We start from the raw sequence: 72089 nt of genomic DNA on the forward strand, positions 1-72089 counted from the left end.
CCCCTTAATTAACCCCTTGTGAGTAAATCTACACCTCAGGATTTTAGTGCAATGTAGTTAACCCTTAAATACACAGGTAGTAAACTAAGAAACTAAAACTGTAGTGAGAAAATAGATTTTTAATAGCCCAATAAATCTAAACAGGTAGAAAAGCACTCAGCAGATCACAATGCAGCACTCACCGCAATTCACACAGGTATTTTCTGCAGGATTCCCAATACCTCTTCACGCAATTCACACAGGTATTTTCTGCAGGATTCCCAATACCTCTTCACGCAATTCACACAGGTATTTTCTGCAGGATTCCCAATACCTCTTCACCTTCACCTCAATGCACTTCCAGTTTTAGGCTTTATCAGGTAAGTTTTGGCAAACTCCAGCCTGGCTTTTTTATGTCTCGGGGTAAGAAGTGGGGTCTTCCTGGGTATCCTACTATACAGTCCCTTTTCATTCAGACGCCGACGGATAGTACGGGTTGACACTGTTGTAGCCTCGGACTGCAGGGCAGCTTGAACTTGTTTGGATGTTAGTCGAGGTTCTTTATCCACCATCCGCACAATCTTGCGTTGAAATCTCTCGTCAATTTTTCTTTTCCGTCCACATGTAGGGAGGTTAGCCACAGTGCCATGGGCTTTAAACTTCTTGATGACACTGCGCACGGAAGACACAGGAACATTCAGGTCTTTGGAGACGGACTTGTAGCCTTCAGATTGCTCATGCTTCCTCACAATTTGGTTTCACAAGTCCGCAAACAGTTCTTTGGTCTTCTTTCTTTTCTCCATGCTCAATGTGGTACACACAAGGACACAGGACAGAAGTTGAGTCAACTTTAATCCATGTTAACTGGCTGCAAGTGTGATTTAGTTATTGCCAACACCTGTTAGGTGCCACAGGTGCTCTTTCAGCTGCTCATAAAACCCGGCCCTGTAATCCGGACCCATTAAATTCCTCTCAGCACTATGTGTGCTGGAGCCTGCTTCTCCGGATCCTACATCACCGAAGCATGGCACTTCGAGGACACATACCTCCCGTCCACGATCTGTCTGGCAGCAACCTTACATACACCCCCCCTCTGTCCAAAGCCGTAGGGCTTGGCACCTTCTGTCACCATACAATAAACCCTTGACAAGGCAGCGGCATTCCCATGCTGTTTCCCAGGCCTATGCTCTACCCGGAAACTAAAATCTTGTAGAGCCAGGAACCACCTAGTCACTCTGGCATTGTTTCCCTTCTTTTCTCGCATCCACCTCAATGGGGCATGGTCTGACACTAACCTGAACCTTCTACCTAATAGGTAATACCTCAGAGTGTTTAACGCCCACTTAATGGCCAAACATTCTTTTTCTACAATGGAGTAGTCCTTCTCACAAGCGGAGAGCTTCAGACTGAGGTATTTTACAGGGTGTTCTTCTCCGTTAATCTCCTGGGACAAGACTGCTCCCAGCCCAACATCCGATGCATCCATCTGGACCACAAACTCCTTGGAGAAGCTGGGTGCCACCAAGACTGGTTGTTTACAGAGGACCAGTTTCAATTCCTGGCAGGTCGCTTCTGCTTCCGGGGACCACTTGGCCATAGCTGACTTCATCCCTTTCAGAAGATCCATCAGTGGGGCTGCTATCAGGGCAAAGTTAGGGACAAATCTTCGATAGTAGCCCACAATGCCTAGAAACGCCATGACCTGCTTCTTCGAGAGGGGCTGTGGCCAGTTCAAGATCGCCTCGACCTTATTTATTTGTGGTTTTATTTCCCCTCTACCAACCACGTACCCTAGGTACTTGGCTTCCTCCATCCCCATGGCACATTTCTTCGGGTTGATAGTAAAGCCCGCCTTCCTTAGGGCATCAAGTATGGCTTGAACTTTGTCCAGATGACTTTCCCAGTCCTGGCTAAATATGACGATGGCATCTAGGTAGGCCGCTGCATACTGTTTGTGGGGTGCTAAGATCCGGTCCATGGCTCTCTGGAAGGTGGCCGGAGCTCCCTTCAACCCAAATGGCATCCTGACGTATTGGCGTCGAGAAGGCTGTCTTCTCCTTAGCCTCTTTGGACAGGGGAATTTGCCAATATCCTTTGGTGAGGTCCAGAGTGGTGATGTACCGAGCGGGTCCTAGCCTTTCGATAAGCTCATCTACCCTAGGCATTGGGTAGGCGTCGAACTTTGAGACCTCGTTCAGCTTCCTATAGTCGTTGCAAAACCGCCATTCCCCATCTGGTTTCGGCACTAAGACTATAGGACTGGACCATCCACTTTTGGACTCTTCAATGACTCCCAGGTTTAGCATCCGCCTTACTTCTTTAGAGATCACCTCTCTGCGGGCTTCGGGGATCCGGTATGGTTTTAGATTGACGCGAACATGAGGCTCTGTGAGAACCTCATGCTCTATGACCTGAGTGAGTCCTGGCAACTCCGAAAACATGTCTTTATTTCGCTGTAACAACTCTTTGCACTGTTGCTTTTGGGCATGTGACAGTGACTCTGCCACCTTGACCTCTTTCACATCGGCCTCAGCCTCAGCCATTAAACAGGGAGCTTCCGCAGGCTCTCTATCTTGCCATGGCTTAATCAAGTTAACATGGTAAATTTGGTAGGGCTTCCTCTTCCCTGGTTGGTGGATCTTAAAGTTGACTTCCCCCACTTTCTCTACCACCTCATAGGGGCCCTGCCACTTGGCCATGAACTTGTCTCCACTGTGGGACTAGCACAAGCACTCGATCTCCTGGGTTGAACGATCTCACCCTGGCCGACCTATTATACACCCTGGACTGTGCCTCTTGTGCCTTAAGGAGGTGCTCCCTCACAATGGGCATCACATGGGCAATCCTCTCTTGCATCTGGGCAACGTGCTCCACCACTCTCCTATAGGGAGTGGTCTCAGCTTCCCAGGACTCTTTCTCCACCTCCAGGAGTCCTGAGGGTGTCGTCCATAGAGTGGTTCAAACGGGGAGAAACCTGTGGAAGCTTTGGGAACTTCCCTCATGGCGAACAACATATAGTCCCAGTCTCGGCCATCCTTTTCCACTGCTTTCCTCAACATTGCTTTCAAGGTTTTGTTAAACCTCTCTACCAGTCCGTCCATCTGGGGAGAGTACACGGAGGTTCTCAGTTGTGCAATCTGCAGTGTCTTGCACAATTCCCTCATGACCTTCGACATAAATGGAGTTCCTTGGTCTGTTAGGATCTCGTTAGGCAACCCAGTTCTTGAAAACATGTGGTCTAACTCCCGGGCTATACACCTGGTGGAGGAGTTTCGTAGTGGTACGGCCTCCAGATACCATGTAGCATAATCTAATACCACCAGGATATACTGATGCAGGACTTGACCAGAGGCCCCACTAGATCAATTGCTATGCATTCGAATGGAACCTCGATGACTGGTAGTGGCACTAGGGGACTGCGGAAGTGGGCCACTGGGGAGGTTATCTGGCATGTGGGGCAGGAACGACAATAACTCTATATTTCTCTATAGCAACCTGGCCAGTAGAATCTTTGGAGGATCCGTTCTTGAATCTTGTCTGCACCCAGGTGACCACCCAACACATGAGAATGAGCCATGTCTAACACCCTGCGTCTATAGGGCCCTGGCACCAGCAACTGTTCTATTACCTCACCCCTTGGCTTGGTTATTCTGTACAGCAAATCCCAATTCACAGCAAAATGAGGGAACCGAGTGTCAGCCCCCGGTTCCTGAGGCACCCCATTTAACACAGTAACATTTTCAAAGGCCCCTTTCAGAGTTAAATCCCTGAGTTGGGCAGTTCCAAAGTTTCCCTCGAACACCTAAAGCTCAGGGATATTGGACTCAGGGGATGCTACTTCAGCCTCATTGCCCACCAGCACACACATGGGAAACTCATCTACTATGTTCTGCGGGTAAGTTTCCTTAGGGGCGATCTGGCTGTCGTCCAAGCAACCAGGTGTCCCCGCTTTCCCCCACATTTCCCAGAATAATGCAAAGTAACGTCCAATTATTATGGGATGCAATAGGTCCTTAACGACCGCCACTTCATGAGATGTGGTGCCACAGTCTGTGTTTACATCCACCTGGGCCACAGGATAGTTCTTAGCGTCCCCATTGATACACCGGACACCCACCACCTTCCCAGAAACCAGCCGATGAGGGAGTGTGGCCCTTATCAGGGTCACCAAACTTCCTGAGACCAATAGTCCAGAGACTTGTGCCCCGTTAACTGACACTGAGCATGCCTGAGGGCCCTCGCCATGTTGACGAACCGCGCTGCAGGTGGGGTAGGCAAAATAAGAGCAACGCCGGCCCATGTTACAGTCCATTGGTTCAGAGGTTATGGGACACCGGGAGGCAATATGGCCAGGGGTATGACATCTCCAACACACTATATTATGGGGTGGGACCTTGGGCAGCAACTCAGACCCCTCCTGAACTCTAGGATGCCCCCCAGGTGTGGCGCTAGCTCCCTTCTTTTGGGTGTCCGCCACCTTTTGGGAACCCCAGTATTGAGAGGCTACGACCCCTTGTTTTCCCAACGGACTCTCAACCGCCTGGTATCTTTCCACCAACCCCACCAAGTCATCAGCATTATAGGGATCTCCCTGGGCAACCCAGGATTTTACCGACTTCGGGAGAGAGTGTATAAACCTGTCTATAACGACCTCTATCTCATATCATAGGACTATCTATCATCTATCTATTATCTATATGACGCGCCCCCTGGGCCATGGGGCACCCGGGACCGGACTTCAGGGCAATGCTGGGAGTAGTTGTGGCGACCTGGTCCCGTGGCTCAGGGTGGCCAGACCAATATTGTGGCAGTCTCTGTATCAGTATAATGCAATGTCCGACTACGCCACCCGTGGATTGCGGTCAATAAGAACCGCCGCTGCTGAGCAGACCTCTGAGGCTGATGTTGTGAGGGCAGCAGAGTGTAGTATAACTCCCCACGGGAGGAGTATAGCCTCAGGCTAGTGAGTGTGGATGATAGGAGTGATGGTACACGAGCGCAGCAGGAACGACTCAGAGGCTTTGCAGTGCAGTTCAGGGTCTTTACTGATGGTGATAAGGCAGACCCTCCCGGGAGTACTGGCTAGCATAAGAGGCCTGGTCAGTCTGTGAGCAAACTGGAGTTCCCCTGGCCAGGTGGAGTTGTAGGCCTCCCCGACTATCTGCACTCTTCCTGGCTACCTTGCTGTAAGCGAGTGGAAGTAGCCCACGTCCCTGAGTGTTCCGTGTGGTGCTCACCTGTATGGCTGGTGACTTGGGGCCTTCTGATAGCCCCCGCTCCACGATTGCAGTGCTGGTCCCTTGCTCGTGACTGAGCCTCCGGGCTTCTATGGCCAGAGGACTTGAAATCCCCTGCCGGCGGGTTTCTGCTGCTGGGTATATATAAGTCCCCGCAACCTCGGACTCCTGTGTCCGGTTCTCAGAGTCTTCTGCCAGGACGAACTCCGCTTAGCTCAAGTCCCTGGTCTTCAGCTCCTGCTCCTACAGAGCTCCTCGCTGTTACTTTCCCTGTGTCTGGAACTAACTCCAGGCTCTGACTTCACTAACCCCGCCCCAGATCCACTTTATATAGGGCAGGTTCCTCCCCTATCTGGTCTGGGACAGGAGGTGTTGCATGTTTAAGGGCTCCGAACCAGGAAACCTCCCACTTGCTCTCAGACATAATATTTCTATTACAGTGGTAACCAGACCCCTGGGGTGCCACATATCCATCTATCTATCTCATATCTATCTATCTATCAATCTCATATCTATCTATCTTCTCCACTTTTTATCTGGTCTCAGGTATGACTTTCATATTACCCACGACTGTTACTTGCCACAGGTGAGTTTTAACGAGCATCACATGCTTGAAGCAAAGTTGTTTTTCCACAATTTTGGAAAAGTGCCAACAATTTTGTCCGGCCCATTTTTGGAGTTTTGTGTGAAATTATGTCCAATTTGCCTTTTTTTCCCATTTTTTTGTGCTGTTTCAATACACACAAAGGAAATAAATATTATAACAAATGTATAACAAAACATGTGTAATTGTAATAATTTTCTGGGAGAAATACTTCACTTTCTGGAACAATCTCAAGGTTGCTAAACACTTCCGGCCATGACTGTGTGTATATATGGGCCCTCAATAAACCATCCCTCTCAACGAAAAGGCCACAGCAAGGCCTTCCCTCTCCGAATCTTAGGGAGAGACGGTTGTGCTTCCAGCATCCACCTAGGCTGCCACCCCAGTGGAACTAATAGCAGGGTAGCCAACTGTCCAGAAATTCTTGGACAGTCCATAAAAATAGGGCACTTTTTTCCCTGTCCGTAAAAAAAAATGTGATGCGTCCATAATCTTTCTGAAGCTGGAGAGACTTGTTCAGATGGAGGGAGATGTAGGGGCATCATATTGTGTATAGGGAGATGTAGGGGCATCATATTGTGTATAGGTATCATATTGTGTATCTGCATGTGTGGGGACATCATACGGTGTATATGGAGCTGTGAGCACATCATACTGTATTTAGGGAACAATGAGGGAATCATACTGTATACAAGGAGCTGTGGAAACATAATGCTGTGTAAAGGGTCTGTGGGGTCATCATCTAATATACAGTACAGACCAAAAGTTTGGACACACCTTCTCATTTAAAGATTTTTCTGTATTTTCATGACTATGAAAATTGTACATTCACACTGAAGGCATCAAAACTATGAATTAACACATGTGAAATTATATACTTAACAAAAAAAGTGTGAAACAACTGAAAATATGTCTTATATTCTAGGTTCTTCAAAGTAGCCACCTTTTGCTTTGATGACTGCTTTGCACACTCTTGGCATTCTCTTGATGAGCTTCAAGAGGTAGTCACCGGAAATGTTTTTCACTTCACAGGTGTGCCCTGTCAGGTTTAATAAGTGGGAGTTCTTGCCTTATAAATGGGGTTCGGATCATCAGCTGTGTTGTGCAGAAGTCTGGTGGATACACAGCTGATAGTCCTACTAAATAGACTGTTAGAATTTGTATTATGGCAAGAAAAAAGCAGCTAAGTAAAGAAAAACGAGTGGCCATCATTACTTTAAGAAATGAAGGTCAGTCAATGCAAAAAATTGGTAAAACTTTGAAAGTGTCTCCAAGTGCAGATGCAAAAACCATCAAGCGCTGCAAGAAACTGGCTCACATGAGGACTGCCCCAGGAAAGGAAGACCAAGAGTCACCTCTGCTTCTGAGGATAAGTTTATCCGAGTCACCAGCCTCAGAAATCGCAGGTTAACAGCAGCTCAGATTAGAGACCAGGTCAATGCCACACAGAGTTCTAGCAGCAGACACATCTCTTCAACAACTGTTAAGAGGAGACTTTGTGCAGCAGGCCTTCATGGTAAAATAGCTGCTAGGAAACCACTGCTAAGGACAGGCAACAAGCAGAAGAGACTTATTTGGGCTAAAGAACACAAGGAATGGACATTAGACCAGTGGAAATCTGTGCTTTGGTCTGATGAGTCTAAATTTGAGATCTTTGGTTCCAACCACCGTGTCTTTGTGCGATGCAGAAAAGGTGAACGGATGGACTCTACATGTCTGGTTCCCACCGAGAAGCATGGAGGAGGAGGTGTGATGGTGTGGGGGTGCTTTGCTGGTGACACTGTTGGGGATTTATTCAAAATTGAAGGCATACTGAACCAGCATGGCTACAACAGCATCTTGCAGCGGCATGCTATTCCATCCGGTTTGCGTTTAGTTGGACCATCATTTATTTTTCAACAGGACAATGACCCCAAACACACCTCCAGGCTGTGTAAGGGCTATTTGACCAAGAAGGAGAATGATGGGGTGCTACGCCAGATGACCTGGCCTCCACAGTCACCAGACCTGAACCCAATCGAGATGATTTGGGGTGAGCTGGACCGCAGAGTGAAGGCAAAAGGGCCAACAAGTGCTAAGCATCTCTGGGAACTCCTTCAAGATTGTTGGAAGACCATTTCCATTGACTACCTCTTGAAGCTCATCAAGAGAATGCCAAGAGTGTGCAAAGCAGTCATCAAAGCAAAAGGTGGCTACTTTGAAGAACCTAGAATATAAGACATATTTTCAGTTGTTTCACACTTTTTTGTTAAGTATATAATTCCACATGTGTTAATTCATAGTTTTGATGCCTTCAGTGTGAATGTACAATTTTCATAGTCATGAAAATACAGAAAAATCTTGAAATGAGGTGTGTCCAAACTTTTGGTCTGTACTGTATATAATCGTCTAATCCCGTCTGTCTGTCTGTCCTTCTGTCCAGGAAATCCTACGTCGCTGATTGGTCCAGCCGCGGCCAATCAGCGACGCGGGATTTCAGAAAAAGATGGCGGCCGTTAGCAGCTCATCTGCCGCACGGAGGTCAGCGGCGATGCAGCCGGGAGATGACCGGCGCTAGCCGCTCATCTCCCGGCTGCTCGCAGCAGAAGTACCGCGACCGGCGGCGCTGCTGACCTCCATGCGGCTACCGTCGGGAGATCAATGGCTAGGGCCGCTGATCTCCCGACGGCAAGTGTGAAGCGAGGACCGGGGAGCGGCGCCGCCAGTCGGGATACTTCGGCTGTGAGCAGCCGGCCATCTCCCGGTTCCTCGCAGCGGAAGTACCCGCACAGGTAGCGTCGCTGCCCGGTCCTCAGTAATACGATTCGCTGATTGGTCGGAATCAGCGATATTGGCGCCGCGACCAATCAGCGATACTGGCGCCAAATTTAAACACCGCTCTGCTGATTGGTCGTGGCCGGCGGCCGCGACCAATCAGCGATTTTGGCGCCACATTTAAACACCACTCTGTTGATTGCGCCTGGTCGGCCGCATACAGATTCTAGAATACCCGATGCGTTAGAATCGGGACACCATCTAGTACTGTATATAAAGAGCTGTGGGAGCCATCACACTATATATAGAGACCTGTGAAAAGCTAATGTGTTGATCCAGAGGAAGTCAAAAAACCCCATGAGGCAGATGCTGCTTGCCCAAAATTAGGGGAAAAATTCCTTCCCGACTCCACATATGGCAATCAGACTAGTTGCTTGGATCAACGTCCCATAACAAAATCTAGTATGAATAACCTGTAATATTATTCAAGAAAGTCACACAGGACCTCCTTGAACTTTTTTTTAGAGAATTAAGTATTACAAGGTCATGTGGTAGAGAGTTCCATACCTCACACAATAAAACATTGCCATCTAACTTCCTTTAGACAAAGCGAATTAGGAGCTTGATGCTAGAGTAGTTGAATTAAAACTGAAAAAAATTATTAACACAGCAAAAAAGAGGAACAGTATTTATTCTCCAGCCCAGGTCTCAAAACGAATGCACTAATCAGGATGAAGCAAACCATATAATAAAGGCAGGGGCAGCACAGGTGCAAAATACTGATGAGACAACCAACTCATAACCTACCAATTCTTGGAGGGGGTCATTGCTTAGTATTAAAACTGCACACAAAAAATGGCTTGTATAGGTCACTGGTCACACACAGATTGTTAGGGGAATGGTTGCAAACAACTTTATTAAATAATGGAAAGCAAACGAACCCGGGGTCCGCGATGCAGCCTGGAGGACTGCGGACGAACACCTTCCGGGTAAGAAGGTAAAACAACCAACTGAAATAACAATCCCCCCCGTGTTACTGCACACCGGAACGGGAATAGGGATTCGCACTATCTCCGTTAACTGCACGAGAGATGTGCGACACATAATGTAGCTGTAGCCCTGTTAACTGCACAGAGGCTACGCAGCAGGCGCTCGGATGCGTGTGTGATTCACGCAGGCGTATACATGCTCCCAGCCGGCGTGCTACCGGAATGAGGAGTATCTCTCCACGTGGCTAACAGGCGGTGCCGGGAATACGGAGTCCGCAGTCTGCTCGGGGTGTATAGCGACCCCCTTGTTGGAGCCAGACTGTCAGACGAAGCTACCTGCCTCCCTCCATCTAAGGCTGTCTATCCCCTGCTAAACCTGCCTGTCAGAAGCTATAACAGCAAAAGCACACGTGGAGCCGAAACGACCAAGCGTCCACACAATAACACCAACTCAGCTCAATGATCAGAGCGCGCCGCCATGTTTGTGGGCGTGCTATTTAAATATTAAGCCCTGCCCACCGTCACATTATTGGTGACGTCACCCGCGACCAATCAGGCGGTGCCAGGTCACCGGATCAGCTGACTCCCAAACCACTAATCACGGTCCGCCATGTCACGGGCATGCTCAGTGCAGTGTATCCTGGACTTAGGCTGTAACAGCCCTGTTTCCCTCCGCAACCTATCCTTCATGTTGCTAGGAACAAAGACCCAAGAGACAGCTTGTACATCTCGTGCACCAGCTAGGCGTTGGGACCAATGACGATGCTGAGCAGCATCTGGACCGGAATGGGAGACCACAGAATCCACTGATGATTCTGAACCCATTTCAGATCCAGAAAACACCTGACGCCTAACACAGATAGTGCTCAATATAGGGCTTACAGCCTATTAGTGACCCTCATACTGTTAGATTAGGCAGGCTGCAAAGCACTATCTAAGTGCACCCCATGAGGACAGACCCCCTAGTTTACAAATCCAGCATTGATGGGCTTGTCTGAACCCTGAATAAAAATAACATGCAAAATCTATATATGAGGTTCTGGTAAATATTTTGGCGCTGGTCACGCACAGTGTCTGGTTTACAGCCTATTAGTGACGCCCATACTATTAGATTAGGCGGGCTATGCTCCCCTCATACACCTTACCACGGTGTGTAGTGTGACATGGAGCTAAACCCCCTGTCTTCTTAAGAATAAGGCTGCGAAAACCCTTCTCTTTATTGATAGTAGAGAAACCTCCATACAGTAGATGCGGAAAACATACGATGAACCCCAGTATTGTACCACATAGATAGGGCTCTTACCGGCTAAGCTTGGAGCAGGCTGTGTGCACAGAGCCCAAGATACAAAACTGTAGGGATGTGGACTGTCTTACCCTGTTCCTGCCCCTGAAGACAACAAACACCTCATGTGAACACTCTCTTGCGGTTTTATATGTAAAAGTGATATGTGTCTTATGTAATGTATAATGGTGATGTAACAGCATGTGAAGTGTTAATGCATAATGTGAGTATAGCATAAGATAAGCTTAGGATACCATAAGACATAAGTATAACATAAACCCTAAAATACAAATTTTATTAAATCTCTTTAAAATCGGGACATGCGGCATAAAGATGATCCGCATCAGTATTGCACTTTATCAAGATAAGTTCCTTTTATTGTTTAGTCTTGTGATCATTTATGTCATTGATACCTCTATGGGTGATTAATTCCAGGGCTGGCTAGGGTTATCCAGGGATAGCCGCCGTGGAGCGGGGCGCCACAGTGTCAACATTAACTAGGGTGTCACCCTCCACTATAAGGCAGGTAATCAGCATCTAGGGTGTTGAACAGGGCTGATTGTAGCCTTTGTTTGGATGCCCGAATGTATCCTTTGGCTTGGAAGTCCAAAGATATTAGGAACGTTCTTGGGTGTTTTTATAAATTTGCACATTGTCACTTTATTCACTGTTGTCACTTTAATCATTTAGTACACACTGAGGATTGATTGTTTGATGTGATATCTGTACCAGTTTCTGGTAGACTGTCAGATCTTTGGTCTATGTAAGTACGAATAAGGGACTTTTAGGGTCTAGGGGCAGCTGCCGTTCAGCAAGGGTGCCATTGTCATCTATATGTAGGATGCCCATCTCCATTGACATGCAGGTTCAGGCTAGGGTATCTATAGGGTGAGTTTTATTGAAGTACAGTGGGTACGGAAAGCATTCAGACCCCTTTAAATTTTTCACTCTTTGTTTCATTGCAGCCATTTGGTAAATTCTAAAAAGTTCATTTTTTTCTCATTAAAGTCCACTCTGCACCCCATGTTGACTGAAAAAAACAGAAATGTAGAAATTTTTGCAAATTTATTAAAAAAGGAAAACTGAAATATCACATGGTCATAAGTATTCAGACCCTTTGCTCATATTTAAGTCACATGCTGTCCATTTCTTGTGATCCTCCTTGAGATGGTTCTACTCTTTCATTGGAGTCCAGCTGTGTTTAATTAAACTGATAGGACTTGATTTGGAAAGGCACACACCTGTCTATATAAGACCTCACAGCTCACAGTGCATGTCAGACCAAATGACCAGTATTGAGTAGAAGCCCCCTTTTGAGCTAGTGCATCCATGAGTCTTCTTGGGAATGATGCAACAAGTTTTTCACACCTGGATTTGGGGTTCCTCTGCCATTCTTCCTTGCAGATCCTCTCCAGTTCTGTCAGGTTGGATGGTGAACGTTGGTGGACAGCCATTTTCAGGTCTCTCCAGAGATGTTCAATTGGGTTTAGGACAGGGCTCTGGCTGGGCCAGTCTAGAATGGTCACAGAGTTGTTCTGAAGCCACTCCTTTGTTATTTTAACTGTGTGCATAGGGTCATTGTCTTGTTGGAAGGTGAACCTTCGGCCAAGTCTGAGGTCCAGAGCACTCTGGAAGAGGTTTTCATCCAGGATATCTGTGTACTTGGCCACATTCATGTTTCTTTCAATTCCAACCAGTCGTCCTGTCCCTGCAGCTGAAAAACACCCCCATGATGCTGCCACCACCATGTTTCACTGTTGCGATTGTATTGGGCAGGTGATGAGCAGTCCCTGGTTTTCTCCACACATACCCCTTAGAATTATCACCAAAAAGTTCTATCTTAGTCTCATCAGACCAAAGAATCTTATTTCTCATAGACTGGGAGTCCTTCATGTGTTTTTAAGCAAACTCTGTGCAGGCTTTCATATGTCTTGCACTGAGGAGAGGCTTCCGTTGGGCCACTCTGCCATAAAGGCTCGACTTGTGGAGGGCTGCAGTGATAGTTGACTTTATGCAACTTTCTCCCATCTCCCTACTGCATCTTTGGAGCTCAGCCACAGTGATCTTGGGGTTCATCTTTACCTCTCTCACCAAGGCTCTTCTCCCACGATTGCTCAGTTGAGCTGGACGGCCAGGTCTAGGAAGACTTCTGGTGGTCCCAAACTTTTTCCACTTAAGGATTATGGAGGCCACTGTGTTCTTAGGACCCTTGACTAATGCAGAAATTCTTTTGTAAACTTGGCCAGATCTGTGCCTTGCCACAATTCTGTCTCTAAGCTCCTTTGGCAGTGTCAGGATGCCAGGTTTAATTTTACTTTGCCAGTAGTTTTTCCCTTAGCCAAGATGGCTTCCATTGCCTCACTGGGGTCATGTGTTTCCTGCCTGTGGACCTACTTAAACTGCATGTGTTGCAATCATGCCTTGCCTGAGTATTGTGTGCTTTTAGCTTTCTACTCACCTGTGCTAGCCCTCTGAATAGAGTCTTGCTGACTTTGTGTTTACTCCTAGTCATCCGCTGAAAGGATTGCTGCCTGAATCCTCTGCTAAGGGGACTTCTGCTGAAAGGAACCGCTGGCTGTTGTTCACTCACGCTGGGATCTCTGAACTTTTGTCTTCCTGAAGAAAACTTCTCCTGGATCTCTACACCTCTGGTAAAGTCACCATCTTGCTCTGTGTTTAAATACCCGGCTCCAGCTCTGCTTAAGACATCGCTGTTTCCTCCGCTGCACCTCCTGCATTCTTCAATATCCAGATCCATATTCCAGTTTGTCTTCTCTTCTGCACTACGTGAGTCCACAATCAACTGAGGAATAACTACGTCTGCTTACTATCCTTATTTCTGTTTGCATATTACTGTACCTAAGTAAACTTGGACTATCGTTAACGTTTACATACCCTAATAGTAATGAAGGCCGTGCCTTACAGATTAGGTTCTAAGAAGTGTTGTTTGGAATGAACTTACCTTCATAAACTGTTTGCTGTGATCTTTTGCACTTGAGTTTAAAATAGACTTTCACACTACTCTTGTCTCAGTCTCTGCTTTTGGCCCACGCCATTGGACTTCAGGGTATCTACTAACATCGTAACAGGCAGTTCCTTTGAGCTCATGATTCTCATTTGGTCTGACATGCACTGTGAGCTGTGAGGTCTTATATAGACAGGTGTGTGCCTTTCCAAATCAAGTCCTATCAGTTTAATTAAACACAGCTGGACTCCAATGAAAGAGTAGAACCATCTCAAAGAGGATCACAAGGAAATGGACAGCATGTGACTTAAATATGAGCAAAGGGTCTGAATACTTATGACTATGTGATATTTCAGTTTTCCTTTTTTAATAAATTTGCAAAAATTTCTACATTTCTGTTTTTTTTCAGTCAAGATGGGGTGCACAGTGTACTTTAATGAGAAAAAAAATGAACTTTTTAGAATTTACCAAATGGCTGCAATGAAACAAAGAGTGAAAGATGTAAAGGGGTCTGAATGCTTTCCGTACCCACTGTATATAGTACTCAATGTTCCAGGCAGTGGGAGGCATTACTGGGATCCAGAGCAGTCGCTCCAGTCACGTCCAGAGCCTAAGGTCTGGCATAGGAGCTGCCGGACACTTTGTGTGCTCTGAAGTACAAAGGAAGATGGACAGGGACCTGCATAGATGGAAGTTGAAGGCCAGTCCCGGGTGCACTGCAGAGGTGGACGAGAAATACAGGATGAGCTAGCAACAGGGCTGAAGAGGAGTTATGCTAAGAAGGAGGATAATGTGAATTGCTGTGCCTTATCCCATCTGTACCCACCTGATGAACTTGAACTGTCAAGTATATGTTTGACTGTTACAAAGAACTTTGTGTCCCCTAAATTGTGTGCGGCGGCTTCTGAGGACAGAAGCCTGAAGGCAGTGGAGGCCTGCGGCCTACAAGAGAGTGTGCTGCACCCCACACCCTAGAGCACACTGGGACTGGGACACCCATTGTCTGTAAAGTGCCAGAGCGAAATCAGACAGACGTTCAGTCACGACTACCGCTCTGTGCCACTTTACAAGATGAGTGATAAGGGAACTTCTCCATCAGAAGAGAAGAGGAAATAATGGTCGCTGCCCAAACTGTGACAAGAACAGGACCACAATGCAACAAGAACTGTCTCACAATGCTCTTGGAACTTTCCCATAATGCATTGCAAATTGAAACTAGAGCAAATACATTAAATCACTAGCAGACAGTGCAGTTATCAAACAATAAAAAAGAGACAGGATTCAAATGCAAGCAACATAATGTCAGAACTGATATACACATAAAGTGACTAGATTCCCTGGATAGCTAAATTCGCTGCTGAGGCAAGAACACGGGCTGCCCAGCACTATTTAAGTGCACCCCATGAAGATAGACACTCTAATTTACAAGGCCATAACATATAGGTGCATCTCACAAAATTAGAATATCATCAAAAAGTTAATTTATTTCAGTTCTTCAATGCAAAAAGTGAACCTCATATATTATATAGAGTCATTACAAACACAGTGATCTATTTCAAGTGTTTATTTCTGTTAATGTTGATGATTATGGCTTATAGCCAATGAAAACACAAAAGTCATTAACTCAGTAAATTAAAATAATTAACAAAAAACACCTGCAAAGACTTCCTAAGCATTTAAAAAGGTCCCTTAGTCTGTTTTAGTAGGCTCCACAATCATGACAATCATGATGAAGACTGCTGACTTGACAGATGTCCAGAGTTCCAATTTTCATTTGAAATCAAGGTCCCAGAGTCTGGAAGAAGAGTGGAGAGGCCACAATCCAAGCTGCTTGAGGTCTAGTGTGAAGTTTCCACAATCAGTGATGGTTTGGGGAGCCGTGTCATCTGCTGGTGTAGGTCCACTGTGTTTTTTCAACACAAAAGTCAGCGCAGCCGTCTACCAGGAAATTTTAGAGCACTTCATGCTTCCCTCTGCCACAGTATCAAGCTACCAGGGGGGCAAAGGGGGCGGTGGCCCCGGGCCCCTCGCTCTTAGGGGGCCCATCCAGGGCTACGCCAGTGTAACTGTATCTAGCATGCCCCTGGTGCCAGCATCGGGCCCCACTGCCCGCCACCGCCGCAAGTTTACTGATGAGAGAGGGAGCGCGGATCTCTCTCCCATTAGTCCCTTCTGTGACTGACGTCTCTGACATCATCACTTGGCGCCCAGCCCGCTGTGCTGAAGATGTGTGCGTGCTGGGTGCTCTGAGCAGCGAGGGAACCAGGAGGAGAGATGAGTACTGTTTATTTATTTTTTGCCGAGTGGGGGGCGGCATTATATTACAGACTCTGCCTATGGGAAGGGGGAGGTGCATTATACTACAGACTCTGCCTATGGGGGAGCATTATCCTAAAGACTCTGCCCACAGAGAGGGGGGGCATTATACTAAAGACTCTGCCTATGGGGAGGGGGGGCATTATACTACAGACTGTCTATGGGGAGGGGGGGAGCATTATACTAAAGCCTCTGTCTATGGGGGGGCATTCTACTACAGACTCTGCCTATGGGGGGCATTATACTACAGACTCTGTTTATGAGCAGGGGAGAGCAGTAGACTACAGACTCTGCCTATGGGGGGACATTGTACTACAGACTCTGCCTATAAGAGGGGGAGCATTATACTACAGACTCTGCCTATGGGGGGTGCATTTTACTACAGACTCTGCCTATAGGTGGGGCATTATACTACAGACGCTGCCTATGAGATGGGGGGGCATTATATCACAGACTCTGCCTATGAGGAGGGGGGGCACATTATACTACAGACTCTGCCTATGAGATGGGGGGGCATTATACTAAAGATTCTGCCTATGAGGAGGGGGGGGATTATACTACAGACTCTGACTATGAGGAGGGGGGAGCATTATACTACAGACTCTGCCTATGGGGGGGCATTATACTGCAGACTCTGCCTATGGGGGGGCATTATACTACAGACTCTGCCTATAAGGAGGGGGGAGCATTATACTACAGACTCTGCCTATGGGGGGGGACATTGTACTACAGACTCTGCCTATAAGAGGGGGAGCATTATACTACAGACTCTGCCTATGGGGGGTGCATTTTACTACAGACTCTGCCTATAGGTGGGGCATTATACTACAGGCGCTGCCTATGAGATGGGGGGGCATTATACCACAGACTCTGCCTATGAGGAGGGGGGGCACATTACACTACAGACTCTGCCTATGAGATGGGGGGGCACATTACACTACAGACTCTGCCTATGAGATGGGGGGGGGCATTATACTACAGATTCTGCCTATGAGGAGGGGGGGGCATTATACTACAGACTCTGCCTATGAGGAGGGGGGAGCATTATACTACAGACTCTGCCTATGGGGGGGGCATTATACTGCAGACTCTGCCTATGGGGGGGCATTATACCACAGACTCTGCCTATGAGGAGGGGGGGAGCATTATACTACAGACTCTGCCTATGGGGGGGAGCTTTATACTACAGACTCTGTCAATGGGGGGAGCATTTTACTACAGACTATGCCTATAGGGGCGCATTATACTATACGAAGGACTATGGGGAGTGCATTATACTATATTGAGGACTATCTGGTGCATTATACTATATGTAGGCTATTTATACAGTGTGGGAGATAATGTGGGTTCTTTGAACAGCGTGGGGGCCATCATACAGTGTGGGAGATAATGTGGGGTCTTTGTATAGTGTGGAGGCCATCATACAGTGTTGGAGCCATCAGCTTGGGGGCTACTAAGGGGTCAGTATACTTTGTGGGGGTACTATACAGTGAGGGGGAATTATATCGTGAATAGGAGAACATCATACTGGTTAGAGCGGAGCTCTACATGGGGGGAGACTCAGGACATTATTAAATCTTAGGTGGGCACTTATTGTTATAGGGGAACTCAGGTTATCGTGACTGTCGAAGGGGCACTATTACTTTCTAGGGGGCACAATGTGGGCACTGTTTTCTAGGACACTTGCACACGGCATTACTTTATTTTAGAGGTTTGTTTTACCATCTAGAGGGCACACAGTAGGTGCAGTAATAGGGACACATTTTGCAGCAGAGGCTCAGTATTGGGGTATCAGCAGGATGAGAAGTTTGTGCAGGTTGGGGATAGATGTGGTCAGTGCCTGAAATGTAAGGAGTCAAATGTGTCTTTGTTGTGATCTCTGCATACCTGAGACTCTGAGTCCTGGCTGGAGAAGTTGTCGTGTCGGTCTGGGCCAGATGGAAAAGACGGGAAAAGTGAACAATTTAATCAGAAAGAACGTCAGCTGTAAGGTACTATATATAACTGAGCTGTGATCTCTTATATGTTTTGCAGGACTGGCATCTATCAATATATGTCACCATATGGCGGTAATATCAGTGCTGGTCTTTGTATAGAGATTATTTTTAGTAACAGCGCGGTCATCTGCTGAGGTTTTCCTACATCCACTATCTGGGTGCGCCGCTATAGTTGTAATCAGGGTTACCTGGTTAGAGGCCTACTCAGAAGTTTCGGCCCCCTGAACCAAAACCTTAGCTACGCCAAGCTTTTTGGAGATGGAAATTTCATTCTCCAGCAGGACTTGGCCCCTGTCCACACTGACAAAAGTACTAATACCTGGTTTAAAACAACAGTATCACTGTGCTTGATTTGCAGCAAACTCGCCTGACCTTAACCCCATAAAGAATCTATGGGGTATTGTCAAGAGGAAAATGAGAGACACCAGACCCAACAATGCAGACGAGCTGAAGGCTTCTATCAAAGCCACCTGGGCTTCCATAACCCCTCAGCAGTGCCACAGGCTGATCCCTCCATGCCACATTGCCGCATTGATGCAGTAATTGATGTAAAAGGATCCCCGACCAAGTATTGAGGGCATTTATTGAACATACATTTCAGTAGGATAACATTTTGGAGTTTGAAAACATTTTTCAAGCTGTTGTTATAAGGTATTCTAATTAATTGAAATAATGACTTTTGAGTTTTCATTGGCTGTAAGCCATAATCATCAATATTAACAGAAATAAGCACGTGAAATAGATCACTCTGTGTGTAATGGCTCTATATAATATATGAGTTTCACGTTTTGTATTGAAGAACTGAAATAAATTAACTTTTATGGTGATATTCTAATTTTGTGAGATGCACCTGTAGATGGGCTTGGCTGCACCCTGAATAAAAATAGCATGTAAAAAATATATATGATATATATGAGGTATTGGTCGATATTTTGGCCAAAATATACAAGCTCGCAACCTGCTCAAGGGTCCTCATACTTGCGAGTCCCTACACTAACATTAAAAGCAAAGTCACAAAAACAAGGAATTAAAGTTCCCACCAAAATTCAAGAATTAACACCGCAAATACACCAACAATAATTACAAGGATGCAGCAAACCCATATAATGAAGAAGTCAGCAACACAGGTGCAAAATATTGATGAGACAACCACTCACAACCTACCAATTCATGGAGCGGGTGATAGCTTAGTATTAAAACTGCACACAAATAAGCCTTGTATAGGGCACTGGTCACACATAGGTAGTGCACAATGTCTGGCTTACAGCCTATTAGTGAAGCCCAAACTATTAGATTAGGCGGGCTGCCCAGCACTTTTTAAGTGCACCCCATGAAGACAGACACCCTAGTTTACAAGGCCAACATTGATGGGTCTGGCTGCACCCTGAATAAAAATAACGTGCAAAAAATATATATGATATATATGAGGTATTAGTAAATATTTTGGCCAAAATACACAAGCTCGCAACCCGCGTCAAGGGTCCTCATACTTGCGAGTCCCTACACTAACATTAAAAGCAAAGACAAATTTAAATTCCCACCAAAATTCAAGAATTAACACAGGAAAAAAGGGCAACAGTGTTTACCTGCCTAGGTCTCAGTACTAATCATACCATATAATAACGATGACAGCAATACAGGTGCAAAATACTGATGCGACAACCACTCACATATTACCAATTAATGGAGGGGGGTGATTACATAGTATTAAAACTGCACACAAAATTATATGGGATTGCTACATCCTAATAGTGCATTAGTTCTGAGATCTGGGCAGGTAAATGCTATATTAATAATTGATTTTTTGAGGAAAGTTAAATTCTCTTTTGTTGGCTTTACTTTTAATCTAACTGAAATACACATAAGCTTTTTTCCTAAACATTAGGATCTGTGTAGAGCCATCAGCTCAAAAAGGCTTCCTTTGACAGACTTGGCATAAGCAGGTCAAAAGGAACCCTGATCTTTACCATTACACCCCTTTACAGGAATGGAGACTTACCACATGCTCAGGGTTGCATCTACAGAGTAGCTGCTGGCCAGAGGAGCGAGCTTGAGGCTATAACTCTAACTAAAACTTTTTTATTACTAAATGATGGGTTCTGTCTAAGGCCATTGGCTCAAAAAGGCTTCCTCGGACAGACTTGGCGCAAGCTACTCCATTCTGCAGATCCCAAGGGAACCCTGGCCTTTACCATTACACCACTGTACAGGGATAGATACTTACCATAGGCCCAGGGTTGCATCTACAGAGTAGCTGCTGGCCGGAGGAGCGAGCTTGAGGCTATAGTGGTTGATTCAACTCTAACTAAAGCTTTTTTTTCCTAAATACTGGGATCTGTTTAAGGCTGTTGGCTCAAACAGACTTCCTCGGACAGACTTGGCGCAAGCTACTCCATTCTGCAGATCCCAAGGGAACCCTGGTTTTTACCATTACACCCGTGTACAGGGATAGATACTTACCAAAGGCCCAGGGTTGCATCTACAGAGTAGCTGCTGGCCGGAGGAGTGCGCTTGAGGCTTGAGTAGTTGAGTCAATCCTAACTAAAGAAAAACCTATCTAATGACACTTTCTTGTTAGGACCTGTCTGAGGCCTATGGCTCAAAAAAGCTTCTTTGGAAAGACTTGGCAAAACCCAGTCTATCCTACAGGTTCCAAAGGAACTCTGGCCTTCACTCTTACAGCCATGTACAGTGATAAAGACTTATTACAGGGCCTTGATTGCATCTACATAGTAGATGCTGACTGGAGGGGCAAACTTAAGGCTAGAATGGTTCAGCCAACCCTAACTATTGCTACTTTCTTAAATGTTAAGATATTTCTGAGGCCGTTGGCTCAAACAGGCTTCCTTGGACAGACTGGGCGCAAAACACACAATTTCTGATGTTTCCAAATGAACCCTGGGCTTCACCCTTGAATCTCTATACAGGGACCGTTTCATAGTTTTAAGGTTGAAAGACACAAGTCCATCAAGTTCAACCTAAAAGCTAATGTGTTGATCCAGAGGAAGGCAAAAACCCCATGAGGCAGATGCTAATTGCCCCATATTAGGGGAAAAATTCCTTCCCGACTCCACATATGGCAATCAGACTAGTTCCCTGGATCAACGTCCCATAACAAAATCTAGTACGGATAACCTGCAATGTTATATTATTCAAGAAAGGCACACACATGCCCTCCTTGAATTTTTTTTAGAAAATTAAGTATTTCAATTTCATGTGGTAGAGAGTTTCATAACCTCATTGCTAACACAATAAAAATTTGCCAACTAACTTCCTTTAGACAAAGTGAATTAGGATCTTTATGCTAGAGTAATTGAATTAACTCTAACTGAAATAGATTAATACTTTTTTCCTAAATGTTGAAATTTGTTTAAATCCATCAGCTCAAAAAGGCTTTCTCGGACAGACTTGGCGCAAGCTACTCCATTCTGCAGATCCCAAGGGAACCCTGGCCTTTACCATTACACCCCTGTACAGGGTAGATACTTACCATAGGCCCAGGGCTGCATCTACAGAGTAGCTGCTGGCCGGAGGAGCGAACTTGAGGCTATAGTGGTTGATTCAACTCTAACTAAAGCTTTTTTTTCCTAAATACTGGGATCTGTTTAAGGCTGTTGGCTCAAACAGACTTCCTCGGACAGACTTGGCGCAAACTACTCCATTCTGCAGATCCCAAGGGAACCCTGTTTTTTACCATTACACCCCTGTACAGGGATAGATACTTACCATAGGCCCAGGGTTGCATCTACAGAGTAGCTGCTGGCCGGAGGAGTGCGCTTGAGGCTTGAGTAGTTGAATCAATCCTAACTAAAGAAAAACCTATCTAATGCCACTTTCTTGTTAGGACCTGTCTGAGGCCTATGGCTCAAAAAAGCTTCTTTGGAAAGACTTGGCAAAAGCCAGTCTATCCTACAGGTTCCAAAGGAACTCTGGCCTTCACTCTTTCAGCTCTGTACAGCGATAAAGACTTATTGCAGGGCCTTGATTGCATCTACATAGTAGATACTGACTGGAGGGGCAAACTTAAGGCTAGAATGGTTCAGCCAACCCTAACTATTGCTACTTTCTTAAATGTTAGGATATTTCTGAGGCCGTTGGCTCAAACAGGCTTCCTTGGACAGACTGGGCGAAAAGCACACCATTTCTGATGTTTCCAAATGAACCCTGGGCTTCACCCTTGAACCTCAATACATGGACAGTTTCATAGTTTTAAGGTTGAAAGACACAAGTCCATCAAGTTCAACCTAAAAGCTAATGTGTTGATCCAGAGGAAGGCAAAAACCCCATGAGGCAGATACTAATTGCCCCATATTAGAGGAAAAATTCCTTCCCGACTCCACATATGGCAATCAGACTAGTTCCCTGGATCAACGTCCCATAATAAAATCTATTACCACTAACTTGAAATGTTATATTATTCAAGGAACATTTTTCATCAAGCAGTTTTCACCGGAAATGTGTTGCACAACTGTTTGAATCTCAGTAAATTCCTGCGCAACTTACATTTAAATACTCTGACCTTTTTACACCCACTCTTAACTTCTTAAATAGTGAACAGAGCTTATCTGGACCGCTTGTGGCTTAGCTTTACCTGAAAACTTATTACAAATTAGGCTGGAAAAGTGGTGTAAATTAGGACTGAAATTGACTCCATCTTTTGACTGGAGTACATTTCTTGAGGTGTAGTACGTCAGCTTTAAGGGGATATTTCAATAAATGAATGACCCTGGCTGCAGGTATAAAGAATCAAACTGTGCTGTCCTGACCCATTCCTGGGATTGTGTATGGCACTGACATCACCTCAATACTGCCGCAGCCAACAAATGTAATCAGACGGACTGCCCAGCTGAGCGCACTGAGCTGCTGCAGCTCTGAGATGGTGGAACCTCTTTTTTTTAATTAAATGACCTGCAGCTAGGGACATTCATTTATTGAAAGGGAACAACCCCTTTAAGGATGAGTCAAGTTCATTAAGAGGTTTAGTCTTTTTAATGAATTTGGTGCACGTTCCTCCAATAGGCGCTTCATGAATGCTGGTATAGAAATCCACCAGCCTTGATGAATCGGCCACCATAGGTTTACATGGCATGAGCATATACAGAACAGTTGTGTAGTATACGTTACCAGGCCCTCATGATGCTCTTGGTCCTGGATGGCCTTCCACAGTCTGCTTTCTTGCTTCATCATCTTGAAGGGCTCCACTTTCTTTTCTTCTGGCTGGCATGGTGCGGCTCTATCATCCTGCTCCTTTAACACGAAGGGACGAATGACTGTAAAGCTGCCAGGAGCGTTTTTTTATCCCCTTAGATCATTGTGACACCACAAAGTGATGACATAGACAAGTGGGTGAGGCGCCTTTATTCAGTCATCGGGTGTGGTCAGAAGAAATTAGCATATTCCGTGATGTTACTACAATGAGAACAGACATGAACATTCTATTCGGAACCCGACCGCCATTATCAGCGGAACCTTCACTGCTGTCAGATTGGCACTAAAAACAAAAAGAGACCGCGGTGAACCTGGACAGTAACAATCTACAGGGACAGTGACTGCTAAGCGGACTTCATGTCAGATGTTATGCAGTTTTGTTAGAAAAAAAAACAATAAAATATATAAAAGACAGGCTCCAATAAACCTTAAACACTGGGCTGTAGTCACAGATTCTCCTTCCACCTGCAGCACATTGCTCCCCTGCCTAACCCTCCCCGTCCTGCAGCATGTTTCTCACCGCTTAATTCTCCCACTCCTGCAGCACATCACTCCCCTGTCTAAACCTCCCCCTCTTGCGGCACATTGCTCCCGTCTAATCCTCCCCTCCTTGCAGCACATTGTGCCCTTTCTAAATCTCCCCCTTCCTGCACCACATCACCCACTGCCAAATCCCCTCTTGCACCACATCGCCCACTGCCAAATCCTGCACTTCCTGCAGCATATCGCTCCCTGCCTAATCCTCTCCTATTGCATTACATCACTCCCCTGCATAAGCCACCTCTTCCTGCAGCACATCGCTTCCCTGCCTAAGCCTCCCCCTCCTGCATTACATCACTCCCCTGCCTAATCCTCCTCTTCCTGCAGCACAGCGCTCCCTGCCTAATCCTCCTCTTCCTGCAGCACATCGCTCCCTGCATGATTCTCCCTATCCTGCATTACATCACTCCCCTGCATAATCCTCCTCTCCCTGCCTAATCCCCTCCCCTTCCTGCAGCACACCACTCCCCTGGCTAATCTTCCCCCTCCTGCAGCACATCGCTCCCCTGACCCCCTCTTACGTGACATCTTTTCTATCAGTTACATTTGTGAAGTAACTGCTGTCTCCTGTGAGCAGTGGAGAGCGAAGCTGAGAGCCAGGAGGCTCTGCCCCTCTGCCCCTTCTTGCCACATCATCATCCATCTACATCAGGGCTGTCAAACTCAAATATATAGAGGGCCAAAAGGAAGAGTTTAACTCAGAAAAATAAGTCAACACTTTATCAGATGTTTCTGTGAAAACTTGAGTACAACAAATAAGATTTTGTTATTTTCCCTCAGTTATAAAAAAAATAGTTATGAGAAAAGTGTGACAAAAAGGAGTCATAAAATGCACCAAAATGAAATATCACAATTTATGGCTCAAATTGAGGTGAAGCAAGGAAGAGGTTGAGCTTAGCTAATGAGATGCATCAAACATACAGGTGCTTCTCACAAAATTAGAATATCATCAAAAAGTTTATTTATTTCAGTTCTTCAATCCAATAAGTGAAACTCATATATTATACAGAGTCATTACAGAGTGATCTATTTCAAGTGTTTATTTCTGTTAATGTTGATAATGATGGCTTACAGCCAATGAAAACACAAAGTCATTATCTCAGTAAATTAGAATAATTAACAAAAATCACCTGCAAAGGCTTCTTACGCATTTAAAAAGGTCCCTTTGTCTGTTTCAGTAGGCTCCACAATCATGGGGAAGACTGCTGACTTGACAGATGTCCAGAAGGCAGTCATTGACACACTCCACAAGGAGTGTAAACCACAAAAGGTCATTGCTAAAGAAGCTGGCTGTTAACAGAGTGCTGTATCCAAGCATATTTATGGAAAGTTGAGTGGAAAGAAAAAGTGTGGTAGGAAGAGGTGCACAAGCAACCGGGATAACCGCAGCCTTGAAAAGATTGTTAAGGAAAGGCCATTCAAACATTTGGGGAAGATTCACAAGGAGTGGACTGCTGCTGGAGTCATTGCTTCAAGAGCCATCACACACAGACGTATCCAGGACATGGGCTACAAGTGTCACATTCCTTGTGTCGAGCCACTCATCACCAATAGACAACGCCAGAAGCATCTTACCTGGGCCAAGGAGAAAAACACCTGGACTGTTGCTCAGTGGTCCAAGGTGTTGTTTTCCGATGAAAGTAAATTTTGCATTTAATTTGGAAATCAAGGTCCCAGAGTCTGGAGGAAGAGTGGAGAGGCCACAATCCAAGCTGCTTGAGGTCTCGTGTGAAGTTTCCACAATCGGTGATGGTTTGGGGAGCCATGTCATCTGCTGGTGTAGGTCCACTGTGTTTTATCAAGACCAAAGTCAGCGCACCCGTCTACCAGGACATTGTAGAGCCCTTCATGCTTCCCTCTGCCCACAAGCTTTATGGAGATGGAAATGTCATTTTCCAGCAGGACTTGGCACCTGTCCACACGGCCAAAAGTACCAATACCTGGTTTACACAACAGTATCACTGTGCTTGATTGGCAGTAAACTCACCTGACCTTAACCCCATAGAGAATCTATTATAGAGAATCTATGGGGTATTGTCAAGAGAAAGATGAGAGACACCAGACCCAACAATGCAGACGAGCTGAAGGCTTCTATCAAAGCCACCTGGGCTTCCATAACACCTCAGCAGTGTCACAGGCTGATCGCCTCCATGCCACATTGCCGCATTGATGCAGTAATTGATGCAAAAGGAGCCTGGCCAAGTATTGAGGGCATTTACTGAACATACATTTCAGTAGGACAACATTTCAGATTTTAAAAACATTTTTCAAGCTGGTGTTATAAAGTATTCTAATTTACTGAGATAATAGCATTAACAGAAATAAACACTTAAAATAGATCACTCTGTCTGTAATGACTCTATATAATATGAGTTTTACTTTTTGTATTGAAGAACTGAAATAAATTAACTTTTTGATGATATTCTAATTTTGTGAGAAGCACCTATAGTATGCTATATGCCCAATTTTAACAAATGTACTGCAATTTTTGCTGAATGTGTTCAGAAATGTACAGATGTGTAAGCAGACAAATGCAGAGACTTAGGCTATGTGCCCACGATGCACAAAAGCTCCGGATTTTTCCTGAGCGTTTCTGCATCTCCCTGGCAGAAAAAACGCATGCGGATTGTACATGCGGATTGTACATGCGGATTGTACATGCGGATTGTACATGCGGATTGTACATGCGGATTGTGCATGCGGATTGTGCATGCGGATTGTACATGCGGATTGTGCATGCGGATTGTACATGCGGATTGTACATGCGGATTGTACATGCGTTTTTCCTGCCAGGGACATGCAGAAGTGAAGCGTTCTTCACATGCATTTCCACATGCGGGTTGACAAGCGCTTTACAAGTGATTTTAGCATCACTTGGAAAGTGCTTGTCAATTTGGTCACACTATAGAAATCCATGAAAACGGCATGGATTTATATAGTGTGACCCCAAAGACTGGTTAAAAATAAAAAAATCTACTGTATAATTGTCTTATCCCGTCTGTCTGTCTGTCTGTTTGTCCGTCTGTCCTGGAAATCCCGCGTCGCTCATTGGTCCGGCAGCGGCCAATCAGCGCCGCGGGATTTCTGAAAAAAGATGGCGGCCGTTAGCGGCTCATCTGCGGGACGGAGCTCAGCGGCGATGCAGCCGGGAGATGAGCGCCGCGAGGCGCTCATCTCCCGGCCGGTACCAGCAGAAGGACATCGACCGCCGGACCCATCTGCGGGACGGAGATGCAGCCGGGAGCCAAGATCGTGTAGCCAAGATCGGTGATTGGTCGCGGCCGATATTTAAATTTGGCGCCCAAATCGGTGATTGGTCGCGGGCAGCGTCCGCGACCAATCAGTACAGTAGTGTTTAACTTTTGCGGCAAGATCAGTGATTGGTCGCGGGCCAAGACCGCGACCAATCACCGATTTGTGCGGCACATTTAAATAGCGGCCGCGACCAATTGGATGTCAGCGCCGCTCAACGGTCCTCCCTTCACACCCTAGCCGCATGGATGTCAGCGCCGCTCCCCGGTCCTCCCTTCACACCCTAGCCGCATGGATGTCAGCGCCGCTCCCCGGTCCTCCCTTCACACCCTAGCCGCTGATGTCCCCACAGTATCTGCATGGTGTTACAAAGGTCCGGACATTTGTGTTAAAAATCGCTGATTGGTCGCCGACGCTATTTAAATGTGGTGCCAAAATCGGTGATTGGTCGCGCCCAGCGTCGGCGACCAATCAGCGATTTTTAACACAATTGTCCGGACCTTTGTAACACCATGCGGATACTGTGGGGACATCAGCGGCTAGGGTGTGAAGGGAGGACCGGGGAGCGGCGCTGACATCCAATTGGTCGCAGCCGCTATTTAAATGTGCCGCACAAATCGGTGATTGGTCGCGGTCTTGGCCCGCGACCAATCACTGATCTTGCCGCAAAAGTTAAACACTACTGTGCTGATTGGTCGCGGACGCTGCCCGCGACCAATCACCGATTTGGGCGCCAAATTTAAATATCGGCCGCGACCAATCACCGATCTTGGCTCCACATTTAAACACCGCTGTACTGATTGGTCGCGGACGCTATTTAAATGTGGCGCCAAAATCGGTGATTGGTCGCGCCAAGCGTCGGCGACCAATCAGCACAGCGGTGTTTAAATGTGGAGCCAAGATCGGTGATTGGTCGCGGCCGATATTTAAATTTGGCGCCCAAATCGGTGATTGGTCGCGGGCAGCGCCAGCGACCAATCACCGATTTTTAACACAAATGTCCGGACCTTTGTAACACCATGCGGATACTGTGGGGACATCAGCGGCTAGGGTGTCAAGGGAGGACCGGGGAGCGGCGCTGCGGGTCCGGATACTTCTGCTGCGAGCAGTCGCTCATCTCCCGGCTTCTCGCAGCGGAAGTAGCCGCACAGGCAGCGGCGCTCCCCGGTCCTCACTAATACGATTCCGCTCCCCGGTCCTCACCAATACGATTCACTGATTGGTCTCGCTCTCCACACGCGACCAATCAGTGATCTTGGCGCTAAAGTTAAACACCGCTCTGCTGATTGGTCGCGGCCGCTGCCCGTGACCAATCACCGATTTGGGCGCCACATTTAAATAGCGGCCGCGACCAATCACCGATCTTGCCGCCACATTTAAACACTGCTGTGCTGATTGGTCGCGGACGCCAGACGCGACCAATCAGCGATTTTGGCGCCAAATTTAAACCCGCTCCGCTAGTTGGTCGCGGATGCGGGCCGCGACTACTCAGCATTACTGGCGCCAAATTTAAACACCGCTCTGCTGATTGATCGCGGTCGCTGGCCGAGATCAATCAGCAGTATTGGCGCCAAATTTAAACACCGTTCTGCTGATTAGTCGCGGTCGCCGTCCGCGACCAATCAGCAATATTGGCGCAAAATTTAAACACCGCTCTGCTGATTGGTCGCGGTCGCCATCCGCAACCAATCAGCAGTATTGGCGCCAAATTTAAACCCCGCTCTGCTGATTGGTCGCGGGCGGCGATTGCGACCAATCAGCATTATTGGCGCCAAATTTAAACCCCGCTCTGCTGATTGGTGGCGGCCGGCTGTCTCGACCAATCAGCAATTTTGGCGCCAAATTTAAACCCCGCTCTGCTGATTGGTCGCGGTTGCCGGCCGCGACTAATCAGTATTGTTGGCGCCAAATTGCCGGCCGCGACTAATCAGCATTATTGCCGCCAAATTTAAACACCGCTCTGCTGAATGGTCGTGGCCAGTCACCACTATTGGCGCCAAATTTAAACACCGCTTTGCTGATTGGTCGCGACCGGCGGCTGCAACCAATCAGCATTATTGGCGCAAAATTTAAACCCCGCCCTGCTGATTAGTCGCGACTGCCGGCCGTGACCAATCAGCGATATAGCCGCTAAATTTCAACACCGCTTTGCTGATTGGTCGCGGTTGTTGGCCGCGACCAATCAGCGATTTTGGCGCCAAATTTAAACACCGCTCTGCTGATTGCGCCCGGTCTGCCGCATACATATTCTAGAATACCCGATGCGTTAGAATCAGGCCACCATCTATAAATCTATACTTAACTTCCGATGGCCCCCGCAGTCTTGCTTCGCTCCGTCCTGGCTGCCGGCAGATCGCGGTACACTGAAGGACCTGCTGTCACATGACTATGACGTCAGCGCAGGTCCTTCAGTCCATCGCGAGCTGCCGGCATGGGAGGACGAGCGCAGCGGGGGCCGTCAGAAGGTAAATATAACATTTATTTTATATTTTATTCTTTTTTTTGACAGGTTCTATGGTACCCGGGTCCGGAAGAGAGTCTCCCATCCTCCACACGCGGGTACCATCCGCACATTGAACGCATGTATTCCGCATGTGCTTATCTAGTGAAGTGGAATCCATTTGTTCCAATGCAAGTCAATGGCGGCGAAAAAGCAGCGCTTACGCGAAATAATTGGTAGTGCTGCGTTTTTTTCCGCAATGATAATCCGCAGTGGAAATTTCCGCAGCATGTGCACAGCACATGCGGACTATCATTGGGGAACATGGCAGACCTTCTAACATGCGTTTTTAAGCGTTTCTGCAGCGTTTTTGCCATGCCGAAACGCTTAAAAAACGCATTGTGGGCACACAGCCTTAGGCCATGTGCCCACGCAGCGTTTTTGTAGCATTTTTGCGGCATTTTTAAAAATTGTGTATTGGAATTCCTTAACACGTGGTCTGGGTAATATAGCAGACCTATAGGTATATAGGATTATAATGTTTATTACAATATTATGCTTATATAAGAGATTTCAAGAATGTGGAATGTTAATTGTAAGATATAGTAACTGCAAGTTATCAGACGGTAATGGGCAAGCTGAAAGGATATATCGGAGAGATGCATGTATGTTATTTTATTATTGTATGTACTGGTTTCTTGTTTTGTAAAAAAAAAAACTAATGAAAAAACTCAAAAATTTATTGGATTAAAAAAAAAGAATAGGAAAAAGGTTTCTACACTGTGTGGGTTCTCTGGTGCTTAATTAAAGCTGATTTCCATTTAACACATTTCCCACATTCTGAACATGAAAAATGCTTCTCCCCTGTGTGAGTTCTCTGGTGTCTAACAAGACCTGATTTCTGGTTAAAACATTTCTCACATTCAGAACAGGAAAAAGGCTTCTCCCCTGTGTGAGTTCTCTGGTGGTTAACCAAAGCTGATTTATTGTAAAAACATTTCCCACATTCTGAACATGAAAAAGGCTTCTCCCCTGTGTGAGATCTCTGGTGATTAACCAAAACTGATTTATGGTTAAAACATTTCCCACATTCTGGACAGGAAAAAGGCCTCTCCCCTGTGTGAGATCTCTGATGTCTAACAAGTTCGGATTTCCGGTTAAAACATTTCTCACATTCAGAACAGGAAAAAAGCTTCTCCCCTATGTGAGTTCTCTGGTGCTGAACCAAAGCTGATTTATTGCAAAAACATTTCCCACATTCTGGACAGGAAAAAGGCCTCTCCCCTGTGTGAGATCTCTGATGTCTAACAAGTTCGGATTTCCGGTTAAAACATTTCCCACATTCTGAACATGAAAAAGGCTTCTCCCCTGTGTGAGTTCTCTGGTGAATAACAAAATATGATTTCTGGTTAAAACATTTCCCACATTCTGAACAGGAAAAAGGCTTCGCCCCGGTGTGAATTATGTGATGTCTAACAAGATCGGTTTTCCGGTTAAAACATTTCCCACATTCTGAACATGAAAAAGGCTTCTCCCCGGTGTGGGTTCTCTGGTGAATAACCAAAACTGATTTACGGTTAAAACATCTCCCACATTTGGAACAAGAAAATCTATTGTCCACTGTGTGTATTTTTTGACTTATAGACTTTTCGAGGGTAAAACTATTTCCATTTTCTGGTAGTGAATATGTCTTCTTTGCTTTAGGAGCAGTTCGTTTTTCAATCCTTAATTTTTTATTTTGACTTTCCTTAGTAGTCGGTAATGAATCAGAAGACAGGACCTGTTTCATAGGATCAGATGACAAATCTTTGCTGTGAAGGGATGATGGTATATATGGAGTAATGATATTCACTTCAATTGTATCCTGTGGGATCTCAAGATCATCAGATTTAAAAATCTCCTGTCCCTCTGATCTCCTGGTACAGTCATCTGCCAAGAAAAAAAACATTAATTTTGAATAAAACAACCTTGAAATTTATATTTTTGAGCATTTCTACTTAAAATGTCTGTAGAAATCACAACTTATTGACAGAATGACAGTGAATGACAATTCACAGACTAATAGAAAACTTCTTAGGATGAACCAATGGAACGTGGTGTTCAACGGTTTGTTCATTCTGCCTCCAAAATATGGAATAAGAAGCCACCAAGCAATGTTATGCAGATGAAAATGATACCAATAAAAACTTTTACTCATCCATAAACCAATCCAGCAATATCCGCTCTCCCAAAGTCAGATCTCCCCCTCTCTTCTGAGCCTTGCAGTGCGCCCAAACCACATTTATCATCCATGTATTTGGCATTACTATAGTGAGAAGAACCCTCTTCATTTACGGTGTGTGTCTCCTGGAGCACAATCTGGGCACTATGTGTTGGGTAATAAAATGGCCAATGTGCAATTTTTACTCTCCAACGTCGACTGTGAGCTAATGTCCAGAAAATGGCCGTGGAATCAAAATAGTCACTACTCCTATAGATTAATTCATTGAGGGTTATAATTTCCAAAATGGAGTCACTTTATGGGGATTTCTATTGCTCTGGTTTTCTGCTATTTTGTCATATTAAGGTTTCTACAAATGTTGTGTCCCATCTCCTCTGGGATCTGCAAGATCTGCATTCAAATAGCTAAATGGCGCTCCTTCCCTTCTTACCCTGCCATGTGCCCAGACAGTAGTGTACAACCGTATATAGGGGATTGTCACATTCAAGAGTAGCTGGAAATAATTTGTAAGGTCCATTTGTTTCCTATTATCCTTTGTGAAGAATTCCAAAGTTATCATCACATAAAGTGACACACGTCAGATTTGAAAAATGGAACCTGATTAGGAACAAAAAACTGTCTGCGGGAAGGGGTTAAATCAGAGGATTTTGGGAACGAACTGTTGTAGTCAAAAACTGTGAGTATAGACAGTAACACATCTACTGAAATGATGGAACTGAACAGTCTTCTCAGTAAATAGTGAGTAACTAGTGGTGAAGCCTCTCTGGGGTAATTAGAGTCTGGGGCTCGGGGGCTCTTCATCATCTAAACTATCGTAAGGGACAATATTTTCTGTCAGATAAATTTCAAGAAGAAATATTAGACATTGAAGTAGAACTTTTTATAATAGTGCAGAGATGAGGGGTCTTAAATTTAGACCTCAGCATTGGGAAGAGGTAATGGAGACCTTCTTTTAAAGACCACCATGGAGTTACATTGACCCAAAAGTGAGTCAGGCCGATCCCACCATAATCAAACTATCATAGAGAATGAACCTGTAAAAAAGACAGAATAAAAGATATGTTACATCCCCAACAACAACGTATATATAAGGGAGAGCTCCATCACTAAACCGGAGTCGCACTCATTTATGGTGGACCATTGGAGGTATGATGAGTCCTGACCAGGAGAGTAGCGAAAGTATTAGTGCCCCCATTTCAGGACAGATTGTGCAGGAATCTGAATTCTTTAGGATTGAAAATATAATGGAATTTATGATGTGGAGTGAATCCATGAAACCAGGGCTCGAGCCATGCCACCACATCTCCTGCAGGCGTGAATAGATGTATATTACAGCCATCAGCCACGCACAGCTTAGAGACATATCATGGCACAGGTGTAATGTTATTTATGTAGTTTATCAAGATCCTGTTTGAAGATAGTTTGAAAAGTCAGGATAAAGGGAAACTCCGTTGTTATTGTACAGAAATTCACACTTGGCCCTCACTGCACATTTAATGTTGTCGATCATAAAAGTGAAGCTTGGCCAGAAAGACTGGACCTGGTCTTGTAGGGACCATATGAGAACATTCAGCAGCACAGAAGGGAGAGAAGTTAGATTCATCCAAAAAGATATCAGGGATCTAGGAAGCCAACAGCATCATTACCCTCCGCTTTTTCTTACAGGCCCATCAGAATACTTTTCTTCAAGTGATTTTCTCACTTGTCAGCACTTTCTACGTAAGCTGTCATTTGGATTTGGAGTTTACAGATCTGGGCAGGTAACGGTCAGCGTCTACTAATCCCAGGGGGTAGGTGGATCCTCCAGGTTGTAAGTTCTACAGAAAAGGTCTTTTAAAATTACACAAAATAATGTGAACATTTTTGGATGGAGGAAAATGTTGTGGTCTAGAGGGAAAATGGTGATCACACGATTGTGATACGGCCGGACTACACCACCGATAAAGCAGCCACAGCCGGTGACTGAGAAGAATCTGTGACTTCTCTGCATTTAGTGGTTACTACTCACCTGGGTAGTCATATGTAGGAATATCCTCTTTACACCGCTCATCACCCCTCACATATGTCTCTGTAGTATTAATATGAGTCAGATCTTCACCCTGAAACAAATATTGTAAAAGTCACAGACAGATGGAGAAGTCACATCTATGATCAGCTCTAATCCTGCCATCTCCACCATTCTCATTACACAAGTATAAACCATATAATACTGGTGGATAAAACAAGACAGAGCACAAGACCTTCACAGCCGTCTACACATCATAGGGGAGATCTCAGGACACCTTCTCTCCATCTACCTGATGATCCTGAGGAACATTGGGATCTTCTTTACAGTCCTGTGGAAGAAGAGGACGGGGACATCTCTCTGGTGTTGTCCTCTTACTGGATAGATCTGGAGGAAACACATACAGGAACTGAATTCATTCTTTACATACAGATAATTATAGGCCGTGTGTATTTAGTCCTGTCTATTACCTGGTGATGTGAGGGGCTGGGGAACCTCCATCATGATGTCCTTGTACAGATCTTTGTGTCCTTCTAAATATTCCCATTCCTCCATGGATAAATAGACAGCGACATCCTGACACCTTATAGGAACCTGACACATACAATGATACCATCATCCCCCCGATCCCTCCATAGCGTTACTGTATAATGTCCCAGCATTCCCAGCAGTGTCACCTCTCTAGTCAGCAGCTCAATCATCTTGTAGGTGAGTTCTAGGATCTTCTGGTCATTGATGTCCTCATGTATCAGGGGGTGAGATGGAGGCCCTGTGATTGGGCTCAGGGGTCTTCCCCATCCCTCAGACACATGGTCCTGACAGCGCTCATTAGAGGTCTTCTTCACTACTGTGTAATCCTGGTTATGGAGAGACACATTAATAAATCTCAGTACAGACATTTCCAGAGTCCTCACCTCTCCAGTTCTGTCCATCTGTTATTCCCATAGATAAGAATGATGTAATGTGACGTCATCAGAATCTCTCACCTCTCCAGTAAGCCGGAAGAGGATCTCTAGGGTGAGGTGTAATATCCTCTCCGCCATCTTCTCTCTGTCCATGTCCATCCTTGATAAGAGATTCAGAAAAATTCTCTTAATATAGAAGATCTTCACTGAGAGGATCTGATATTGTAGAGACTTGAATGAGAAGAAGATGAGCCGATGTAACATCATAAAGAATTCTGTGTAATAATACAATTACTGGAGACAATAAGGGAAATATATCAGGAGATAGAATGTGTAGATATTGTGTTCTCTAGTTTTTTATGGACTGGAACATAAGTTGAATTGCTGACTTAGACATCTCCTCCATACTTCCAATCACTGGCTAAGTTGGCCACGGCTTCAGTAAGAATCACACAGAAACCCAAGCAGCAATGGTATTTTTATTATTTTACAACATTCTGCTTTTGTCCCTGACGTACTAATAAAACCTATATATTTTAGGCCACAGACAACAAGCAGTTTCTTCCTCGGAGTCGGCAGCTGAATACGTTTCTTATAGACTCATCTTCCATAACGCTAATTCTCGTCATATACATTACACATGGCATGAGAAATAACAACTTCATGATGAGGACGACATCTTCATCTTCTAATACGGCTCTAGAAACAAATTTGGCCAGAGTCCGTCACTGACTACATCATCACCGACCGTCTATGTGAATGTTTCCCGTCTTTCCCAGGTTGTAATCTTTTATCACGTTAGATCTCATTTATAAGAGCGTGTGTGTAAGAACAAGACAGTTATTTGATGCTAATGGCTCCATGTACAGTGGTTTTATTCCTGGATATTATGTTTCTTTTAGCATTTTCCTGTAGGCTTCCATATATTACATGAAAAACACCAAAAAAAGAAAAGCAAGTGTTAAAACATAAAATAAAATTGGGGATGATGGCACTGTGGGAACATTATACTGTATGTGGGAAGATTGCGGAACTGTGGGAACATTATGCTGTATGTGGGGGGGATGGTGGTAATGTGGGAACATTATACTGTATGTGGGGGGGGGTGGTAATGTGGGAATATTATATTGTATGTGGGAAGATGGTGGTACTGTGGGAACATTATACTGTATGTGGGGGGGATGGCGGTACTGTGAGAACATTATACGGTGCGGGGAAATAGAGGTACTATGAGAGCATTATATTGAGAGGCTTAATGACCGCAGTGGCTCCTGCGACCGACCCCTACTTCAGCTGGATGTGTTCTCGGACTGACATTCAGCTGCAGTGCCACAATACACGCTGCTGACCAATCAGAGGCCAGCAGATGACATCGGCATGTACGCCATTAGGGGGCGCATGGAAGTAACATCATGCTCTCCTGTCGCTTGCAGCTGAAGTCAGCGGCAGCTCCAGAAAAAAGACACCGAGCGGCGAGGGAGCAGAGGGAAGGCGAGTATAATGTTTTGGTTTTTTTAATCAGCGAGTACACGGTGCCCTTGGCCATACTACTACATGTAAGAGTATGGGCTGTGCATTATACTACATGTATGGACTATGGGCTGTGCATTATACTACATGTATGGACTATGGACTGTGCATTATACTACATGTATGGACTATGGACTGTGCATAATACTACATGTATGGACTATGGACTGTGCATAATACTACATGTATGACTATGGGCTGTGCATTATACTACATGTATGACTGGGCTGTGCATTATACTACGTGTGGACTATGGGCTGTGCATTATACTACATGTACGAACTATGGGCTGTGCATTATACTGTATGGAGGATTATGGGGAGTGCATTATACTTCAGTTATGGGGCCCCATCACTTCTATGTTCGCCCCTGGTGAGTGTAATAGTTTATTTTTTTCCATACACTAAAGAACAGAGGTAGAACGGGGGACATATACTAGGTTGAGGCCCAGGATAAGGGACATACATATACAGGGGGTACGGAAAGTATTCAGACCAGTTTAAATTTTTCCCTTTTTTTTTTTTTTTTCAACATCATTTTTATTTGATTTTTCAAAACATAAATATATAACATACATCTAATCTGGTACATAGAGAGGTCAGAGTGCCCGTACGCAGACTGGGTCTATAACAACTCTATTCACATATTTAATTGGTATAACAGTACATTTTTCACTCTTTGTTTCATTGCAGCCATTTGGTAAATTCTAAAAAGTTCATTTTTTTCTCATTAATGTACACTCTGCACCCCATCATGACTGAAAAAAACAGAAATGTAGAAATTTTTGCATTGGTGGACAGCCATTTTCAGGTTTCTCCAGAGATGCTCAATTGGGTTTAGGTCAGGGCTCTGGCTGGGCCAGTCAAGAATGGTCACAGAGTTGTTCTGAAGCCTCTCCTTTGTTATTTTAGCTGTGTGCTTGGGGTCATTGTCTAGTTGGAAGGTGAACCTTCGGCCAAGTCTGAGATCCAGAGCACTCTGGAAGAGGTTTTCATCCAGGATATCTCTGTACTTGGCCGCATTCATGTTTCCTTCAATTGCAACCAGTCGTCCTGTCCCTGCAGCTGAAAAACACCCCCATAGCATGATGCTGCCACCACCATGATTCACTGTTGGGATTGTATTGGGCAGGTGATGAGCAGTGCCTGGTTTTCTCCACTCATACCGCTTAGGCTGCGTGCCCATGATGCGTTTTTCAAGCGTTTTTGCTGTGGAATTTGCACAGCGTAAACACTTGTAAAACACTTGGTAATCCATCCCCCATGGTCCCCAATGACAATCCGCAATTTCAATACCCATGCTGCTGATTTTTCCGCAGCGTTTTTGATGTGCGGAAAAATTCACAGCATGTTCATTATTTGTGCGTTTACACATGCGGAATTTCCTTCTCAATGCATTAAAAAACACAAGGCAATTCCGCATGTCAAAAACGCGCAAAAAACACGTGTCAAATTCCACACGCGTTTTTCCAGGCAAGGGCATGCAGAAATGAAGCGGAAATTTTCCGCTTCATTTCTGCATCGAGGGCACATAGAACTTATTGGTGATAATTCTGAGGCTATCTTCATCTCATCAGACCAAAGAATCTTATTTCTCATAGTCTGGGAGTCCTTCTTGTGTTTTTGAGCAAACTCTATGTAGGTTTTCATATGTCTTGCACTGAGGAGAGGCTTCTGTCGGGCCACTCTGCCATAGAGTCCCGACTGGTGGAGGGCTGCAGTGATAGTTGACTTTATGGAACTTTCTCCCATCTCCCTACTGCATCTCTGGAGCTCAGACACAGTAATCTTGGGGTTCCTCCTTTCCTCAACCAAGGCTCTTCTCCCACAATTGCTGTTTGGCTGGACGGCCAGGTCTAGGAAGACTTCTGGTGGTCCCAAACCTCTTCCATTTAAGGATTATGGAGGCCACTGTGCTCTTAGGAACCTTGAGTAATGCAGAAATTCTTTTGTAACCTTGGCCAGATCTGTGCCTTGCCACAATTCTGTCTCTGAGCTCCTTGGGCAGTTCATTTGAGCTCATGATTCTCATTTGGTCTGACATGCACTGTGAGCTGTGAGGTCTTATATAGACAGGTGTGTGCCTTTCCAAATCAAGTCCTATCAGTTTAATTAAGCACAGCTGGACTCCAATGAAGGAGTAGAACCATCTCAAGGAGGATCACAAGGAAATAGACTTGTGACTTAAATATGAGTGTCTGAGCAAAGGGTCTGAATACTTATGACCATGCGATATTTCAGTTTTTCTTTAATAAATTTGCAAACATTTCTACATTACTGTTTTTTTCAGTCAAGATGGGGTGCAGAGTATACTTTAATGAGAGAAAAAAATAACTTTTTAGAATTTACCAAATAGCTGCAATGAAACAAAGAGAAAAATTTACAGGGGTCTGAATACTTTCCATACCCACTGTATATATCAGGATGGGGGGTGGTCGAAATCTCTCAACAGGTCCTATCAGACCCTAGTTATGCCTCTGATTGTACTGTGTGGGGGGGATGGCGGTACTATGGGGGAATTACACTGTGTGGGGTCATCATACATCCTGCATAAGGGGCATAATGGGGGCATTACACTGTGTGGGGGCATCAAACATCCTGCATAATGGGGGCATTACACTGTGTGGGGGGAATCATACATCCTGCATAAGGGGCATAATGGGGGCATCATACATCCTGCATAATGGGGGCATTACACTGTGTGGGGGCATCATACATTTAGCATAAGGGGCATAATGGGGGCATAACACTGTGTGGGGGCAACATACATACTGCATAAGGGGCATAATGGGGGCATTACACTGTGTGGGGGCAACATACATACTGCATAAGGGGCATAATGGGGGCATTACACTGTGTGGGGGCAACATACATACTGCATAAGGGGCATAATGGGGGCATTACACTGTGTGGGGCATCATACATACTGCATAAGGGGCATTACACTGTGTGGGGGGCATCATACATACTGCATAAGGGGCATAATGGGGGCATCACACATCCTGCATAAGGGGCATAATGGGGGCATTACACTGTGTGGGGGCAACATACATACTGCATAAGGGGCATAATGGGGGCATTACACTGTGTGGGGCATCATACATACTGCATAAGGGGCATTACACTGTGTGGGGGGCATCATACATACTGCATAAGGGGCATAATGGGGGCATCATACATCCTGCATAAGGGGCATAATGGGGGCATTACACTGTGTGGGGGGGCATCATACATCCTGCATAAGGGGCATAATGGGGTCATTACACTGTGTGGGGGCAACATACATCCTGCATAAGGGGCATAATGGGGGCATTACACTGTGTGGGGGGGCATCATACATAAGGGGCATAATGGGGGCATCATACATACATACTGCATAAGGGGCATAATGGGGGCATCATACATACTGCATAAGGGGCATCATACATCCTGCATAAGGGGCATAATGGGGGCATTACACTGTGGGGGGCATCATACATCCTGCATAAGGGGTATAATGGGGGTATTACACTGTGGGGGCATCATACATAAGGGGTATAATGGGGGCATTACACTGTGGGGGCATCATACATCCTGCATAAGGGGCATAATGGGGGCATTACACTGTGGGGGTCCTGTACTCTGAGAACAATACGTTTCCTCCCTTCCTGTCTCCATAGTTGGGTCGTATGTATCTATTACAGGAAACAGAACAGAAACCTTATGATTCTTATAAAGGGGCAACACAAGACCCCAAAAGAGCCTCCGTGCTGAAGGGGTTAATGCCCCCTGCGCCCAGTAATGGGGTCTCCACATACCTCCACCTGCAGAGCCGCCACCACATATATGGCTGTTGTGTGCGCACAGGACCTGTGATGAGGTCACAGGAGGGGAGGAGTCAGGGGTCACATGATCAGGGGCCTCAGTGGATGCAGGACTCTGCTGTGCTGGTTGTCATGGTGCTGGATGAGCTGAAGTTTATGTGTGGGGTCAGGAGGGGTTTACAGAGTGGATGTAGCAGAGCCGCGCGTGTACGAGGCGTGCGGAGCGGAGCCGCGCGTTTACGAGGCGTGCGGAGCGGAGCCGCGCGTGTACGAGGCGTGCGGAGTGGAGCCGCGCGTGTACGAGGCGTGCGGAGCGGAGCCGCGCGTGTATGAGGCGTGCGGAGCGGAGCCGCGCGTGTACGAGGCGTGCGGAGCGGAGCCGCGCGTGTACGAGGCGTGCGGAGCGGAGCCGCGCGTGTACGAGGCGTGCGGAGCGGAGCCGCGCGTGTACGAGGCGTGCGGAGCGGAGCCGCGCGTGTACGAGGCGTGCGGAGCGGAGCCGCGCGTGTACGAGGTGTGCGGAGCGGAGATTTTATTCGATAATCTTGTTCTGCCCTTTTGATTCTCCAATGCACCAACAGGATTTCACCACTTTCTGAATGATATTTCTCTGATTACATCGGGAGATTTCTTGTGATTTATCTTGATGATAGAATTTTCTCTCCTGATTTGGATTCTCACCAGGATCATGTCCGTCTTGTATTAGAAAGGTGGAGGGAGAATTCTTTCTTTGTTACAATTGAGAAATGATTTTTTTTCTGTTCAGGAAGTTTCATTCCCAGGGGTAATTTTATCGGCTGATGGTTTACGATGGATCCTGGGAAGGTGAAAGCCATAATAGATTGGGTCCAACCTGGTGACCTGAAAGTGTTGCAACATTTTGTAGGATTCGCCAACTATTATAGGAAATTCTTTAGTTTTTTTTTCTCAGATTACTGACCTCACACGTAAGGGGGCAGATCTCAAGGTTTGGTCACCGGATACTATTGGGGCTTTTGAACAATTGAAGGAGTGTTTTATGTCTGCTCCTGTTCTAATCAAACCCGATCTCCAAGAACCATTCATTGTGGAGGTGGATGCTTCGGAGGTCAGGGTCGGTGCCGTTTTGTGTCAATGTTCCAAGACTCTGACCAATTTGCGGCCATGTGCTTTTTTATCAAGAAAATTTTCATCTGCTGAAATAAATTATGTGGTTGGGAATTGTGAGTTACTCACTGTTAAATTAGCCTTTAAAGTTTGAAGACATTTTCTGGAGGGAGAAGTTCATCAAATCACTGTGGTCACTGACCAAATGTCACGCTGTCTCAACGTACAGGAGGTCAGGGGCCTGAGCTGACCCTAAACGGGGGCCCTGACTAATCCCTCAACCTGGAGGTACTGTTAATGGTACAGAGGTCCAGGCCGCCAGCGTAACCCTAAACTCCTGAATATCCCTGAACCTCAGTAATCTAGTCCTGAGAAGGACCCCGATCACAACAATGGGGAACAGGATAGAAAATGCCCAAACACAGTACTAAACAAACGAGACAGTACAAGGGGAAAACCAAAAACCACCTTGCATACAAAAACTCACACCACAATTACAGAGGGAACAACAACAGGTTAGGAGATAAATGATAAAGGGAGGAAGGGAAGAAACCACACCGTATACTCTTCGCTCTGAACTCCACCAAACAACAATCCGCTCTGAAGGTCTGCAAGAAATGCTTTCACCGACAACTTCCCTATCAGACCAGCAGGTATTTGAAGGAATCCCAATCCAGCAGCATTAACTGCAGCTGGGCGAGGCTGAGCCTCGTCAAGCACAGAGGGAGAGAATTAACTCCCTCACTACCAAAACACAAAGCACCAAAAACTCGGCTGCGAGAAGTCAGGCTGTGTAGTCGCGACGATCTTCGTGGTGACACACCCGTGACAGTACCCCCCCTTCTACGAGGGGCCTCCGGACCCTCAGGGCCAGGTTTATCCGGGTGAGTCGTGTGGAAGGCCCGAATAAACCGGTCTGCGTTAATATCTGATGCAGGAACCCACATTCTCTCCTCAGGACCATACCCTTTCCAATGAACCAGGTACTGCAGGGACCGGCGACTAAAACGTGAATCGATGACTTTCGATACCTGAAACTCCAAATTTCCATTGACCACCACTGGAGGAGGAGGTAAAGGTGACGGTATCATTGGCGCCACATACCTCTTAAGCAAAGATCTGTGGAACACGTTATGAATTTTAAACGTAGGGGGGAGGTCAAGACGGAATGCCACCGGATTAATTATAGAACTGATCCTGTACGGCCCGATGAACCTGGGACCCAGTTTCCAGGAGGGAACCTTGAGTTTTATATTCTTAGTAGACAACCATACCCGATCGTTCACACTTAGGTCCGGACCAGACACTCTCCTCCTATCAGCCATACGTTTGTATCGGTTCCCCATTGTACACAGATTATTCAGTACCCCTCTCCACACTGAAGCGAGTGATGACGAAAATCGTTCCTCCTCAGGAACCCCCGAAGAGCCCCCTCTACTGAAAGTACAAAACTGGGGGTGAAAACAATATGCCCCAAAAAACGGGGACTTACCAGTGGACTCGCTCCGCCTATTATTAAGAGCAAACTCCGCCAGAGGTAAGAAAGAAGCCCAGTCCTCCTGGTTCTCTGACACAAAACACCGGAGATATGTCTCCAAACTCTGGTTCAGACGTTCCGTCTGACCATTGGTCTGAGGATGAAAAGCCGATGAGAACGATAAATGCATCCCCCGCCGAATACAAAAAGCCTTCCAGAATTTGGACACAAACTCAGACCCCCGATCCGACACCACATCGGAGGGTACCCCGTGAAGCCTCACAATCTCTCCAATGAACACCTGCGCAAGAGTTTTAGCATTAGGAAGAGCAGGAAGAGCGATAAAATGTGCCATCTTGCTGAACCTGTCTACTACAACGAGTGTGACCGTTTTACCCGAGGACGGCGGGAGGTCCGTAATAAAGTCCATAGACAGATGAGTCCAAGGACGCTCCGGGATCTTCAAAGGTAAGAGGGCCCCAGACGGATGGGTATGTGGGGTCTTAGAGTGCGCACAAACCCCACAGGACGCAACAAAAGTTACCACCTCCTTATGTAAGTTAGGCCACCAAAACCGACGCGAGAGGAGATCCACAGTTGCTTTACTTCCTGGGTGTCCTGCCAAAGCTGAGTTATGGTGTGCCTCGATCACCTTTTGTCGTAGCTGATCTGGAACAAACAGTCTCCCTGGAGGTCCAACAGGGGCGTCCCCCTGAGCCTCCAATACCTCCTCCTCAAGCTCAGAGCATACTGCTGACACCACCACCCCCTCTTGAAGGATAGGAACCGGATCATCCGTATTCCCGGCCCCAGGGAAACTACGAGATAAGGCATCTGCCTTCACATTTTTTGACCTAGGACGATATGTAACGACAAAATTAAACCTGGTAAAAAACAATGACCACCTGGCTTGTCTGGGATTCAGACGTTTTGCGGACTCCAGATATAGCAGGTTCTTGTGATCGGTGATAACGGTGACCGGATGGACTGCCCCCTCCAAAAAATGGCGCCACTCCTCAAAAGCTAACTTAATGGCCAAGAGTTCCCTATTGCCGACATCGTAATTCCTCTCAGCGGACGACAATTTTTTGGAGAAAAAAGCGCACGGACGCCACTTACCAGGGGACGAACCTTGTGATAAAACTGCTCCCACCCCTACCTCAGAAGCGTCTACCTCTACAATGAACGGCTGTGACGCATCAGGTTGAATGAGTATGGGTGCCGAGGCAAAACATTTTTTCAAGGAGGAGAATGCTTGACAAGCCTTGTCAGACCACCTAGAAAAATCCGTCCCCTTTTTTGTCATGTCTGTGAGAGGTTTAACCATGGATGAGAAATTACGAATGAATTTCCGGTAATAATTAGCAAACCCCAGGAAACGTTGTAGTGCCTTAAGATTCTCTGGCAGATCCCACTCCAGAACTGCCCGCACTTTCCCTGGGTCCATACGAAGACCGGACGCTGACACCAGGAAACCTAAAAACTGGAGTTCCTGTACGGCGAACACACACTTCTCCCATTTGGCGTACAGTTTATTATCCCGCAAGATCTGTAACACCTGCCTAACATGCTCCTGATGAGACACAAGATCAGGCGAGTAAATTAAGATGTCATCCAGATATATGACCACAAATTGACCCACCAGGCGGCGAAAAATGTAATTAACAAAGTGTTGGAACACCGCCGGGGCATTAGTCAGACCGAATGGCATGACAAGGTTCTCATAATTCCCCTCCGGAGTGTTAAACGCCGTCTTCCACTCATCCCCCTCCTTCATCCTAATCAGATTGTACGCCCCCCTGAGATCCAACTTAGAGAACCACTTGGCGCCCACGATCTGATTAAAGAGATCGGGGATAAGTGGGAGTGGATACGGATCTCGGACCGTAATCCGATTAAGTTCACGGAAATCCAGGCAAGGGCGTAGGCCTCCATCTTTCTTCTTCACAAAGAAGAACCCCGCGGCCACCGGGGAAGATGAAGGTCTAATATGCCCCTTAGCCAGACTCTCTGAAATATAATCCTTCATGGCCTGCTTTTCCGGACCAGATAGGTTATACAACCTAGATTTAGGTAAATTGGCCCCAGGAAGCAATTTTACAGAACAGTCATACACGCGATGAGGAGGTAGTTCCTGACACCCTTTCTCCGAGAATACATCCTCAAAGTCCCCCAGAAATGGAGGTAAGACCCTAGGAGTGACAGCACCGATGACCGTATTCATGCAGTTTTTATTACAGAATTCACTCCATTGGCTTATCTCCCTGGATTGACAATTAATAACCGGATTATGCTTAGTTAACCAAGGAAGGCCCAACACAATAGGAGTGGGAAGACCCTCCAACACGTAACAAGACAACAGTTCTTTATGTATTGCCCCCACTTGAAGATTTACGTTATGCACCACTTGCAAAAAACTTCCCTGACCGAGAGGCCTGGCGTCGATCGAAAATATGGGGATGGGTTTAGCCAACATTTTCAATAGCATACCTTGAACCCGGGCAAACCGAGCGTCCACCAGATTAGCCCCGGCCCCACTATCTAGAAGAACAGATATCCTCTCAGTTCTCGTACCCACCACCACCTCCGCCGGCACGAGAAACTGAGACGAACCTAGGGACGAAATACCTACTCCCAGATTGCCGTCCACCACACAACCTGGGATCAACAGTTTTCCGACGACTCTTTACTCTGCAAAGGACGGGATATACACCCCCCAATAAAATGTCCCTTTCTCCTGCAGAAGAAGCACCTTCCAGTCTTGTGGCGCACCACCGGTCCCCTCCCCCGGAATGATGTCCCTCCTAACTGCATAGGCTCCTCAGGACTGACCAGGGGAACCTCCATATGAGGGGACCTTGTAGGAGGTGGAGTCATCACAGGGAACGGAGTTATCCCGCACCTCTCCCGAAGCTGTCTGTCAATGCGAATAGCAAGGGCCATAGCGGCTTCCAGTGAGGCGGGAGGATCATACTGTGCCAACACATCCTTTAATTTGTCAGATAACCCTTGACAAAACTGGCTCCTAAGAGCCGAGTCATTCCACTGGGTGTCCGTGGCCCACCTACGGAACTCCGAACAGAATTCCTCTGCCCGACGATCTCCCTGGTGGATCCTACGTAACTTAGATTCAGCAAGGGAGATCCGATCCGGGTCATCATATACGAGTCCCAGAGCAGCGAAGAACCTATCCACTGACTGGAGAGCCGGGGAGCCCGGGGGAAGAGAGAACGCCCAAGATTGTGGGTCCCCTTGTAGGAGCGAGATGACAATTCCCACCCTTTGCTCCTCACTCCCCGATGACCGAGGCCGCAGCCGAAAGTACAACATGCATGCCTCCCGGAAAACAAAAAACTTGTCCTGCCCCCCAGTGAACCTGTCAGGGAGAGCTACTTTAGGTTCTGGTCCGGCTTGCTCCTGGGGATACAAAACCTTGGACTTAACGTCCACCAGCTCCATGGACAAACTCTGCAACTGCCGAGCTAGACTGGCTACTGGATCCATGGTGGCTGGAGAGAATTTTTTTTTTTTGTGACGGTCGGTGAAAATGTCACGCTGTCTCAACGTACAGGAGGTCAGGGGCCTGAGCTGACCCTAAACGGGGGCCCTGACTAATCCCTCAACCTGGAGGTACTGTTAATGGTACAGAGGTCCAGGCCGCCAGCGTAACCCTAAACTCCTGAATATCCCTGAACCTCAGTAATCTAGTCCTGAGAAGGACCCCGATCACAACAATAGGGAACAGGATAGAAAATGCCCAAACACAGTACTAAACAAACGAGACAGTACAAGGGGAAAACCAAAAACCACCTTGCATACAAAAACTCACACCACAATTACAGAGGGAGCAACAACAGGTTAGGAGATAAATGATAAAGGGAGGAAAGGAAGAAACCACACCGCATACTCTTCGCTCAGAACTCCACCAAACAACGATCCGCTCTGAAGGTCTGCAAGAAATGCTTTCACCGACAACTTCCCTATCAGACCAGCAGGTATTTGAAGGAATCCCAATCCAGCAGCATTAACTGCAGCTGGGCGAGGCTGAGCCTCATCAAGCACAGAGGGAGAGAATTAACTCCCTCACTACCAAAACACAAAGCATCAAAAACTCAGCTGCGAGAAGTCAGGCTGTGTAGTCGCGACGATCTTCGTGGCGACACACCCGTGACACCAGAAGAATTTCGCGTATATTGAATCAGCTAAATGGCTAACTCCTAGACAGGCCAGAGGGCCCTTATTTTTCTCTGGATTCAATTTCTCTATCACTTTCAGACCGGGATCCAAGCAGTTTTAGTTCTGTTTCTCCTCCAAAACCTCCATTCTCCCTGAGAGCATTGTGGTTTCTGTGATATCCTTGAAGGTTGAAGCTGAGACCCGTAAAGTCCTATCGTTTGTTCTTTTCGCCATGCCTAGGTCCAAATTATTTGTAGCTGTGTATCTAAGATTGCAGCTGTTGCAGGAGTTTCATGATTTAATCATGAGTGGTCATCCGCGGTTCACAGCTATGCAGAAAGCTATTACTAGCCTTTTTTGGTGGCCATCTATGTATAATTATATTAAAGATTTTGTATCTGCTCGTGAAGTTTGCGCACATGCTAAAGTCTGTCATAACAGTCCGGTCGGGGAATTGGCTCCATTGCAATTCCAGAAAGACAGTGAACTCATCTGTCCATGGATTTCATCACATATTTGCCTCTGTCTGGTGGGAAGACTGTCTTTGGGTGGTCGTTGACTGATTCATTAAACGGACTCATTTTTTTCCTTTGTCAGAGGATTACCTAATGCAGAGACATTCTCCAGGTTTTTTATTTCTCATAAAGTAAGGCTACATGGGATCCCTCTTAACACTGTGTTTGATAGGGGAGTGCAATTTGTCTCCAAATTCTGTAGAGATTTTTGTAAGAAACTGGGAATTCATTTATTTTCCTGCGCCTACCACCCTGAAACCAATGGTCAGGCAGAAAGGACTAATCAATATCTGTAACAAATTTTAAGGTGTTTTGTTGTGACTTCATTCTTACTTCTTGCTGAGTTTGCCTTTAAGGCCACCGCCCCACTATTAGTATTTGGCCAGTATTTTTTCTCAGGAGTGGTAGCCAAAACCAGGAGTGGGTGATAAATGTAGAATTGGTGACTTGTGTCTATTATATCTTTTCTCGGATTGTTCCTCTCCTGGTTTTGGCTCCCACTCCCGAGGAAAAATTCTGACCAAATAGTGACAGTGGAGCTGTGGCCTAACAGTCGTATCAGTCAGTCTGCTGGAACCTCACCATTTTATTGTAATTATGGTGATCATTCCCATTTTTTTTAATTTTCCTTTCTCTTTTCTGTTTGCCCGAATGGCCATTTCTCCCCTCGTATTAAGTACTCCCTAGTCCATAGTATGGTCTTTGAAAGGAATAAGTCAGCTAGAGATAGTCGCCATCATGCTCTCCAGAGACCCCCAAGCATCCCCAAGGAATAATCATAAATCATCGGCAAACAATGCCACATTCTCTTCCTTGGTCCCATATTTAAATCCATTTATCTCAGACATTTTACTAATTACTGCCATAAGAGGTTCAGTTGCTATTGAAAACAATAAGAGAGACAGGGGCTCTCTTATTGCCATAGCGCCATTCACTGTTATTTTAACGTTGAGTCCGAAAAAAGCAATTGCCCCATTATATAAATTTGTCACCAAAGCCCATCTGCTGCAATGTAGCTCACAAATATTGCCATTCTACACTGTCAAAGGCCTTAGCAGTGTCCAAAGACAGGATCCCTCTTTGACCAATATTTTCAGCCCTTGCTTGTATATTAATATAAAGCCTTCTGAGATTGATCGTGGTGGACATATAAGGCATAAACCCAGACTGATCGGGGTGTATTTGTGACGCTCGCAGCCCTGCCCTGGGAAGATGGGGGTACTCGGAGCCGGGTCAGATGTTGAGGGGATGCAGCCGTGGCCTGGACCCGTTCCGTGCCCAGGGCCGTCACATTAAAAAAAAGATGTAAGGGCTTTCAGGGTTGAGTGGTATTTATCGACTACGCCACCTGTGGTGTCTGGTGATGCGCCACCAGCGCTGCTAGCAGTCCTCTGAGGCTGGATGTAGTGGCAGCAGGCGATGTTATAACTCCCCACAGGCGGAGCTGGGCCTCAGGGCAGATGTAACAGAAGGATGGGGAGAGTAGTCCTGGGTCACTCAGGTGCTGTGTGGTGCAGCGCAGAAATGAAGGAACCAGAGGCCATAGGGATAGTATTCCAGGTCTTTTACTCACAGTTCTTTTAAGCAGCAGCAAGGCTTCTCCCTGCTCCTCACGGTTCACTGCGGCCACCAGGGATGAGGGCTCAGCGCACCCAAGGAATTCAGGTACTTCGATCAGGACACTCCGAGTGTTCCTAGCAGTCCCCTTTGAACCTCTCCTGTGTGTGTGCATGCAAAGGCTGGGTCCCACTGGATAAACGCAGGTAGAGGGGTACACGTGGCGTAGGCTGCTCCGTCTGTATCCCTCCCGGGATCCACTAAGCCTCCGGGCTTTTCTGACTGAGACATGAAGTAACAAAGTCAGATATCGGGGGCCGGTCACCCCTCTTGCAGCAGGAGTCCCTCTGGCAGGCCAGAATGGAGAGTACAGTTGGCGTACGCCGCTCTGTCCGTGCTCCCTGGGATCCTTTTGCTTGTGGAGCTGTCACTAAAGCTCCCAACCTTCTCAAGCAAGGGAACTTGACCGGGGTAGAGACTCTGTTAACTCCTTCCCGCTCCTCGTGTCAAGGTCAGGGCACGAGGACCGTGTATCTTCAGCACACTGCAGGCTCCTACACAAGGCCACTGTCAGCTGCAAAGACCACAATCAAAGAACCTTGTGCTTAAGATGGCTGGGTAATATATATGAAACTATGTGTGTAACTAAAAGTGTGTTCTACCCTTCACCCACTACATGGTTCCCCTATCTTTTGGTTCCCCCACTTGTGATCCTGCTGAGGCAGCACTATGGTGCATACTTGCCTCCCATAGGTCAGGAGTGTGTAGTGTTGAATGTAGATTCAGGGTCCTGACCAGTGCACCTTCCTTACCTGGGTGAGGAGACACTACACCTGCTGACAGGCTGCAGTATCCCCCCTTGTGGCGACCGAACCCTCAGGGGCGCCACATATTATTGAGGTTACTTTTGAGAGTCTGTTAGCAAGAAGTTTTACGTCTACTGTTAAAAGAGAGATGAGTCTATAGGATGCCAACAAGCTGGGGGCCTTGCCTTGTTTAGGTAACACTGTAATTATGGCTTCATGCATGGATGTGGCAATGATCCTCCTTCGAATTGTATACCTCCTATAATACTGGTAGTAATACCTCCTTATATCTCTTATATACTTCCACTGGAAGACCATCCATTCCCGGTGCTTTATCGTTGGCCATTGAGCTCAGCGCCCATTCTAACTCTTCTATATCAAGTAGTTCATCTAATAAATTCTGAGAGTCTAAGGAAAGGAGCGGGAGCTGAACCTTATCTACGAAGGTCTGGGTCTGTTCTTCTGACGGTTGAACCTGAGAAGTATACAGCTTTGCATAGTATTCCTCCAACACTTTCAGTATGTCCACTGTGGACTGTACACGTTACCCTCCCTAGTCTCCAGACTGGATATAAAGGCCGAGTCCCTCTGGGCGGCAGCTATCACATTATAAGTGACCTGCTTTATCCCCCTCTTCGCATTATTGCACCTTGTGAAGCAGCTTCTTCCTTCCTGCAGCTGCAATGTTCCCTGATTCAGCAGGTCCTGAGCTGCTTTCTGTTTTGCGCAGCCGGCGTTGGATCTGTAATCATCGCACTCTCTGCAGCTCCCAATTCCTGAAACACCAATCGATCCTGCTGCTTAGTACGGGATTTAGCTGCTGAGATTTCTTTTATAAATATTCCTCTAAGGTCGGCCTTCATGGCTTCCCATACATATAAAAAATAAGTTGTATTTTTATTAATCACGAGATATTCCTTTATATCCCCTTCAATTTTCCCCATAAGATCTATAACTTGCAACCAAAAGGGTTTTAATTTCCCTGTGGGTCTGTTCTGCATTGGGGGATTAAGCTTAGGGAGACACAGAGGAGAATGATGGGATAGCGCTCTGGGCAGGAGCTGGAGTCAGATATAAGACCCTGCATCAGATCATTTCCAAGAGCCAAATCCATTCTCCACAATGAGGAGACTGTGGAGGAAGAGCAGGAGTATTGGTATACATTAGGATGACGGACTCTCCAAAGAGCAATTATGACTGTCTCCTTAACTGACCAAAAGGGGTACAATTGCCTATTACCCTCTTAGCTTCAATGTCTCCCTCTATCCCAGTGAGAGTCCGGTATTTTATTGAAGTCCTCTATTATAATATGGGGGGTGTGTGATAAGCTGGAAATAATGGTGAGAATTTTATGTATGATTCTCCTGGAATATGGGGGGTGACATGTAGATAGATTATTAATAGAGATTTAGTAATAACTTACAGAACAAATACACGTACTGACCCTCTGCATCTATTATCACTTTAAGATGCTCACATTGATTGATTATATAATCATTTAAATTAAATGTACCACTTTATTAGTTTTTTTTATCTATACATTTTTATTTCAGCCACTGGGGGCTGCCATTTTGATGTGGTGAGGGTGTAAGTGTCTGAGCAGGACACTTACACGCAGGGAGATGGGGTCCATACACGCTGGGATGAGGATGATGGGGGCCATGCATGCCGGGAGGAGGATGATGGGGGCAATGCATGCGGGGAGGAAGAGGATGGGGGCCATACACACAGGTAGGAGGAAAATGGAGGCCATACATGCAGGGAGGAGGATGGAGGTCATAGACGCTGGGAGGAGGATGGGGGCCATACACACAGGAGGAGAATGGGGGCCATATACGCAGGGAGGAGGAGGATGGGGGCCATACACGCAAGGAGGAGGAGGATGGGGACCATACACACAGGAGGAGAATGGGGGCCATACACACAGGGAGGAGGAGGATGGTGGCCATACACGCAGGGAGGTGGATGATGGGGGCCATACACGCCCGGAGAAGGATGATGGGGGACCATATACACCAGGATGCACTTTATGGGGCACATTCTACTGTGGGGCACTATATGACACCATTACACTGTGGAGCAATATATGAGGCACATTATAGTATGGTGCACTATATGCAGCCATTATAGTGTAGTGCACTATATGGGGCCATTATAGTGTAGGTCACTATATGGGGCCATTATTATGTAGGGCACTATATGGGGCCATTACACTGTATGGAGGACTACGTGAACCCATTATACTGTATGGAGGACTATGTGGGGCCCATTATACTGTATGGAGGACTATGTGGGGCCATTATACTGTATGGAGGACTATGTAGGGCCCATTATACTGTATGGAGGACTATGTAGGGCCCATTATACTGTATGGAGGACTATGTAGGGCCCATTATACTGTATGGAGGACTATGTGAGGCCATTATACTGTATGGAGGAATATGTGTGGCCCATTATACTGTATGGAGGAGTATGTGGGACCCATTATACTGTATGGAGGACTATGTGGGGCCATTATACTGTATGGAGGACTATGTGGACCCATTATACTGTATGGAGGACTATATGGGGACATTGCACTGGCTGCCCATGAATTATAGGATCCGATTTAAATTGCTTGTTCTCACCCACAAAGCTCTCCACAGTGTGGCACCCCCCTACATCTCTTCCCTCATCTCTGTCTATCGGCCTACCCGTTTTCTACGCTCTGCAAGCGACTTTCGACTAACATCCACACTAATCCGTACCTCCCACTCCCGGCTTCAAGACTTCTCCCGAGCTGCACCTATTCTTTGGAATGCTCTACCCCAAGAAATTAGGATGAACCACAATTTACACAGTTTTAGGCGCTCCCTAAAAACGCATCTGTTTAGGGTGGCCTATCACGTTCCCTAATCAAAGTCCTTTTATATTCTCATAGCCCATTCCTTATTTCTCCAAACATAAGTCTCCACCCAACCAAAAAGCACTAGATACTGGCTGGTGATGAGCTCATGCAGCCTCTATCTATCCCTCATCCCCTCAAGATGGTTGGACCATCCTTGTAAATAAGCCATTGTACTTTGTGTCACCCCCACCTCATTGTAGATTGTAAGCTCTTAGGAGCAGGGTCGTCATTATTTTTGCTGTAATTATTGTATTATCTTTAGCTATGTTACTTATGACTGTTGTACATGAACCTGTGAATTGTTAAGCGCTGCGGAATATGTTGGCGCTATATAAATAAAGATTATTATTATTATTATTATTATACAGGCTGGGCCATTTATATGGATACATCTAAATAAAATGGGAATGGTTGGCGATATCAACTTCCTATTTGTGGCACATTAGTATAATGGAGGGGGAAAACTTTTCCAGATGGGTGGTGAGCATGGTGGTCATTTTGAAGGCGGACATTTTGGATCCAACTTTATTTTTTTCAATGATAAGAGGGTCATGTGACACATCAAACTTATTGAGAATTTCATAAGAAAAACAATGGTGTGCTTGGTTTAAATGTAGCTTTATTCTTTCATGAGTTATTTACAAGTTTCTCTTTGTTTACAGCCATTGACATGTCGCAGAGGTTAACACGTGAGGAGCGGATAGAAATTGTGTTGATGTCTGGTGAACACAGTACCCGGGTCATTGCAGCAGATTTCAATGCAAGACACCCTACGAGACCACCCATCTTCCATGCTACAGTTAGCAAACTGCTTGCCAAATTTCGTGAAACAGGTTCAGTGTTGGATTTGCCAAAATGTGGACGCAAGAAAACTGTCAATAATGAAGAAACATCAGTGGCTGTCCTAGCTTCATTCAGCAAGAGCCCACAGCGTAGCACTCGCCGCATGTCACTGGAGAGTGACATCAGTAGAACATCCTTTCGCCGGATATTAGCTACTCACAAATGGCACCCTTACAAAATCCAGCTGCTGCAGCATCTCAACAAGGATGACCCAGATCGGCACACTGAATTTGCAGAATGGGCAAAACAAAAATTGGAACAGGACCTTCAGTTTACACAGAACATTATGTTCAGTGATGAGGCAAACTTTTTTGTGAATGGTGAAGTTAACAAACAAAACCACCGATATTGGTCTGACACTAACCCACAGTGGATAGATCCCTCCAAGACTGTTGGAACACAAAAATTGATGGTATGCTGTGGTATATGTGGTACAAAGATAGTGGGGCCATTCTTCATCAATGGAAACCTCAATGCCACTACGTATCTGAAATTGCTACATGATGATGTGTTGCCCTCTTTATGCACTGAAGATGACACGTTCCCTGAGTTTTTCCAACAAGATGGTCACCACCACATTATGGGTGTCAGGTCCGAGCATTCCTACATGAACAGTTTCCTGGAAAGTGGATTGGTCATCGTGGGCCAGTTGAATGGCACCAAGGTCTCCCAATCTGACCTCCTTAGATTTTTATCTTTGGGGTCATCGGAAGGCAATTGTCTATGCTGTGAAGATACGAGATGTGCAACATCTGAAACAACGGATACTGGAAGCCTGTGCTAGCATTTCCTCTGCGGTGTTGCTATCAGTGTGTCAAGAGTGGGAGAAGAGGGTTGCATTGACAATCCAACACAATGGGCAGCACTTTGAACACACTTTATAAGTGGTCATAAACTTGCAAAACACTCATGAAAGAATAAAGCTACGTTAAAACCAAGCACAATTGTTTTTCTTATGAAATTCTCAATAAGTTTGATGTGTCACATGACCCTCTTCCCATTGAAAAAAACAAAGTTGGATCCAAAATGGCCAACTTCAAAATGTTTGCCATGGTCACTACCCATCTGGAAACGTTTTCCCCCTCCCATATACTAATGTGCCACAAACAGGAAGTTGATATCACCAACCATTCCCATTTTATTTAGGTGTATCCATATAAATGGCCCACCCTGTACTGCATGGAGGACTATATGGGGCCATTAGACTGTGGGGCACTATAAGAGGCTATTATACTGTGGAGCACTATATAGGGCCATTATACAGAGGGCTCTGCAACTCTGATGAGCTGTGTAGTTACTGACGCCACTGCTGATCACAGCCGTCGAGTCTCGTGGAGTGCAGTGGGCCTCGGAGTGGCTGCTGCTACAGCCTATAAAGCCTCGTTCTTTGAAAAAGGCTCCATAGCCTTTGGACGTCGGATTCAGGGATCGTCATGGGAACACCACAGACTACGTTGGACCTGCTTGGGTTTTTTTTTTTTTTCAAAAATAAATTGGTGAACCGGGGAAAGTATCAAGGAGTCTTTATTCAAATAACATTTATTTTTCTGTTTTTTTTTCCATTAGTGGGTTAGTTGTGGGGGTGTCTGATAGACGACTCTCCATTACTAACCCCAGGTGTTGATGGCAGCTATGATTTTTGACAAATCACAGCTGTCATCAACCCCAACTACCATTACCCTGATTGCCACCACACCAGGGCAATCAGGAAGAGGCGGACAAAGCGCCAGAATTCTCGCATCTAATGTGATGCGACACTTCTGGTGTGGCTGGGGGCTGTTATTTTTAGGCTGAGTAGGGCCCAATAACGAGGTACCTTTCCAGCCTGATAATATAAACCCGCAGCTGTCTGCTTTACCTTGGCTGGTTACCAAAAATAGGCGCTGTTTTTTTTCATTTATTTTGGTTAACGCCTTTTAGTGCCACATGAAAGGCACTAACGAGTGCAAGTTTATTATATGTAGGGGCACGTGAAATTATATATTTACAGGACATTTATCTATTCTATCTTATTACACCCCTGCACCTATAGAAGTGGACAGAGCGGGGTCACATATTACACCACTGCTCCCATAGAAGTGGACAGAGCGGGGTCATGTATTACACCACATGTGTTTTTTCCTGTGTGTATGAGCGTGCATGTGTATTTTTCTGTGTGAGCGTGCATGTGCATTTTTCTGTGTGTGTAAGCGTGCGTATGCATTTTTCAGTGTGTGTGAGCGTGCGTATTTTCCTGTGTGTGAGAATTTTTCTATTTTCCTGTGTGTATGAGCGCATGTGTATTTTGCTATGTATAGTATAGATCAGATGATCGCACCTTCAAGTAAGAAATACAGTATAAAGTGAAAAGCTATCTAATCCCTGCATGTGTGATGCTCCCCAGACCCGTGTATCTAATCACATCATCATGCACGATACTCCACAGACCGGTGTATCTAATCCCATCATCATGTGCGATGTTCCCCAGAAAGGTGTATCACATCCCATCATCATGTGTGTTGTTCCCCAGACCGAAGTATCCAATTTCATCATAATGCACAATACTCCCTATCAACCTCCACAATAGAATGCACTCCCCATTGGCCTCCAGAGTACAATGCACTCCCCATCGGCCTCCACAGAGTAGAATATACTCCTCATTGGCCTCCACAGAGTAAAATGCACTCCCCATCGGCCTCTATACTGTATAATGAACTCTTCATTGTTCTCCCGCTGCTCCAGTTTCTGGAACGAGCACCTGCACATCTCAGCACAGTGGACTCCATGTAGTCATCGCCCCCGCTGTCAGTGCCTGCATCAGTGACGTAAGACGCAGAGGGGGATTGATGGGAGTGTCACGCTCCCTCACTCAACATTGCTTTCAACTGTATCGGCAACAAGTCGATACAGTTCAATTTGTGAGGATGGGCGGGGGAACCGGAGCTGGGCCCCTCCCCTCACCCGGCTCACAGGCCCCACATCAGCCGCATGTGATACACTACATTGAGACCTGTATCTATTCCCAGCATGTTACTCTAAGCGTATCTAATCACACACGATACACTCCGCGTATCTAACCCCAGCTTATGATACAGCTAGCAGCACCATCTAACAGAATCGGCGCTGCCAGTCGTGCTGGGTGACACTGTACTCGTCAATATCACTGGCAGTCACCAACAAAATTATCCTGTTACAAACACCCAAAAGGCGAGGAGAGGAGCGACATCACACACACAGGAGATCTGATCCAGCCCCAATTTACTGCAGTCCGTAATGTGAGCTAGTTGTACACTAGGTTTTCATGGCAAATCTCAGCAGATGCTCCCCCTAGTGTTTAAAGGTGGAAATACCAAACCTTTTAAAATTATTTTTCATATTTTACTTAATTAAAAACAAATGTTAATATTTTTGAAAAAAATTCAACCATTAATACTTTACATTATTTCAATTGTTGAAAAAAAAATTTTTGATGGCACCTGCCCTTTAAAGGATGGACTAATATAGTGTGTGGAGTGATAGTCAGCCTGTAACCACTTCTTGTTTAGTAGATAAAGTTTCTCAGAGGTAAGATGTGTTTCTTGCAGACAAATCAAGGCAGGTTTTTCCATTTGAAGATACTGAAAGATCACCTGTCTTTTAACACTGGAAGAAAGACCCCTCACATTACAGCTAATTATTTTCACTGACCCCATCATATTTAATGTATTAGATATGTCGTTTCCAATATCCTATCAGCAGAACATTTCCGTTTTATATAGCTTGTTAAGCGCATATTACAAGATTGTCGACAATATAAAACATACCCCCCAAAAAATAAAAAAGACCTCCACCCATAAAACCCCAACCATAATAGGCAGATATAAAACACCTTTCTCCGGGTGAGAGACTGGGTGGAGTATTTCCATAGCTGTCGCTTTAAAGTAGAAAAAATGGCGGCTCAGTCACTGTTGAACATATGGGAGAATCTCGCCTAGAATTTAAGTCTCCTTGGGGGATAATTCAACCCCAATTAGACATAAGGACTGTGATATAATCATAATAGAACCTGAAGAAAAAAGCAACATTTGTAAAGAACAGTCCAACAAGCAGGGACACACTTCTTCCCATACACTCACGGATCACTGTGTTTTTGAAGAATTAGGGTTTGTACCACAGGATCTTCAACTTGTAAGATCCCGAATGTGATCCCGGTGTATTTCATATTTTAGCCTCTCATTCATATCCAGCCAGTGAAGGGCTTATGAATCTTGAATAAAGTGCACAGTACCTCGGGCTACCACCCTTAACGTGGCAGGGTATGTCATTGAATGTCAGGATCTGGAGAAATTTGTGGATACTTCCCACGCTGCTGGTTCATTGAAGACGTCAATTCACAAAGGTTTATTAAATTGCTGTTTTTATTAGAGGAGTTTGAAAGTGACAAGCACTTCTTCTTCAGGAAACAACCACATACAGACAAAATCGTCCAAGACAGTTTAAAAGCCGGAGTTTTGAATTAAGGCACCAAATCAACACATGACTGACTGGTGTCAAAGTTCACTGGATTGGCACACGATTACATCGGAAAATAACACAATTGTGTGCATTTCAATTATACAAAGAAATTCCTCCTAAAAAAATGTATCACAATTCATATACTATGAAGTTATTTGACATTATTTAATTATTGTATATATACAAGTTCAAATGTTCTCTAAATAAATGTATTTATTCACTTATTCTAAAAGCAGGAGATGGGCTAGAACCTATGTCTCTATAAGGAAAACCACCGTGTCCTGTGTTCTTTACTTGATAAGCTGCTATGTGGATTTAGGAATTAACAAAAGAAAAGCAAATCCAAGAGTTGGGGAAAAGTCTGTAAAAAAAGTATGTAAAAAAATTCTTGTTTTATTTTATTTAATGTCTTTTTGATGAGCTCAAATGCTTTTATCTGAATTCCTCTAAATGTTCTTTTAGTTTATTATATTTGTTACAGTCCGTTTGTCGTGTTTCATAAGTCAGAATATTATTTTGTGTCATTCTACTGATATCAGGGTGTTTTATCAATTCCTGTATAATTTTATTAGAGGGAAAATAAATATTATAAATTATTTCCACGCTTCTTTAATTAATGTGTTTCTGATACAATGTGATGATAAAATATTGGGGGAGAGCGTGGTCTACCTCTGTGTGTGAATACGACCGCTGGAGTAAATATACGGCTATGTGCGTAACCTGGAAGGATTTCATCTGCTGAGGGGTCACCTAGGTCAGCAGTGACGTCACCTGGGAATCAGGTCAGGGAGCCGATTCTTTTTACTACAAGCCTTCCTTATCAGGGGCTGTAGGGAAATAGAGGACGGGGGAGGGGAGGACATCGGGGGGATCCCGTGCTTGCTACATGGATTCTCTTGGAATGTAAAAAGGTAGTGACCCGAATTATAATGAGAGGAGTTTTACACTCTACTGAGAAAAAAAAGAGAACAACTTAATGGGAGATCTACATGCTTGATGTTCCGGGAGGTTGATAAAATGGTGACATCTAAAAAATATACATAAGATAATAAAAGACTATCATTGTACCATAGTTATATATTTTAATAAATCATAGGAAATATATATATAAGAACTAAAGATTAAAATCTGAAAGGTCGAGGGTTTTATCTAAAATAATTAATTTACATCAATTGGTTAATAAAACCATGTCACAGACCATGGATAATATTGTTGGAGATATTAATAGATAGTACAATAAAATATTTTATAAAAGATCATCTAAATTATTACAATTAATACTAATGTTAAAGGAGCTTCCACATCAGGCTTTCTATCTCCAAAATGACCATATATGTAGATTTCTTAACATCTAAAGGAACACTTCAGACATTCCATCTAATCCATGGGGTTTCAAGCTGTTCAGTCTCTATATCCAGGAAATCTCCTTCTTGTTCAGTTTCTGAATGCGGTTCGGCCTATTACCAGGAATATATTCAATTAGACAAATTTTCAATTTTTTATACTCTTTATTGTGCTCTATTGTGTTGAGACCCACAAAGTGTATTATTTCACCTTGCATAAGCTTGTTTAGATCAAAAGATGGCTGCCATTTCCTGTTTCATCACACCATGCTCTGTTCTGGGAGGAAGCTGCATTCCATAGAAGGACTAACCAACCACAGAGCGACACATCGCATAGTTCATGCCTCCTGATGACCTCATGGACCACACCCCCTGATGACCTCATGGATCACACCCCCTGATGACCTCATGGAACAACCCACCCTGATGACCTCATGGACTACGCCTCCTGATAACCTCATGGACTACGCCCCCTGATGACCTCATGGATCTGCCCATGGAATAACCAATGAATACATCTGGTTACTCTCATTCTAGGGTTAACCGAGCCCCTGTTTACAGGTTATAAGTGTCTATGTTGGAGTTGAATAAAGGACACTTGGAGCTGTGCCATAGCTGTTCAAGGAGAGCTTACATCCGACTGTGTGTGTCTGATGTTATTCTTTCTTGCATGCACTTGATCATATCCATTAGGCCAGGAGCAGGCAACTAGTGAACATACCAAAGTGTTCACCCTAACATTTTTACAGTGTCGAGATAAACCATGTTTAAGGAATCCCCCTACGGATATTGTATCTATGTGAATTAATTCTGTTGTGGAGCGGCTGAGTCGTTCTACCCACATATTGTTCATTACATATACATTGGATAATAAATCACAAAGTCCATGTTAGATGTTGCTTAACTGAAAAGCTCTCTCCAGTAGATGAGGAGGAAAAACTATCGACACCGTGACCTATAGATAAACAACACAAACAATTCCTTCATCCACATTTGTATATGCCATTTGATTTATCTGATTAGGTATACTGTATGATTTGAGACGGCGAGGGGCCAAAATATTCCTTATTGTAGGAGCTCTACGAAAAGTGATTATGGGGTTTCTAGGTAGAGATTTTCCAAGAATAGGATCACTTTGTAATATGTGCCAATATTTATGAAAAATTTGACTTATTTCTTTATGGCAGGAATTAAACTGGGTGATAAAATTGAATTCATATCCATTTACAGACTGATTTTTTATTTCCTAGTAGTGTTTTCTGATCATATTTCATTGAATTAGAATACGCTCGTTTGATTAATCCATTTGGGTATCTCTGAGCTTCACATCTCTCTTCCAAGATCTTGGCTTGTGTTATAAAATCAATGTCAAGACTACAATTCTTCCGAATTCTTTTGAATTGATTTTGTGGGATGTTATCCAGCCACTTCACATAATGTCCGCTCTTATAATGGTGGTAACTATTTGTGTCAACTTTTTAAAAAAAGGTTTTCGTACATATGGAATATCCCTTAATAAACACATTTATATCCAAAAAATTAATATTTACAAAATCATAGAGGGGTGAGAAGGAAATACCCCAATTATTAGAGTTTGTGTCGCTAATAAAGGAATGCATGTTATTGTTACAATTGTCCCATATAAAGAACACGTCATCAATGAAGCTTTTACATAAAGTTAAAAACAAGCAGCATAGCCAGAACAATAAACAGAATTTTTGAAAAAATTCCAAAGTAAAATGAGAAAATAGCAAAAGGCAATGGTACTCACCAGCCAAGATTACAAGAAAAATGCACGCCAGGCCGCAGCCGGCCCCCTTTTGTTGGAAGGAGGTAACACTGGTGCAGAATGCTGATGAACAATCACTCTCATCCACTCTCACTGGAGGAGCGACTGCCTAGCACTAAAACTGCACACAGATGAAACTTGCAGTAGGGTGCAATTCACACACACGCGGCACCGTGCTTAGTCAGCATCCTATTACACGCCCCTACTATTCGATTAGGCGGGATGCCCGGCACCCTATCCATGCATCGCAGAGGTGCAAAGCCCCAACTCACAAGGTCACCATTAATGGGCCTGGCTGCGCCCTGACAGATAAAAAAGTGCAATAATATCATATGAGGTATTAGTTAATATTTTGGCCAAAATACAGTACAGACCAAAAGTTTGGACACACCTTCTCATTTAAAGATTTTTCTGTATTTTCATGACTATGGCAACAAGTGCTAAGCATCTCTGGGAACTCCTTCAAGATTGTTGGAAGACCATTTCCGGTGACTACCTCTTGAAGCTCATCAAGAGAATGCCAAGAGTGTGCAAAGCAGTCATCAAAGCAAAAGGTGGCTACTTTGAAGAACCTAGAATATAAGACATATTTTCAGTTGTTTCACACTTTTTTGTTAAGTAAATAATTCCACATGTGTTAATTCATAGTTTTGATGCCTTCAGTGTGAATGTACAATTTTCATAGTCATGAAAATACAGAAAAATCTTTAAATGAGAAGGTGTCTCCAAACTTTTGGTCTGTACTGTACGTAAGCTCGCAACCCATCGTCAAGGGTCCTCATGATTTTGCGAATCCCTACTCTATCATTAAAAACAAACTGCATAGCCAGAATAATAAGCAGAATTATTTTTGCACTTTTTTTAATCCAATTTCAATAGGGATTTCACGTATTTTACTTCAAACTAGGAAACATATTGCATCCAAATGGATTAACCCCTCACCCCCAGAAATTAGTGAACTCAAAAATAGGATAAATAATATCAGATTAGAAAAAGAGGTATATAAAAAATGAAACTCAGTGAATAAATTTGAGAAAATATGAGACTTATGGTTGGATACACCGGGAATGCCATCAAGGGGGTTATTGCTGGAGAGACAATTTGACTTATGGAGGAAGGGAGGCATTGACGAGGTCTAATGTTTCATTGTGTATTGGAATTCCTTAACATGTGGTCTGGGTAATATAGCACACCTATATGTGTATAGGATTATAATGTTTATTACAGTATTATGCTTATATAAGAGATTTCAAGAATGTGGAATGTTAATTGTAAGATATAGTAACTGCAAGTTATCAGACGGTAATGGGCAAGCTGAAAGGATATATCGGAGAGATGCATGTATGTTATTTTATTATTGTATGTACTGGTTTCTTGTTTTGTAAAAAAAAAATAATGAAAAAAATTTATTGGATTAAAAAAAAAAAGAATAGGAAAAAGGCTTCTACCTTGTGTGGATTCTCTCGTGCTTAATTAAAGCTGATCTCCGGTTAAAACATTTCCCACATTCTGAACATAAAAAAGGCTTCTCCCCTGTGTGAGTTCTCTGGTGGTGAACCAAAGCTGGTTTATTGTTAAAACATTTCCCACATTCTGAACATGAAAAAGGCTTCTCCCCTGTGTGAATTCTCTGGTGGTTAACCAAAGCTGGTTTAAGGTTAAAACATTTCCCACATTCAGAACATAAAAATGGCTTCTCCCCTGTGTGAATTCTCTGGTGATTAACAAGATCTGATTTCTGGTTAAAACATTTCCCACATTCTGAACATGAAAAAGGCTTCTCCCCTGTGTGACTTCTCTGGTGCTTAACCAAAGCTGATTTATGGTAAAAACATTTCCCACATTCTGAACATGAAAAAGGCTTCTCCCCTGTGTGAGTTCTCTGGTGTATAACAAAATATGATTTCTGGTTAAAACATTTCCCACATTCTGAACAGGAAAAAGGCTTCTCCCCTGTGTGAATTATCTGATGTCTAACAAGATCGAATTTCCGGTTAAAACATTTCCCACATTCTGAACATGAAAAAGGCTTCTCCCCTGTGTGGGTTCTCTGGTGAATAACCAAAGCTGATTTATAGTTAAAACATCTCCCACATTTGGAACAAGAAAATCTATTGTCCACTGTGTGTATTTTTTGACTTACAGACTTTTTGAGGGTAAAACTATTTCCATTTTCTGGCAGTGAAAATGTCTTCTTTGCTTTAGGAGCAGTTGGTTTTTCAATCCTTATTTTTTTATTTTGACTTTCCTTAGTAGTCGGTAATGAATCAGAAGACAGGACCTGTTTCATAGGATCAGATGACAGATCTTTGCAGTGAAGGGATGATGGGATATCTGGAGTAATGGCATTCACTTCAATTGTATCCTGTGGGGTCTCAAGATCATCTGATATAAAAATGTCCTGTCCCTCTGATCTCCTGGTAGATTCATCTGCCAAGAAAAAAAACAATTATTAATTTTGAATAAAACATCCTTGAAATTTATATTTTTGAACATTTCTACTTAAAATGTCTGTAGAAATGACAACTTATTGACAGAATGACAGTGAATGACAATTCACAGTCTAATAGAAAACTTCATGGGATGAACCATTGGATCGTGATGTTCAACTGTTTGTTCATTCTGCCTCCAAAATATGGAATAAGAAGCCACCAAACAATGTTATGTAGATGAAAATGATACCAATAAAAACTTCTACTCATCCATAAACCAATCCAGCAATATCCACTCTCCCAAAGTCAGATCTCCCCCTCTCTTCTGAGCCTTGCAGTGCGCCCAAACCACATTTATCATCCATGTATGTGGCATTACTATAGTGAGAAGAACCCTCTTCATTTACGGTGTGTGTCTCCTGGAGCACAATCTGGGCACTACGTGTTGGGGAATAAAATGGCCAATGTGCAATTTTTACTCTCCAACATCGACTGCGAGCTAATGTCCAGAAAGTGGCCGTGGAGTCAAAATAGTCACTACTCCTATAGATTAATTCCTGACCAGAAGAGTAGAGAAAGTATTAGTGCCCCCATTTCAGGAGAGATTGTGCAGGAATCTGAATTCCTTAGGATTGAAAACATAATGTAATTTATGACGTGGAGTGAATCCATGAAACCAGGGCTCGAGCCATGCCACCACATCTCCTGCCGGTGTGAATAGATGTATATTACAGCCATCAGCCACGCACAGCTTAGAGACATATCATGGCACAGGTGTAATGTTATTTATGTAGTTTATCGCAATCCTGTTTGAAGATAGTTTGAAAAGTCAGGATAAAGGGAAACTGTTGTTATTGTACAGATATTCACACTTGGCCCTCACTGTACATTTAATGTTGTCGATTATAAAAGTTAAGTTTGGTCAGAAAGACTGGACCTGGTCTTGTAGGGACCATACGAGCACATTCAGCAGCACAGAAGGGAGAGAAGGTAGATTCATCCAATAAGATATCAGGGATCTAGGAAGCCAACAGCATCATTACCCTCCGCTTTCTCTTACAGGCCCATCAGAATATTTTTCTTCAAGTGATTTTCTCACTTGTCAGCACATTCTACGTACGCTGTCATTTGGCTTTGTAGCTTACAGATCTGGGCAGGTAACGGTCAGCGTCTACTAATCCCAGGGGGTAGGTGGATCCTCCAGGTTGTAAGTTCTACAGAAAAAGGCTTTTACAATTACACAAAGTAATGTGAACATTTTTGGGTGGAGGAAAATGTTGTGGTCTAGAGGGAAAATGGTGATCACGCGATTGTGATACGGCCGGACTACACCACCGATAAAGCAGCCACAGCCGGTGACTGAGAAGAATCTGTGACTTCCCTGCATTTAGTGGTCACTACTCACCTGGGTAGTCATATGTAGGAATCTCCTCCTTACACCAATCATCACCCCTCACATATGTCTCTGTAGTATTAATATGGGTCAGATCTTCACCCTGAAACAAATATTATAAAAGTCACAGACAGATGGAGAAGTCCCATCTATGATCGGCTCTAATCCTGCCATCTCCACCGTTCTCATTACATAAGTATAAAACATATAATACTGGTGGATAAAACAAGACTGAGCACAAGACCTTCACAGCCATCTACACATCAAATAGGAGATCTCATCACACCTTCTCTCCATCTACCTGATGATCCTGAGGAACATTGGGATCTTCTTGTTTACAGTCCTGTGGAAGAAGAGGACGGAGACATCTCTCTGGTGTTGTCCTCTTACTGGATAGATCTGGAGGAAACACATACAGGGACTGAATTCATTCTTTACATACAGATAATTATAGGCTGGGTGTATTTAGTCCTATTACCTGGTGATGTGAGGGGCTGGGGAACCTCCATCATGATGTCCTTGTACAGATCTTTGCGTCCTTCTAAATACTCCCACTCCTCCATGGAGAAATAGACAGCGACATCCTGACACCTTATAGGAACCTGACACATACAATGATACCGTCATCCCCCCGATCCCTCCATAGCGTTACTGTATAATGTCCCAGCATTCCCAGCAGTGTCACCTCTCCAGTCAGCAGCTCAATCATCTTGTAGGTGAGTTCTAGGATTTTCTGGTCATTGATGTCCTCATGTATCAGTGGATGAAGTGGAGGCCCTGTGATTGGGCTCAGGGGTCTTCCCCATCCCTCAGACACAGGGTCCTGACAGCGCTCACTAGAGGTCTTCTTCACTACTGTGTAATCCTGGTTATGGAGAGACACATTAATACATCTCACTACAGACATTTCCAGAGTCCTCACCTCTCCAGTTCTGTCCATCTGTTATTCCCATAGATAATGATGTAATGTGACGTCATCAGAATCTCTCACCTCTCCAGTAAGCCGGAAGAGGATCTCTAGGGTGAGGTGTAATATCCGCTCCGCCATCTTGTCTCTGTCCATGTCCATCCTTGATAGGTGATTCAGAAAAATTCTCTTAATATAGAAGATCTTCACTGAGAGGATCTGATATTGTAGAGACCTGAATGAGAAGAAGATGAGCCGATGTAACATCATAAAGAATTCTGTGTAATAATACAATTACTGGAGACAATAAGGGAAATATATCAGGAGAGAGAATGTGTAGATGTTGTGTTCTCTAGTTTTTTATGGACTGGAACATAAGTTGAATTGCTGACTTAGACATCTCCTCCATACTTCCAATCACTGGCTAAGTTGGCCACTGCTTCAGTAAGAATCACACAGAAACCCAAGCAGCAATAGTATTTTTATTATTTTACAACATTCTGCTTTTGTCCCTGACGTAGTAATAAAATCTATATATTTTAGGCCACAGACAACAAGCAGCTTCTTCCTCGGAGTCGGCAGCTGAATACGTTTCTTATAGACTCATCTTCCATAACGCTAATTCTCGTCATATACATTACACCTGGCATGAGAAATAACAACTTCATGATGAGGACGACATCTTCATCTTCTAATACGGCTCTAGAAACAGATATGACCAGAGTCCGTCACTGACTACATCATCACCGACCGTCTATATGAATGTTTCCCGTCTTTCCCACGTTGTAATCTTTTATCACGTTAGATCTCATTTATAAGAGCGTGTTTGTAAGAACAAGACAGTTATTTGATGCTAATGTCTCCATGTACAGTGGTTTTATTCCTGGATATTATGTTTCTTTTAGCATTTTCCTGTAGACTTCCATATATTACATGAAGAACACCAAAAAAAGAAAACCAAGTGTTATACTGTATGTGGGGGGATGGTGGTAATGTGGGAACATTATACTGTATGTGGGGGGGATGGCGGTACTGTGAGAACATTATACTGTATGAGGGAAGATGGTGGTACTGTGAGAACATTATACTGTATGTGGGAAGATGGCGGTACTGTGAGAACATTATACTGTATGTGGGGGGATGGCGGTACTGTGAGAACATTATACTGTATGTGGGAAGATGGCGGTACTGTGAGAACATTATACTGTATGTGGGGGGTATGGTGGTAATATTATACTGTATGTGGGAAGATTGCGGAACTGTGGAAAAATTATATTGTATGTGGGAAGATGGCGCAACAGTGGGAACATTATACTGTATGTGGGGGGATGGCGGTATTGTGACAACATTACACTGTATGTGGGGGGGATGGCGGTACTGTGAGAACATTATACTGTATGTGGAGGGATGGCGGTACTGTGGGAACATTATACTGTATGTGGGGGGGATGGCGGTACTGTGAGAACATTATACTGTATGTGGGGGGGATGGCGGTACTATGAGAACATTATACTGTATGTGGGAAGATGGCGGTACTGTGAGAATATTATACTGTATGTGGAGAGATGGCGGTACTGTGGGAACATTATACTGTATGTGGGGGGGATGGCGGTACTATGAGAACATTATACTGTATGTGGGAAGATGGCGGTACTGTGAGAACATTATACTGTATGTGGGAAGATGGCGGTACTGTGAGAACATTATACTGTATGTGGGGGGATGGCGGTACTATGAGAACATTATACTGTATGTGGGGGGATGGTGGTAATGTGGGAACATTATACTGTATGTGGGGGGATGGCGGTACTGTGAGAACATTATACGGTGTGGGGAAATAGAGGTACTATGAGAGCATTATATTGAGAGGCTTAATGACCGCAGTGGCTCCTGCGACCGACCCCTACTTCAGCTGGATGTGTGTTCCCGGACTGACATTCAGCTGAAGTGCCACAATACACGCTGCTGACCAATCAGAGGCCAGCAGCTGACATCGGCATGTACGCCATTAGGGGGCGCATGGAAGTAACATCATGCTCTCCTGTCGCTTGCAGCTGAAGTCAGCGGCAGCTCCAGAAAAAAGACACCGAGCGGCGAGGGAGCAGAGAGAAGGCGAGTATAATGTTCTGGTTTCTTTTAATCAGCGAGTACACGGTGCCCTTTGCCATACTACTACATGTAAGAGTGTGGGCTGTGCATTATACTACATGTATGACTGTGGGCTGTGCATTATACTACATGGATGAGTATGGGCTGTGCATTATACTACATGTATGACTATGGGCTGTGCATTATACTACATGGATGACTATGGGCTGTGCATTATACTACATGTATGACTATGGGCTGTGCATTATACTACATGGATGACTATAGCCTGTGCATTATACTACATGTATGGACTATGAGCTGTGCATTATACTACATGTACGGACCATGGGCTGTGCATTATACTACATGTACGGACTATGAGCTGTGCATTATACTACATGTACGGACTATGGGCTGTGCATTATACTGCATGTATAGACTATGGGTTGTGCATTATACAACCCCTGGCAAAAATTATGGAATCACCGGGCTCGGAGGATGTTCATTCAGTTGTTTAATGTTGTTGAAAAAAAGGAGATCACAGACATGGCACAAAACTAAAGTCATTTCAAATGGCAACTTTAGGGCTTCAAGAAACACTAAAAGAAATCAAGAAAAAAAATGTGGTACTCAGTAAAGGTAATTTTTTTCGGACCAAGGAGAGGGAAAAAATTATGGAATCACTCAATTCTGAGGAAAAAATTATGGAATCACTCTGTAAATTTTCATTTCCAAAACTAACACCTGCATCAAATTAGATCTGCTCTTTAGTTTGCATCTAAAAAGGAGTGACCACACCTTGGAGAGCTGTTGCACCAAGTGGACTGACATGAATCATGGCTCCAACACGAGAGGAGAAACAAAGGAGAGGATTATCAAACTCTTAAAAGAAGGTAAATCATCACGCAATGTTGCAAAAGATGTTGGTTGGTTGTTCACAGTCAGCTGTGTCTAAAATCTGGACCAAATACAAACAACATGGGAAGGTTATTAAAGGCAAACATACTGGTAGACCAAGGAAGACATCAAAGCATTAAAACCAGAAACTTAAAACAATATGTCTCCAAAACAGGAAATGCACAACAAAACAAATGAGGAACGAATGGGAGGAAACTGGAGTCAATGTCTGTGACCGAACTGTAAGAAACCGCCTAAAGGAAATGGGATTTACATACAGAAAAGCTAAACAAAAGCCATCATTAACACCTAAACAGAAAAAAACAAGGTTACAATAGGCTAAGGAAAAGCAATCATTGACTGTGGATGACTGGATGAAAGTCATATTCAGTGATGAATCGCGAATCTTCATTGGGCAAGGTGATGATGCTGGAACTTTTGTTTGGTGCCGTTCCAATTAGATTTATAAAGATGACTGCATGAAGAGAACATGCAAATTTCCACAGTCATTGATGATATGGAGCTGCATGTCAGATAAAGGCACTGGGGAGATAGCTATCATTGCATCTTCAATAAATGCCCAAGTTTACATTGATATTTTGGACAGTTTTCTTATCCCATCAATTGAAAGGATTTTTGGGGATGATGACATCATTTTTCAAGATAATACATCCTGCCATAGAGCAAAAACTGTGAAAACATTCCTTGAAACAAGACACATAAGGTCAATGTCAGGGCCTGCAAATAGTCCGGATCTCAATCCAATTGAAAATCTTTGGTGGAAGTTGAAGAAAATGGTCCATGACAAGGCTCCAACCTGCAAAGCTGATCTGGCAACAGTAATCAGAGAAAATTGGGAGCCAGATTGATGAAGAGTACTGTTTGTCACTCATTAAGTCCATGCCTCAGAGACTGCAAGCTGTTATTAAAACCAGAGGTGGTGCAACAAAATACTAATGATGTATTGGAGTGTTCTTTTGTGTTTTGTTTTTCATGATTCCATAATTTTTTCCTCAGAATTGAGTGATTCCATAATTTTTTCCCTCTACTTGGTCGGAAAGAAATTACCCTTACTGAGTACCACATTTTATTTCTTGATTAATTTTAGTGTTTCTTAAAACCATAAAGTTGCCATTTGAAATGACTTTAGTTTTGTGCTATGTCTGTGATCTGCTTTTTTTTCAACAACTGAATGAACATCCTCCGAGCCCGGTGATTCCATAATTTTTGCCAGGGGTTGTACTACATGTACGGACTAAGGGCTGTGCATTATACTACATGTACAGACTATGGGCTGTGCATTATACTACATGTACAGACTATGGACTGTGCATTATACTACATGGATGACTATGGGCTGTGCATTATACTGTATGGAGGATTAAGGGGAGTGCATTATACTTCTGTTATGGGGCCCCAACACTTCTATGTTCGCCCCTGGTGAGTTTAATAGTTTATTTTTTTCAATACACTAAAGAACAGAGGAAGAACTGGGGACATATACTAGGTTGAGGCCCAGGATAAGGGACATACATATACAGGGGGTACGGAAAGTATTCCCTTTAAATTTTTCACTCTTTTTTTTTTTAACATCATTTTTATTCGATTTTTCAAAACATAAATACATAACTGTAGTATAAACATGAAAAATGGCTATTTTATATTTCAGATCCATATTGAAATAAAATAGGAACCAAACATGTCAGCATTTGTCGGTACCCTACCACAGTAGACTAGGGGTCATTAGTCCAGACATACTAAAACATAGCATTAGTTTAAGTTTACTAACAGTCTGAGGTTTAATCTTTATTACTGAAGGGAATTAGCCTTTTGTATACGCCATGAGAGATCAGATGTAGAACTAGAGACAGACGATTGCACAATATTGTAAATAAGAGTTACAGGCATATGGCTTAAGATGGAGAAGCTTATTGTAGTACAAAAAATATAAGTGGCTATCTGAAACCCATTATGATGTATCCAACCATTAATTAATATTCTGATTATATATTCTGTGTTAAGGTAGACTTTATCTGTGAATGTATCTCACTGATACATAGCTTCTTAACACAATATACTGTCTGGGAAGAAAACCTTGTTCTGATTTATAACCCGGTGTAGGATTTACTCTTATCATATGTAAACATTATGACAGAAGTAGAATGGTCCATGAACAGGTCTTGTCCGGCATTGCTTATCTGTGATAGCTAGCCACTGTCATGGGATCGGAATGTTGAACAACAACCTATGAACTTTCATGCTTACGTAATATTAGGTTGGGTAAGCCTTTTTCTAAAATGTATAAAGCTGTTGAAGAATTCAATTATGGCAGAAGCATTGTGGACCTGTGAAGAGGACGCTCTTCACAGTGTAGGACCTAGTACGCATTCTCTGCCCATCGCTGAACGCTTCTCCAGCTGAAGTTTCCGACCGATGATGTACATGCTACTAGGGAAATCTTTTTCTTCTTCTATCTAATAGTAAGCATGTAACCTTTATAAGTATTTAACCTTTGTAACCTTTAATCTACAAAACTGTACGCAATATCATAATATCATACTATTCCTTTGATTCTGTATTTTATCTTTCAAATTAACTATTATAAATAAAATTGTGTTATATTACAAGTGGTTGCCTTCTTTAAAGCCGTATCCGAACCTTATTGCTAAAAACTTGGCAATACATAATTTGGCGTAGTCGGCAGGATACGCAGAAGACTCAGAAGTTCTTTTTATTGGAAAGTAGAAGGGATTCTGTGTGATAGTGTGATATTGCGTACAACATTCCTCTCTTTAAGAAAAAAGAGGTTGTAAGTGTTTCTGTAGAAATTCCAGCGTTGGAGCAGGCTCCTTACCATATTTTGGCCAAAGAGTGGTCGCAATGTGTTGGATTAAGTGAATCATGGGACAAATGTTTGAATGATGCTGAACCTGATGATGTCGTTGAATGCTTGCAAAAAGTGAGAGTGGAAAAAAAACAGGAATTGGGTGCTGTGAGTAGGAGAGGATGGATTTTGTTACATGCTTATAGGAGACAGCATGAGGAACGGCTTCAATTGCTGCAAAGAATGCAAGCGTTAGAACAACAAAGGTGTGAAATGCAGAGTGCTTTGACAGTGGTGCAATGTCCGAATAGGCTGCTAATGGATAAATGTGATGGCTATCAACATGTCGCAGAAAAGGCAGCTGTACGTGTAGCTCAGTACAAATACAAAAGGAGGCTAGGGAAGGTTAATAAAAAGTCAGGAAGTTCACAAAATAAAAAGCTTACAGTAAAAGATCCTGAATCCCCACAGCAGGGGCCGGGCGGGACATGGGGAGAGAGAGGGCCCACTCCCTCCTTATCGCCAGCAAAGCCCACAGCACCGGGGTTTGAGGATCTTTATGATGAA

General features: G+C 44.6%; 2 protein-coding genes across 2 annotated transcripts in view; both read right to left on the reverse strand.

Moving 5' to 3' along the window:
• Positions 1-29308: 29308 nt before the first annotated feature.
• Positions 29309-34920, reverse strand: LOC141194392 (uncharacterized). Its single transcript, XM_073662296.1, has 6 exons — positions 34776-34920; positions 34467-34646; positions 34260-34383; positions 34082-34176; positions 33793-33883; positions 29309-31492 (listed from the first exon to the last, which is right to left on the reverse strand). Exons 1-6 carry the CDS (start codon positions 34851-34853, stop codon positions 30339-30341), a joined length of 1722 nt encoding a protein of 573 aa, XP_073518397.1. The 5' UTR covers positions 34854-34920; the 3' UTR covers positions 29309-30338.
• A 27260-nt stretch (positions 34921-62180) lies between these two features.
• Positions 62181-72089, reverse strand: part of LOC141194377 (uncharacterized) — an 18272-nt gene continuing 8363 nt past the window's right edge. Inside the window, exons 2-6 of the mRNA XM_073662282.1 lie at positions 65489-65668; positions 65282-65405; positions 65105-65202; positions 64816-64906; positions 62181-63408 (exon numbers count right to left, since the gene is read on the reverse strand). Coding sequence (XP_073518383.1) covers positions 62423-63408; positions 64816-64906; positions 65105-65202; positions 65282-65405; positions 65489-65668 — 1479 coding nt within the window. The 3' untranslated portion in view covers positions 62181-62422. The remainder of the gene's footprint in view (positions 63409-64815; positions 64907-65104; positions 65203-65281; positions 65406-65488; positions 65669-72089) is intronic.

Source organism: Phyllobates terribilis, unplaced genomic scaffold (assembly GCF_046119375.1).
Source record: "Phyllobates terribilis strain yellow unplaced genomic scaffold, ASM4611937v1 Scaffold_70__1_contigs__length_7381418, whole genome shotgun sequence".
NCBI classification, from domain to species: Eukaryota; Metazoa; Chordata; class Amphibia; order Anura; family Dendrobatidae; genus Phyllobates; species Phyllobates terribilis.

Bases quoted from the DNA above. Each gene is read 5' to 3' on its own strand.
- LOC141194392 (XM_073662296.1), bottom strand. From the start codon at position 34,853: ATGGACATGGACAGAGAGAAGATGGCGGAGAGGATATTACACCTCACC. The intron at 34,384-34,466 runs GTGACACTGCTG...TGTATGTGTCAG, and splicing joins TTGAGCTGCTGACTAGAGAG to GTTCCTATAAGGTGTCAGGA. The intron at 34,177-34,259 runs GTAATAGACAGG...TGTTTCCTCCAG, and splicing joins CCAGCCCCTCACATCACCAG to ATCTATCCAGTAAGAGGACA.